The 72,089-nt window shown below is 40.8% G+C and overlaps 2 long non-coding RNA genes across 2 annotated transcripts; one reads left to right on the forward strand and one right to left on the reverse strand.

The window, feature by feature from the left end:
- Positions 1 to 13,353: 13,353 nt before the first annotated feature.
- On the reverse strand, positions 13,354 to 34,697 carry LOC113904080. Its single transcript, XR_003514400.1, has 4 exons — positions 34,010 to 34,697; positions 27,327 to 27,409; positions 14,748 to 14,850; positions 13,354 to 14,031 (listed from the first exon to the last, which is right to left on the reverse strand). It is a non-coding gene; the product is annotated as an uncharacterized LOC113904080 (long non-coding RNA).
- LOC113904081 lies at positions 29,412 to 41,424 on the forward strand. The gene is made up of 2 exons (XR_003514401.1): positions 29,412 to 29,482; positions 41,211 to 41,424. It is a non-coding gene; the product is annotated as an uncharacterized LOC113904081 (long non-coding RNA).
- Positions 41,425 to 72,089: the final 30,665 nt, after the last annotated feature.

Below are 72,089 nucleotides of genomic sequence, written 5' to 3' on the forward strand. Positions count from 1 at the left end.
GGCATCACTGACTCGATGGACCTGAGTCTGAGTGAACTCCGGGAGTTGGTGATGGACAGGGAGGCCTGGCGTGCTGCGATTCATGGGGTTGCAAAGAGTTGGACATGACTGAGCGACTGAACTGATCTGATGCAATATTATTATCTGTTCTAATTTTCATCAGTTGTCCCAATAATTTTTTTTTTCAGCTATGTTTTTGGTCCAGGATTGAATTCAGGACCTCACAATGCATTTAGGTGTCAATTCAACTTAGTTTTCTTTAATCTGAAACTCTTCCTACCCTTTATCTTTCTTTCTTGACCTTGATTTTTTTTGGAGGAGGGGGTCAAAGTACAGGGCAATGATTTTGTAGAATATCCTTCAGTTTTAGTAGGTCTAATGTTTGCTTATGTAGAGTTGGGTTACATGTTTTTAGACAGAATATAATTGACTGGGAGTCAATGCCTCCCCTCCCAGAGCCATATAATATAAGCTTCTTGCAACACTGGTGAAGTAGTCCTGGTCAACTGGTTAAGGTGATATTTCCCAGCTCTGTCCAATGCAAAGACACTGTTTCCCCTTTGATGAATGAGTTACATGAAGAGGTATTTTGAGGTTGTGTAGATGTCTCATTGATTTGTAATCCTCTCTCTTAACTGGGGAGTCCAATTGCAGGATGTGAGACCACAACGATTTTGAAAATTGAGTATCCAATGGTTACAGGAAGAAGAATGGAAAAGAGGGGAAAAGGAAGTTAGCAGGCAAATATCACGGCACCTGGAGACAGTGATGGCCAGATGGAGGCAGGATGCAGACGAATCGGGGAGTATTACATTGTGTTGGAACAGTAGCCAGATATACCGAGTGTAGACATTCAGACCTTCTCTGCCTGTTTGGCTTGTCTGGTTGGTTCACATCTCAAAGGCTGGGAGCCTGTCGCACACATCATTTGTGCTCTGACCAGTTCTAAGGCTGTGGGAGTGACAAAATACTTTCTGCTCTGCTGACAGCTTATGAAATTATGTAAGGAGATTCTTAAAAATATTTATTTCTGAGGCTTGAAAGAAGACTAAAAACCTCAGAGCCAAAAGGTGTAGTCTTTTGGATAGGAACTGAGGCCCTTACAGGGTCTGAGCCAGGCACGTAACCCCTCATCCAGGCTGTTTCTGAAGCCCTAAGGGGCAAAAGCCCTAGTGATTAAGCATATTTATGAATACAGGAGACTATATTCAAAATTATTATTCAAATATTTCAGATAAAAATGACAGAATTTTAACAGTGTTTAAGTGTTAAGCCTATGAGCAAAAGAAGCATTTGCTTTAAATAAAAAATATCCTTCAGTGATGAGAAATACTATGTCAGCATTCTTTTTCTCCATCAATGTACGTGTGACAAATGGTGGTTGAAAAGGGATCCAGTTCACAGGATTATCTTCTGTCCTCCAATCCATCATCTTCACAAACACAACTGTTATTTAGAGAAAGCTTATTACTGGGCATGCACTTTACAGAAAACCCCTGCCTGGAGACCATCGATTTTCATCCTGCAGATGGACTTCCTCCACTGGGGAAAGAGAAGAGAGCTCCAGTCACAAGAGGCGTCCACAGAACAGAGGTTGAGCATCTTTCTGAAACATCGTATAATTGATGGTAAGTGAAAGTATTTTAAAATATTTCAACAAAAAATAAAAATAAAATAAAATATTTCAACAGATGTGTAAATAATTATAATGCAAAATGAAATAAACTTTTAAAATTAACATTATTTCAAAACAGAAGGTCATGCTTGCCATAGGCTGCTTCAGGATACATGAGAATCCCACGGCCTAGAAGCCTGGGTGAATACTCCTTAATTTTCAGAGAGAAATACCAGAAAAGTGCTTCATGGATTATCTTAAACATCCTTAAAATAGATGTTTAATCCTTACCTTCTGATCGTTCTCCAATTTTGTTTCCTCCTTCCTTTCTTGTTATCCTTTCCTTCCTCATTCATTTATTCACTAAATATTTTTTTTGAGCATCTCCTTTGTGTCAGGCACCATACTGAGCTCAATAAATACAGAAGGGAATACAACTCATGGGCTTCCTTTGCTGACAGAGCCTTTGGTCTACTGGGCAGGAAGAGAGTCAGCAAAGAAACAAGCAAAACAGACATATGGACTTAGCATCAAAAGCTATTTTTGAATACGTGCAAAGATTAAAAATTTTAATGAGTCATGAGAGATAGTATTATATATGATGGTTGGGGGTGGTGAGAAGCATCATTACAGAGGGTCTTTGAGGATATAGTAGTTAAGCAAGGCGTTAAAGAAAAGAAGTCCCTGTAGATCTGGAGAAAGACCAATCTCAGCAGAAGCTCTGAAGAATAGCAAGCCAGGTAAGAGGCTAGAATAGCTAAAAAGAGTGAGGCAATGGGAGACGGGTAGAAGACGGGTCAGAGAGATTGTGGGGCTACGTCACAAAATCCCTGGAAGAGACTGTAAATACAAGGACAACACTAGTAAAATAATAATGACAATTAATTTAGCTCACATTTTGTTATAATATAGTATGATATTAAGCCCTGCTCAGAAATTTTAAGTGAATTTATCAAGCACATACTGTAGCTGTGTCCATTGGGCTCCAAATCTGTGCTGTGCCCTTAGAAGGATACTGTCCCTCTGGAGGCTAATAGACTTGCTCTAAGCCACAGAGACGGTGGTGGGAACAGTATTAAGCTTGGGCTTTTTGACGATGAGCCCCTTCTGTAGGCAACTTTACATGACCTTGAAGAAAAAAAGCCATGTATAGTTCCAACTCACCAAATGGAGATTTTTGTTCCTCTTATAAGACTTTGGGAAGATAGTCATAGGCAACTTCAAAAACAAAGGCAGAAAATGAAAGGGTGATCAAATCTACTGATAACAATTCTGCTAGAGAGACTACACTAGCTGCTATGGATTGACAGTTATGAGCCGAAGGGTTCAATTTCAGCGAGAATACTCATATTGCCCCCTGTCGGTGAACTAGAGCAGCTGCAGGGAATGGTCAGGACAGAACACAGAAGTCTGGCAGCCATTTTGCACTTTTAAGCATCAGCAGAGCAATAGCACCCCCACTCCAGTACTCTTGCCTGGAAAATCCATGGATAGAGGAGCCTGGTAGGCTGCAGTCCATGGGGTCGCTAAGAGTCGGGAACGACTGAGCGACTTCACTTTCACTTTTCACTTTTATGCATTGGAGAAGGAAATGGCAACCCACTCCAGTGTTCTTGCCTGGAGAATCCCAGGGACGGGGAAGCGTGGTGGGCTGCCGTCTCTGGGGTCGCACAGAGTCGGACACGACTGAAGCGACTTAGCAGCAGTAGAAGCAGCAGGGTGTGGAGTCCTGCACTTCCCCACAGGTTCCCAGACTCCATTGAGGCACGGATGGTAGGCTTTGCACTGATGGAGGGTTAGAAAATTCTAGAATACTAGCACTTGAATGCCACATCATCCAATTCCAATTTCTTTCTTATACAGAGGGTGAGATCAGTGTCTAAAGAGAAGAAGGGACTGGCCCAGGGCAATACATGTATTGGCAGACTTGAAACGAGAGCATGAGTTTCCAGAACTGCAGACCAGAACCTGATAAAGCCAGCTCACTGAAACAAGGGGAGACTCTTTCAGGTTCCTTCTGAGACAAATCATAGAATAAATAGTCTTTAAACCTCATAGTATTTAATAGGAAAGAGCAGTTTAGAAGTAGTATAGGATATGATGGGGCTTCCCAGATAGTGCTAGTGGTAAAGAACCCACCTGCCAATGCAGAAGACATGAGACAAGGATTCTGTCCCTAGGTCAAGATCTCCTGGAAGAAGAAATGGCAACCCTCTCCAGTATTCTTGCCTGAAGAATCCCATGGACAGAGGAGCCTGGTGGGATGCAGTCCATAGAGTCGCCAAGAGTCAGACATGACTGCAGTGACTTAGCACGCATGCAACCATAGAACATGATACTAACTTTGCAAACATTGTTGTTCAGTCAATCGGTCATCTCCAACTCTTTTGCGACCCCGTATATTGTAGTATGCCAGGCTTCTCTGTCCATCACCAACTCCTGGATCTTGCTCAAACTCATGTCCATCGAGTCAATGATGCCATCCAACAATCTCATCCTCTATCATCCCCTTCTCCTCCTGCCTTCAATCTTTCCCAGCATCAGAGTCTTTTTCAATGAGTCAGCTCCTCGCATCAGGTGGCCAAAGTATTGGAGCCTCACTTAAGCATCAGTCCTTCCAATGAATATTCAGGACTGATTTCCTTTAGGACTGACTGGTTTGATCTTCTTGCAGTCCAAGGGACTCTCAAGAGTCTTCTTCAACACCATGGTTCAAAAGTATTAATTCTTTGGCACTGAGCCTTCTTTATGATCCAACTCTCACATCCATACATGACTACTGGAAAACCCATAGCTTTGACTAGACAGACGTGTGTTGGCAAAGTAATGTCTCTGCTTTTTAATACGCTGTCTGGGTTTGTCAGAGCTTTCCTTCCAAGGAACAAACGTCTTTTAATTTCATGGCTGCAGTCACCATCTGCAGTGATTTTGGAGCCCAAGAAAATAAAGTCTGTCACTGTTTCCATTGTTTCCCCATCTATTTTCCATGGACTTTGCAAAGTATAATAATATAAAGCCACCATATGCATAGATAAATGACTGAAGTATAAAAGATAGGAAATGATCAGTAGTCATTTTTGTTCTTTAAATATAATGGAATTATTTTTTCCTCCTTTGCACTTTTCTGATTTTCCCTAAATTTCTAAAAACTTATGTGTAATATTACTTGTGGGTACAAAAACAAAACCAAATAAAATTAATAATTTTTTGGTTAAAAAAAAAAGCTGAAAAACAGCTAGCAGAGAACTAGTGTTGCCTTTTCATATTTGCCTGCTATTTTTTCTCAAGTAGCAAAGTAAAAACATAAGAACTTTCATATCACTGCTCATTATTTTCAAAATGGAATTCAACACAGTACAAGTTATTTCCCCAGGAGCATCTTCTATCAGGCACTATCATTTTGAATGAAAGCACTTTTTAAATCATTATTTTTTTGCCCCTAGACTACTGCTTTATACTGTCTATTTTTTAATATTCTGGGAGATAAATGGTTTTCTAATTTTTTTTCTGAATTTATATTATTTTTTGTACATATGCAATTGATGGCCAGCAGTATTCCTATTAATTCTCAACAAGCATTTCTTGAGTCATTGAATGATAATGGATATCTAACAGAGGTCTTGAAATAAAGTAGATGCTCAATAAATATTCTTGAAGGAAGGAAGGGAGGGAAGGAGGGAGGGAGGGAGGGAGGCAAGAGGAATGATGAAATAAGTGACCAGATAACATGAAATTTGGAAAGAAATTTTGGAAAGCATCCACAGATAGCATCAAAAATAAACAACAGAGCGGTTCATGAGACTCGAGTTCGAGCCCCAGCTCTGGCATGAAATCAACATAATAATGGGAAAGTCATTTAGTCTTTTGGGTATGTTTGCTCCATGATGAAGTGCAGAAAATAATATTGCTAAATGTATAGATGTGCTATGACATTACATAAGGTAAACCTTGAAAATGCTATCTCCATAAATTATGATATGTTAATATTGTAAAAGTCATGTATCCAAATTCTGATATTGGTATTTTCCCAGCCCAATATCTGGTATATTGTAGATGTATACTCATTAAAGATATACATAATACATGATTGAGGGGGTGAACAAAAACTAGAGAGATAAAATACCTTGCTGAAGTTTTTTAAAACAAAGAATATTGAAGTCCAGATCTCCTGGCACCAGTTTCAATGTTTTCTTCTCTCTGTTTAAAGCCTGTGATCTACGTTTATCTCTGGATGCTTTCCTGATCAAGAATTTCAAGTAAATATTTAGTAAACTCTGAATATCAGATTAAAATATACACTTTGAATATTGTTTATTCAGTATACAATAGTCCTAATTAATTGCCATTCTCATTAATTTCAAGTCAGAAAAGATCAAAAGATGCTGCTCAACTAGGTCTTTTTTCTGTAGATTGTTCGTAGTATAATGCAAACCAGCAATCTTGTATTTTGTTAATGCAGATAGAAACCATTACTAAAATAATGGGTTTCCCTATAACCCATTATTCTTTGACAAAATTTGTTTATTTTAAAATTTTCTGCATGTGTTGATTAGTTTGTATGGAGTAAGATTATGAAAAGTGCTCTCAGAAGAACGTTGATTGAGACTTCCAGGGTCAGTGCTAGGGCTTGGGGAAACAAAAATGAACAGGATGGTATTTAACAGCTTTCAGTCCACTGAGAGAATTGATAAGACCATAACAGGTGTTAAAAAGCATTGCAACTATGGTTACAGAAGTAATTATAGACCAGAAAACAGTGAGACACAGCATTCTCTAGGCACCATGCCAGCAGATATCTAGTGAGGTTTTGCTCATCTTTGAAGGAGACATGGAGAGAGAAAGATTTGGGATGACATAAACATTCTTATGCATTTTGCTCAATGAGTGAATAAAGTCAAAGCTGCCAATTTTGAGGGCAAATGCCAGATGACTTCCATCACTGTTCTAAGGGCATGTATTGTGGTAGTGGTAGTTTAGTGGCTAAGTTGTGTCTGGCTCATTGCAATCCCATGGACTGTAGCCTGTCAAGTTCCTCTGTCCATGGGATTTCCCAGGCATGAACACTCGAGTGGGTTTCCATTTCCTTCTCCAGGGGATCTTCCCAACTTGGGGATTGAACTTAAGTCTCCTGTGTTGCAGGCAGATTCTTTATTGACTAAGCCACCAGGGAAGCCCAAGGGCATCTGTAGAGAATTAACCAAACTACGGCTACTTGGGATGATCTGTAGAGATGGTTCATAGCTGGTAGGTTTTATAGAGATACTCACAGTTTTTTTCCTTTCTTTTCTTTTATACTGGCAAGAGAACCTCATAAATCAATAATGAAAATTCACATTAAATGAACTCCCCAAATTATCTCAATGAAGCGTTCTTGCCTTCAGGCCTAAGTGTGAGAGATTTCTACAAAGACCTGGCTCTGAGGTGATCGTGGGTCATCACTCAATACTGAGTATAAATAAGAAAACCTATTTTAGAATGCATTGCAACAGAGAAAGGAGAAGTCCCATTTACAGGATAAGTTGCTTGAGAATATATTCATATATAACAAAGAAATATTATTTAAAATATGCATTTTCATCCTGGAAAAGAGTGTTGTGGAAAAATGTCTACTTCTTAAAAGATGGCACCCAGCCCTTGGTCAACCAGGTTATATAGCAATGTTCTCTGTAAATGTTTCCTAATTACTTTTCTCCTTCACTTCTGCCTGCAATGCAGGAGACCTGGGTTCAGTCTCTGGGTCAGGAAGATCCACTGGAGAAAGGAATGGCGACCCACTCCAGTATTCTTGCCTGGAGAGAGCAAGGACAGAGAAGCCTGGCAGGCTATGGTCCACAGAGTTGCAAAGAGTTGGACATGACTGAACAACAAACACTTATCACCTCTACTGAATTTTACTCATTGGATTCTTGCTACCCCCATATCTCTCTAGTCATACAGCTAGTGTAATCCTCTCACATTTTTATAATTAGTGACATAATCGTATTTAGGTACCTAGATCTCATAGAATGCTTTCACACATAACAGGGACTCAGAAATGTCTAATGCTATAAGGTTCAACAAAGGTACAACTTAAAAAAATAAATAGAATATCATATTCTTCTCCTCTATTTTTTATTGAAAGAGTCAAGTTAATCAAACTCCAGGTTCATGGCACTGGAGCGGTAGTGCAGATCTCTTTGATGTTGTTCACTCTTTCAAACTTCCTCTGTTTTTAAAATGATGTAACAGTATATTTCTATTTATTGTAAGATTATATGTAATGTATACATATATATGATTTGTATAAATAACAAAATGAACACACCTGTATCTACCATCCAAACCAAGATCTAGAATACATGCAATAATTATCATCTGTCTTTATTCCATCTTTATCTCATGTCTTAGTGTTAGTCACTCAGTCATGTTTGACTCTTTGTGATCCTATGGACAGTAGACCATCAGGTTCCTGTTTCAATGGGATTCTCCAGGCAAGAATACTAGAGCAGGTTGCCATTCCCTTCTTCAGTGGATCTCTCCAACCCAGGGGTTGAACCCAGGTCTCCTATGTAGCAGGCAGGTTCTTTACCATCTGAGCCACCAGGGAAGCTCAATCTCCCTGCTGATTCACTTAAAATTATCAGCTCAGTTTAATTTAATATTCATTTATTTAGCACTTATACTGGGTCATCTCTTCTGTTACTTATTAATTTAACACATTTATAGAACACCTACTATAGGCTGGGAACCAAATGGCATATCAAGCTTGACTGTGACTTTTATTTGACTTAAAGTCTAGTGACAAAAAAAGTCCTTAAATAAATATTAGAGAGAAACCTGTAGTACTTGTCCCAGTGCGGTTTACAGTCCAGTCATTTCAAAATTCTGGTTAGTACCTCACTTATTATGTTAAAATATAGTCCTCTCTTTAAAAAAAAATAAAATAAAATATAGTCCTCTCTTTATCATCACCTATTTTTTTTTTTTTTGATTCAAACCCTGTGTCTTACAGAGGCATGATCGAGTAAGCAGTTATTTGGGATCTGAACATGCTTGATTTCTGAATACTATTGATGTTTTTTGTTGTTGTTTGTGTTTTGTTAACTTGGGCAAGTTAATTCACCTCTCCAAGCTTTGTTTTGGGTTTTTTTTTTTTTTTTTTGAGATAATTCCTAATTTTTTGCCAGTTTTGGAAGAATAAACTGTTCCCTGAGTTATACTTAAATAGCTGTGAATATCCCTTGAGAAATGCGAACAAAGCAAACATGAGTATCATTTAATATTCCATACAGAATGTAATTCTGTATAGAATTTTGTCTTCACTCATCCACTGATCATCTCATGAAACTGTGACCTACATTTCCAACAGGAGTCTCTGTGTCGTTCTACCTTCTGTTCGCTGCTGGAATGTTCTTTCTTTTCTCCTCCCCTAGAAATTGCATTCATCCTGCATACACTGTCTGAGAATCCTTCTCATTCATCTTGTGGCAGGCCACTTCATCCTCCCAGGGTCACTGTGAACTGGGTGTCCTTGCCATTTTCCTGATTTTACAGATGAGAACCCTGAGGCAGAGAGATTAAGAAACTAGTTTAAGATCGTTTGGCTTATACGGAGTCTAAGAACCTGACCTCCAGTCTGTTTCAGGGAAGTGTAGGAATGATGGATAATGGAGCTGGCTAGGACAAAAACCGAAATGACTTCAGAGTGTAGCTGTTAGGAAATTGTGTGGACATCAGGTAAGGGATCAGGTCTCAATCTGGAAACAAATGTGAGAGTCCCAGCTGACATCCAATCCTGTCTGAGTGAGATGAGATGACATGAAGAAGGATATGAGAGAGATACACTGAGTGTTTGCTCTAAACCATGGTTTTATCAGTAGGAGCATAAGTGATTTCATGAATGTCTACCAAAAGACCACAAAATCCTCCTATGCAATGCAAAAAAAAAAAAAATAATCCAAAACTTCACACCTTACCTATGTCTTTTATCAGTCATCGACATATATTTCCAGCAACTAATATTTTAACATGCTTATGGCCAATGTTTAGCAACCTTCCAAAATTAGTTTTAAAGGTGACTGATATTTAATATTTTAAAATGAAAATTACTGCATAGCTAGAATTTCCTGAAGACTCTAATTTAGTATTTGAACAAAAAAATGTGGTTGCCATGCAACGCGTTTGTGTGCAATATTGCAAACTTCCTACTGTGCATACATAATCAGAGATAATTGGGATTCTTATAATTTTGTTCTGAAGTATGTCATCTGTGCTGTCTTGGGCTGGTCGAGAATTTTGATTGCTGCTATTTTGGTAGTCATTAATATATATGGTGGATGACGGTTAGGTTTAATTTTGCTGATCATTTTGTTCTTCTATAATTACTGTGTTTTTAAGGCTCTGAGTCCTATTTGTTATTTTCTACATCTTTATCATCAATGAGTTGCTTCCCTTTTTTCCTCATCAAAATTAGAAGAGTAGAGGAGACCTATTCCTTTGGGCTGATGGGCCTGTTGATTGTTGGTGCCCAGAAAAAGCAGTTTCTCTCTCTCCCTGATTGTAATGGTGTGTGCTCAGCTGTGTCCATCTCTTTATGACCCCATGGACTATAGCCTGTCACACCCTTCTGTCCATGGAATTTTCCAGGCAGAAATACTGAAGTGCGTAGCCATTTCCTCCTCCAGAGGATCTTCCCAACCCAGGGACTGAACCCGCATCTCCTGCATTGGCAGGTGGATTCTTTACCACTGCACCCCCTGGGAAGCCCGTTTGTAATGATGTCTGTATCTTGAGGCTGTTGTGAGTATTAAGCGTTTTGCTAAAATTATGACACCTGGCCCTTGAGATGGCTTCCCTGGTGGCTCAGTGGTAAAGAATCTGCCTGAGGATGTGGGTTTGATCTCTGGGTTGGGAAGATCCCTGGAGAAGGAAATGGCAACCCTCTCCAATATTCTTGCCTGGGAAATACCATGGACAGAGAAGCCTGGTGGGCTACTATCCATGGGGTTGCAAAGAGTGGACAAGTGGACGTGACTTAGCAACTAAACAACATCAAAGACCTATGAGAAGCACTCAGTTAACATATTCTTTTACTCTCTTGCATTGAACTTTTGTTGGGAAAATTACTGTCATTATTTCTACATAGTGTAAATACTTCCAATGACTTCATCCCATTGTTTCTAATGAACCTAAAAGGGACCACATCTAAGAGTTCTCTTCTTTCTTTGGATGTTTATTTACAACTATCAGAGGAAAGAAAACGCCACTCCCCCTTTCCCAAGTCACTGATGTTTTTGTTTCTAAAAGGAAATCCATTTGTGTAAACAATGAAGGTGGAAGCGAATACTTACTGAGCTCCTGGTGTGTGTTAGGCATTGTACTTACAAAAAAAAAAAAAATCTGTGTTAATTTTCTCATTTAGTCCTTAGGACAACCAAATGGAATAACTGTTACAACTCATAAAAATGAGGCAAAGAGAAGTGATTTTTTTCCAGGTTTTTAATTCTGGTCTGTCTGACTCTAGTGCCCACGATCTTTCTTTCCACAGTGACAGGAACCAACAGACCAGGAGCATCACCATCCTCTCTGCTCTGTTCCTCACTGTCGCATGTGTGGGGCACCAGCTTGTGCAAGGCCCATTTAAAAGCTCATTTCAACCAAAGAAGCATGATGGGTACAGAAGAGGTCAATTCAGGCAAACAGATGAGACAAGCATCGCCTGTGATATTTTAAGATGATAATTAATCACCCTTAATATCACAACCATCTAAATACTGCAGGCATTTGCACTCCATCCTTATCTAATTCTGATTACTTCTCATAAAGAAATGTATTTTGACATTGACCATTTCTTTAACATAGTGAAAATACATTTTCGATTTTCTGTCTGCCTCTAACATAACTCCCGTGAGTCTGAGATTTGACTTAGTAAATTACTTAGTGGGGTGGCCAAGATGAATGGATTGGATGGAATGGTTCTCTCACCATCCCTTAACTTTGCCCTGATTATGAGAATTAGGCACAAGGTATCTGTACCTGTAAAAGAGGAAAACGTAGAAACTGGCTCCAGGCCGAAAAGAAATGAAGTAAAGTGTGAAAGGAATTGGTGAGGGGTGGGGAGGGGAGGTGGTAGCTGGAAAGCTCCTACTGGGCTGGTGCACTTCACTGAAGCCCTGAAGGCACCGTTTCAAGGCAGGACGATTTCTTCCGGTTCAGACTGTTCACAAAGCAAGGCTTTTTCCGAAATCTGTGCTTGCTGAAACTCCACCAGTCCTTTTGTCCTCAGTTCAGAAGGCTACCTCCACCAGCAAGCTGGCTCAGATGCTCAGCCTGTCTTTTGAAAACTATACCCATAGAACACATTGCTCTGTGTTACGGATGTCTGTGCAGTGTTCTTTTCTTACTGGGACTATATATCAGCAGCATCATTATCCTTACCGGTACATGGCTATGAGATAAAAACCTAGGGTCATACGGTTTTAGTCTCCTTGTGCTTAGTCGCTCAGTCATGTCCAACTCTTTGTGACCTCATGGACTATAGCCCACCAGGCTCCTCTGTCCATGGCGATTCTCCAGGCAAGAATACTGGAGTAGATTGCCGTGCCCACTTCCAGAGGATCTTCCCAACCCAGGGATCAAATCCAGTCTCCTACATTTCAGATGGATTATTTACCATCTGAATCACTAAGGAAACCCAAGAATACTGGAGTGGGTAGCCTATCCCTTCTCCAGGGGAACTTCCTGACCCAGGAATTGAAGTAGGGCCTCCTGCATTACAGGCAGATTCTTTACTAGCCGAGTTACCCGGGAAGCCCTTGACCTCCTTACTGATTATATATTTTATATTACATAATAGTGTGTATATATTAATTCCAACTCTTAATTTATCCTCACCCCCCAACACACACCTTTCCCCTTCAGTAACCATAAGTTTGTTTTCTAAGTCTGTGAGTCTGTTTTGCAAAGTAAATAAGTATGGTTTTCTCAGATATATGTCCAGGAATGGGATTGCTGGATCATATGGCTGTGTTATATTTTGGTCAAAGAGAGCTGACTGGCATCAAACAGTTAGGGATTAACTCTAGCTACTGGGAGAAGTCTTAGTCAGCTTCCTAGGTGGTTCAGGGGTGAAGGATTTGCCTGACAGTGCAGGAGACACAAAAAATGTGGGTTAGATAATGGTTTGGGAAGATCCCTTGGAGTAGGAAATGGCAGCCCACTCAAATATTCTTGCCTGGAAAATTCCATGCACAGAGGAGACTGGCCGGCTATAGTCCATGGGGTCACAGAGAGTCAGACATGACTGAGCATGCACACACTGAGAAGTCTTTGGAAATTTTTTGAGGTTCTCATTTCTTCATGGTTTACCACTATATAACAAATATGCTCAGTGTAGGAGCACAGGTATCTGGACCTTTTCATACAATGACTTATTTTTATCTCACGTGTAATATCACACTTAGACATTGATGTATGACGAACAGTCTTAGGTTGGTGCGTTTAGGAATATTTTAAGTATTTTTCTGGGTGAGGTCTTGAGTAAGAGAACTTGGACCAGAAAGATTGCTGGGATAAGAATAAGATGAGCCTCAGTGAGGTTAACTGAAGAAAGACATTGATAACACCTGTCCTGGATTTCGGTCAAGATGAACAAAAACAAATTTTGACAAAGGTGAAGCATACTTTAAATCATAAACTCCTCCAAATAGCAGGTTTTCCTTGTGGAAAAAAAAAAGGGCAGAGTCAATCTCTAGAACAAATACTCTTGATTTTTTACTTAGTGTTCTTGACTGTAACACATACGTGGCAGGAAAGGGACAGCAAATGAAGTTGCCCTCAACAGCAAGGGTGTGCCTAGAACTGAGTACTTCCCGAGGGCAGAGGTGGGTATTATTTAACTCTGTCGTCTCAATGCTGGCAGGGTGACTGTCTTTTTTAAATGAATATGAGAAAAAAAAATGAAGAAGATGAATAATTTAATTCCTCTGCACAAAGGAAAAAAATTACAGAAGGAAGGGGAAAAAAATGAATGTAAGACACCACAAAGAAGAGATCACTCTCTCTGACTCGACAGACTCAGATCATCCTTTGCAGTGTTCGTGTGGTCTATGCATTGAAAGTGATTCTGGTCCTCTCAACCTGATTACTGGCTGTCAGCATCCAAACGAGACCTCATTCAGTACACCACATCAGTGGCCCCTTCTCTTTTTCTTCTTCAGGAAATGGCCTGAGCCATGCTCGGGAGTTCAGAGCCCTCCTTGCTGCACAGTCCTCACCTACTCCTTCTCTGGAAATTGGCATTGAGCATCGGCACGTGCAGGTACTAGGAGAAAGCTTGTTAATCCACGTCTCTGCTGAAATGGAACTCATCTAATGCGGCAGACAGGAAAAAAGAAGATAATGTGCAGGTATTGGAATAAAATGCAAGAAGTCAGTTCCTAGAAACAACAAAAAAGAAGAGTAATGTGTATGAACATTTAATAGGTAGGTATATTTCTCTTAGATTCTACCGAGGGCAGCAGATGACCTTGGTAGAGGGAAAAGCTCACTGAAAATTGTCTAGTCCCTGGGGAAAATGGATGCCAGGCTGGAACATGAAATACATAAAAGAGGGTGATCATTCTGATACCTCCTTCTTGAAGCCTTTTTTCCTCCGTTCACTTCCTGCCCCCCCACCCCACCCCACCTTGTTCTTTCCCGCTTGACTCTTGTGTATGTTTCCCTGCTCACTACTTTCACATTGATAACCCATGCCAAGACCCCCCTCTGACAGCCAGCATGGGATTACAGCTGGCTTCTTTGTCTTCTCTTCCCATTTCTCCTCCCCAGACAAGCCCACCACCTGAGATGCCCAAGTCTATCTCTGAAGCCCAAGTCCTTCCTCCAGAGCTCTAGTCATCTCTACAAGAGATGGGCGTGAGGGCAGGGTATCAAAGTGCGGAAACTGGAGACAATGTAACCCAAAGAAGAAGCCAGAGGAGATTTAGCCAAAGAGTGCTAACATGAAACCAGACCAGAAGGATGGAGTAAAAGATGAAATATGGTGCAAGGGAGCAGAGAGAAGTGGTTAGGGATGAAGACACAGGTGTCAAGGGCGGACTGGGTCCTCTTCTTTTCAAAAGTCCCCTTCTCTTTATGGATGTAAATTTTGTACCTGTTAATGCATCTGCAATTGTTTCTTGCTTAGCAGATAACAGGCTTCCTGAAGCTGGGGTGTTATACATTAGTCATTTCTCATCCAAGGGTCCAGTACAGCACTGAATGCATACACAGTTGATACATAAAAGTTTTAAAACAAATATACATTATCAAAACCAAATCATAAAACTTGAAAAATATCCTAACTCTATTTTTTGAGTGTTCCAATGGCACTTCAGGTGTAATATCCTTTGGTCAAAAACACAATAGTAATCTACAGAGTTCAGTTAGCCTTAATTATTGTCAACAAACAGAACTCCCAGAATATCAAGGTACCAAGACCTTTTGATAAGCAATGGCTTGAATGCCAATCTGAAAGGTATTCAGCTGAGAATTTCTAAATCCATATACTAAAGTATTTTAGCTAGTTCATATTTTTTGAACACTATTTATTTCAAGAGCCTATTTCTAGAGTTTTGCATTCTATTTATAAAGTCTGTAATTGCACCATTGACAATTTATTTCTGACTTTCATTAAGCTAATTAGCAAAACATCTGGTGTTGACCAGGGTTAAAGATAACTAAAACCCCTAGCTGCCATCTGTGGAGGGTGCATTTCTGATTAAGACAAGAAGTAACTTCTACAGTTAAACTATTACGTTGAGTTGAGAGTTGAGTGTTAGTCACTCAGCCATGTCCAACCCTTTGTAACTCCAAGGACTGTGGCCCACCATGCTTCTCTGTCCATGGAATTCTCTACATAAGAATATTGGAGTGGATTGCCATTTCCTTCTTCAGAAGACCTTCCCAATCCAGGGACCGAACACAGATCTCCTATATTGCAGGTGGATTCTTTACTGTCTGAGCCTCCAGGGAAGCCCAAACTATCACCATACCTAATATCAAACCGTTCATAATAAATGTTCTAAATATAATCACTGATGACTTAACCCCTCTGGCCACTCAGGGCACCTGGAACTCTCTTTGGGCAGCTTTCTGGATAGTTGGCTAAAGTGATCTCCGCTTGGTGGTCCCAATTTTAATCCTTATAAGTTTTAAAACATGAAGTTCTAGACTTACTTCCTAAGGTGAGAAATAACAACTTAGATCTTCAGAAGTATAATGCTGTATTTTATTTTCTCAGGCAGTGATGAGGTAGATGCGAGATGCTAAAAGCTCTGGACCTAGGTCCAATGCGGCTGGGGGGTTGCAAGACTTCCACAGCACTAAGCAGTTTCCAGGCATCAACTAAAACTCAGCTCAACTCAGTTCTGATCCTGTCTGCCTAGAGAGAGCAGCAGATCCCACAGGTTAAGGGTTCAGTCCTGCAAAACTGTCCCCACCCCGTGCAGACACCAATCACAAGTCCAGGTCATCACCTGTGATTCTGACAGATCTGCTTTAGACCAGAGAAGCACTGCTAAACTCACCTGTTTGCATATTCCAATGCATTATTATGGGAAATGCCAACTTTTAGGAAAATAGATGAGTTTTCCAATGTCAGTGGTTGTCCCAAACTATGTTTGCCCATGACCTCCTTCCAGCTCCTAAGTCCTTATTCCTTCCATGGAGATCATTGAGGAATGCACACAGCATCTTATAGCTCTTGAGAATCCAATGAAACACCTTTACTTTAGAGTAAGTTTTATCAGAAAGATAGCAAAATCAGAGGAAAATAGCAAGATGAACCTATCTCACTGCCCCAAAGTCCTCCCAGCCTAATGACAGCCTTTCTGACAAAGAGAAGAATAACAATGTTGACAATCATGGACTCTGCTAACAATATTTGAGCACTTACGGTATGTTCCCTTCTTACTACAGGCTTATAAGAAAGACTTGGTTAATATTTCCAGCATCAGTTCAGTTCAGTTCAGTTGCTCAGTTGTGTCCGACTCTTTGTGACCCCATGGACTGCAGGACGCCAGGCCTCTCTGTCCATCACCAACTCCTAGAGTTTACCCAAACTCATGTCCATTGAGTCAATGATGCTATCCAACCATCTCATCCTCTGCCATCCCCTTCTCCTCCTGCCCTCAATCTTTCCCAGCATCAGGGTCTTTTCAAATGAGTCAGCTCTTCACATCAGGTGGCCAAAGTATTAGAGCTTCAGCTTCAACATCAGTCTTTCCAATGAACACCCAGGACTGATCTCCTTTAGGATGGACTGGTTGGATCTTCTTGCAGTCCAAGGGACTCTCAAGAGTCTTCTCTAACACCACAGTTCAAAAGCATCAATTCTTTGGTGCTCAGCTTTCTTTACAGCCCAACTGTCACATCCATACATGACAACTGGAAAAACCATAGCCTTGACTAAACGGACCTTTGCTGGCAAAGTAATGTCTCTGCTTTTTAATATGCTATCTAGGTTGGTCATAACTTTCCTTCCAAGGAGTAAGTGTCTTTTAATTTCATGGCTGCAGTCACCATCTGCAGTGATTTTGGAGCCCAGAAAAATAAAGTCAGCCACTGTTTTCACTGTTTCCCCATCTATTTGCCATGAAGTGATGGGACCAGATTTCCAGCACAGAGATGACAAAATAAGCTCAGAAAGGACAAATAACTTACTGGAGCTTCTGCGGCTTGAATGATTAGAGTGAGGGCAGCAGAGACCAGAGCCTGTGACTGTATACACAGTGTGCTGCTGGGGTCAAGTTGATGGTTGGTGTTTCTGCTTCTTAACAAGCTACTGCTTGAGAACAAGACTTCACTTCTCACTCCTCACCATCCCCAAACTCCTCTAGCTCCTGAGGAGTGACCCTAAAGAGGTGGAATGTTCTAGAGACAGCTTGGCTGGGAGTTCATACACAATCTTTGCTGTGTGACCTTAGGGCATGTACACAGGCTCTCTGAATTTCAGTTCTTTGCCTCTTATTCAGGATAGCACTTCCCCTTCCCTGGATGGTTGACTGCACTACTGAGACGGCTTCTTCCAAATGTCCAGCTCGCTATAGCCCATGTTAGCAGCAATAGTTCCTGCCCTCTGCCTCTCAGCCTGGACACTTCTCCCCAGGCTCAACCCGTTAAAATGTGCTCTGAAAGCAGCTCACTTAGAGACTGCCACCTCAAATCAGATAATAAAATCACACAGTACTGTCTCCATTACCACCCCCTGCTATGCAGAAATCACATTCCATTCAATTAAGTTAAGTGGACTCCGAAGGAGTGTCACATGCTCCTGCCATTTGCCTGATTTAGGGGAAAAAAAGGAGGTGGCAAGGGTAAGGGTAGGATGCGCCTTCTGGCCTGCTCCTGTCCTGGTGGGAGGACATAAACAGGATGCTATTTCAGAGAGAAGACACTGGCAGCTCTCCTGCAGTCTTGGTGATTCAGTCCTCTAAGCCCCTTCAAGACGCCAGCCCTGACTATGAACTTTGGGAGAACTGGAATAATGAAAGCTCCCACCTAGGGTGACACTGCGGGGAGCAGGCAGTGGACTGTGCGAAAGATCACTGTGTAAGTTCCCTCCGTCGGCAGCAGACAGGTCGTCCTTCGAAACTCTCCTTCAGCACCCAAGGCAGTCTATGTCACATATCTTGGCCCAGTCTTTTTTTAAAAAATTAATTTTTATTGGAATATGTTTGTGCAAATTCTGGGAGTTAGTGAAGGACAGGGAAGCTTGGCCTGTTGTAGTTCATGTGGTCGCAGAGTCAGATACGACTGAATGACTGAACAACAACAATACCAGTTGCTTTGCAATGTTGTACTAGTTTCTACTGTACAGCAAAGTGAATCAGCTATGTATATACTTATATCCCTTCTTCTTTGGATTTCCTTCCCTTTTAGGCCACCACAGAGCATTGAATAAAGCTCCCTGTCCCATAGAGTAGATGCTTACTAGTTATCTATTCTATGGGTGCATATGTGCCCAGTTGCTTCAGTCATGTCCAACTCTTTGAGACCCTATGGACTGTAGCCTGCCTGCCAGGCTCCTCTGTCCATGGGATTCTCCAGGCAAGAGCACTGGAGTGGGTTGCCACGCCCTCCTCCAGGGACCTTCCCAATCCAGGGATCAAACTCACATCTCTCATGCCTCCTGCATTGGCAGGCAGATTCTCTATTGATAGCACCACCTGGGAAACCCCATCTATTTTATGCATGGCATCATTAGCATATGTATGCCAATCCCAATCTCCCAATTCATCCGACCCCACCCCTTGGTATCCAAATGTTTTTTCTCTACCTTTGTGTCTCTGTTTCTGCTTGTCAAATAAGATCATCTGTACCATTTTCCTAAGATTCCAAATATATACATGGATATAGGACATATGTTTTTCTATTTCTGACTCACTTCTGACTCACTTAGTAAAGAGGGTTTTTAGGTCTATCTGCTGCTGCTGCTGCTAAGTCGCTTCAGTCGTGTCCGACTCTGTGCGACCCCATAGACAGCAGCCCACCAGGCTCCCCCGTCCCTGGGATTCTCCAGGCAAGAACACTGGAGTGGGTTGCCATTTCCTTCTCCAGTGCAGGAAAGTGAAAAGTGAAAGTGAAGTTGCTGAGTCTTGTCCGACTCTTAGCGACCCCATGGACTGCGGCCCACCAGGCTCCTCCGTCCATGGGATTTTCCAGGCAAGAGTGCTGGAGTGGGGTGCCATTGCCTTCTCCTAGGTCTATCTATGTCTGTGCAAATGGAACAGTTTTGCTCCTTTTATGGCCAAGTAATATTCTGTTGTATATACATGTCCCATCTTCTTTATCCATTCCTCTACAGCTAACAAGGATGAGGGCCTTTTGGGCACACAAGGCATGGCCTCCCTGTGGAGGCATGCGCTGCAGTCCAGGGACCATTCCAGCCTTTACTATCGGAAGTTGCCATGATTCTCGGAATGTCAGTGTTCTCTCTTACAAAATGGGGTGAGTTGGAATCCTCACCGAGGAGTACCGTGAAAGTCAAATCAGAGAGTGTGTGAAACTATTTTGCAAATTGGGAGACATAGCACTCTTCTTTCCTTTTAAAATTTTGGGCTCACACTGATTAAGGGAGTATTGGTTTACGGCTGCTGCTGTAAAAGATTGTCACAAATTTAGTGGCTTAAAACAACAAACACTTATCTTTCAGTTCTGGGGGTTGGCATTCTGAAATAGATCTCCACAGGCTACAATGAAGCTGTCTGCAGACACCCCCTGATAATCCCATCTTACAGCAAGCATCATGTGTCCTTGAGTCGGCCAGCCAACCTCTGGAGGCACCTCCTTCTGCTCAGTCCCCGGGTCCAAGTTTTAGGAAACAATGGACCTGACTGTTGAGGGACCTTGTTTGCTCTCACAGGAAATCACATACAAAAGCAAGGGGCTTTTGAATGTGCAGTTACTCTCGAGGTAAACCTGGGAAAGTTCCAAAATCTGGAGAACAAAAATGCCTGTCGACTCATTAAGATTCTGCACCCCCGCACTACAAGGATATTAGTGATCATCACCATCTCCATCTTCACAGTTTCACACACAAGTCATGGGAGCCTGGAGGGCAAGTGACTGGACCAGGTCACTGGGGGCTTTGTAATATGTCAGAGCAGATCCGCTCTCTACATTTTCCAGGCGTGCTCTTTAGGAGTTCAGTTGTAATAAACGATGCCATTTCTCCCACCTGACAAGAATAACAACCTTTTGTGTCAGGACTGTTCCCTTCCTCGAGACTGGAAGTTTTCCAAAAAGGGTGATCAGAAGGCCTTTTTAACAGGAGCGGGACATTCGCAGAAATGCCAAGTGCTGACTTGTCTCCTCTTGCAACCCGAAGCAGCACCTTGCAAATGCCAGTAGCTCAGGGACAGACAGTATCCAATGGTATAAATTCACTACCCACCTCCCTTCATGGGAGTTGTTCAAAAGCATCTCAGTGAAAATGGGAGGTCAAGTATATCTTCTTTATTTTTTCAGCCCCTGTTTGCAGAAGTGGGTGATGAGCAACATGCTGTTATTTGTTTACAGCGACTGAGATCAGATGACAAATCAGATTTCTAATTCAGGTTACTTTGAATCACAAACGTGCATTATACATGCAAAGGCTTATGTCACGGGCTTCGGGTTCTTGGTTAGCTTAAGATTAAACAAACACACTGTGACCGTCTATTAGTATTTTTCTTTCTTCCTTTTCTTTTTCTTCTTTGCATTCTGCTAAGCAGTTTCACAAGAGTAACACAGACCCCAGAGTCCTGCGGGGCACCTTAGGTTGGAACCAAAAACAAGCTGCTAAATCATCCTTAAGAACATATAACCTTGAACATTTGTTGTTGTAAGACAAAATAACAAGGTTAACTTCTCTCTTTTTTTATGTTTTAAAGGAATGATTTTTAAATTTTTTTTTTTTGTAAAGAAAAGTATTATCTGATTTGGGGTCTTTGCTGTAAATCCTGCCCCCAAAGGCTAGGATAAAATATTGAAAATCTTTTCTTTATTGGAAATCAAATAAAATGACTTAAAAAATATGATTAATGGATACTAATTTACTAAGTGCAATACTTAAATCCCCAAGGCGTGTCTTATTCATCAGAACTCAGATAATAATACATGATGCTCCTTAATCAAATGCTGAGTTTCTTTCATTCATTAGCTACATGACTTTGGGAAATTTACTTAAGCTTTCTGAGCCAGTTTTTCTGTCAGGTTAGGGTTGTTAACACCTCACAGGGGACTTTTTGAAAATTAAATAAGACTTCATGTGTAAATAGGCTAGGCTCAGGGCTAAGCCCAGGATGACATCTGCCACAGTCTGATAACCCCTTACACTGGGTCTACCCACCTGATGTGCATCAGTGAGATGCAGCAAAACTCCTTTTTTCTAGATCCTGATGCTTCTTTCACTTCTGAGAGTTAGTGATGCTGGGTTATAGCAAGCCCATAGACAATCTGTGGGTAGGACGGATGCACAATGCAGAGCCAACAAATTAATTCTAAGGGAAATAACAGCAAACCTCAGATGACTTCTAATGGTGCACATATATTTTCTCATGCAATCTTCACACCAGTGCTGAGAAATAACAGATTTGTATTCATATTTTGGGCTTCCCTGGTGGGCTTAGCAGTAAAGAATCTGCCTGCCAATGTAGGAGGCACAGGTTCGATCCCTGAGTTGGGAAGATCCCTTGGAGAAGGAAACGGCACCCCACTCCAGTATTCTTGGCTGGAAAATCCCATGGACAGAGGAGCCTGGCGGGCTGCAGTCCATGGGGTCACAAAAGAGTCAGACAGGACCTAGCAACTAAAGCAACAACAGCAACATCCACCTTTTATCCATGTGAGATGGCCACAGAGAGGTTAGATAGCTGTAGACATGGTAAGACAAGCTATTAAATTTCTTTGTCTGCTGTGTTATCTTAAAAATGTAATAATAATGATAACTCATAGGGAAAGAGCTATTTAGAATTAAATAAGGTGACATGAGTCCAATACTCAGCACCGTGTCTGGCACAGGGTAAACAGGTCACTGAACCCTGACCACTGATTTTCTCTATATTCACAGAGCCGCACACAGAATTCTAAAATGTAGTGGTTATTCATTAAACATTACTCCAAAAGATAAAACAAAGAATAAGTGAGTAGTAATTTCCAGGAGCACAAAGTTTAAACAAAAAGCTGACTCTGCTTTCAGTGTTTCTATGATGAAAGTACGACTCCTATATTTCTGAGTTGTCTGGAGGTGATATAGCAGAGCATAGTCATTTGGTAAATTATTCAGCCTTTGGAAAGAAAAAACTCACTAATGTTTTCTCCCTGTTATGGATCAGATATTTTTTTTTCCCTCTTAAGCACATTTCTATACCAGAAAAGATTCTTGTCCCTCTGCCCAAGAAGGACCATGCCTGTTTGATAGGCTGTTAGCATCTTGACATGTTACACCCCAGAGAAAACATTCATGCTTCCCTGAAGCCTGCCTTGATCCACAGTAGCGAGAAGAGATCTCTCCCACTCTCATTCTTTCCTTCCTTCCTTCATTCACTTACCAAACATTTATTGCAACTCCATGTGCCAGGCACCATGCCACGTATGGAGATAAAATGCCATACCAGACATAATCTTTGCTCTCATGGACTTTTTGGTGTATTTGAAGATTGGGATTTTAATTGAGTAATCTTATAAATACATGTAAACTCCTTCTTGTACAAAGTGACCCCCAAAAAAGATGAAAAGAAGGTATGAATATGGGGACTTTCCCTGTGGTCTAGCGGTTAAGATCCAGTGGGCAATGCAGTGGGTGAGGCTTTCATCCTGGGTCAGTGAACTAGAATCCCACATGCCAAGAGGTAAGGCCAAAAAATAAAAATTTTAAAAAGAAAAAAAATAAAAGAAGGTATGGGTAATGAACAGGGAGAAAAGTCTGGGTCCAGGAGTTTGGGGTACGGGTGGATGGTTGAGCTGAGATTTGAAACAAGAGAGAACAACATACAGACAAAGGTGTGAATATGTGGGTGTGCAGTGAGAGAGAATAGGAATGGTGTATTTTCAGAGCTTTCAGCTGGGGCAAGGGGAGGACAGCCCTGTGACATAAGGAAGCCCGGACTGTTTGAGGCGGTAGTGTGAGGGGAGCGAGGCGGGGCCACACGGAGCACGTGGTCAACTCCTGTCCAGTCTGCCCCTGGGTGTGTGTGCCTGCCCTTGACTTCTAGAGCGACGCTGTCCAATAGCACTTTCTCCAATGATGTAAGCTCTCTCTATCTGTCCTTCAGTGTGCCGGCTATTGACTCCTCTATTAAAGAACTAAAGAACTGTCTGACTAGTCTACTGAAGAACTGTGTTTGTAATTTTATTTACTTCTTTAAATTACTATTACCAGACACTTCTGGCTAATGATTTTTTATCTGATCCCTTAGTTCTAGTCTGTCCCATGGAAGTCTTAGATTGTAAGACTTGTTGCATGATATGCTCCTTTAACGTCCGATAGTAATTTGGCTTATTTAAAGGTGATCTAGTGGTAATTTGATTTGACTGTGATATTCACAAAAAGCAAAAGTGGCATCTTCTTTTCTGTCAAATGGTTATGTTATGCAGGAGGAAGGAGATAATTTATATGAGCTATGTGGTTTGCTAATAAAATATTTTTCAGCAAATAAAGAAAAAAAAAAAAAAAAGACATTGCATGATCACTCCCTGGTCTAACATTTACTATCCAAAGCACCAAAAACTGATTCTCAAATTGACAACAGAATTTATATTTATTAGGAAGAAAAAGACGGGGAATAGGAACAGAAAAGTTAGTCAAAAGAGGAAAATTAATCACTTTAGAGCTTTCTAAAGAACTAATAGTATCAATAATAGTATGCTTATCTTAAAGATGTAGAATTGCAAACACTGATACTTCTGTTACTGTGACTGCTGCTGCTAAGACCCTTCAGTCATGTCCAACTCTGTGCGACCCCATAGATGGCAGCCCACCAGGCTCCCCTGTTCTTGGGATTCTCCAGGCAAGAACACTGGAGTGGGTTGCCATTTCCTTCTCCAATGCATGAAAGTGAAAAGTGAAAGTAAAGTCACTCAGTCGTGTCCGACTCTAGCAACCCCATGGACTGCAGCCCACCAGGCTCCTCCATCCATGGGATTTTCCAGGCAAAAGTACTGGAATGGGGTTATTGTGACTATTATAAGATAAATGTTTATGAAGGGTTTTTTTTCCACCCCAGTCATTGTTCTAAACACTCAACTATGGATTAGTCCATGATATCTTTACAGGGGTGCTATGAGGTAGGCATTAGTTTAATCTTTTTTTTTCCAGAGGAGTAAAAGTGATGCACAAAAGCCTCAGCCTCTCTCCAATGTAGGTGTCCGTGATGTTTCACTGGCATTTGCTAACTCTTCATCAACCAGAACAAGCTTGGGACAAAGGCCATCCGTCCTTCTGGGGTCATGCATTCCATTTTTTTTTAGTGTCAGGGCTCCTGATTGGTGGCAAAATATACCTCCTTCTGATTCCTTTCATTGTCCAGAGTCCCGCCCTTGGAACAAAGCAGGACAAATTTATTTATTAGTTTTTTAAAAATTATAATAGAACTGCTTTACAATATTGTGCTAGTTTCTGCTGTACAACAGTGTGAATCAGCTATTAGTATACACACACCCCCTCCCTCTTGAGGCTCCCTGCCACACCTCCCATCTCACCCCTCTAGGTCATCACAGAGAACCTACCCGAGCTCCCTGTGCTCTACAGCAGCTTGCCGCTGGCTATCTATTTCACACGTGGTAATGTGTATATGTCAACACTATTCGCCCAATTCGTTCCACCCTCTCCTTCCTTCACTGTGTCCACAAGTCCATTTTTTGTGTGTGCTTCTCTATTCTTGCCCTGCAAATAGGGTCATCAGTACTCCAGATGGAAAGCACCCAATAATTTGTACAGATGAGAGAAAAGCCCAGTTTCCATAGTATAGTTGACTCAAACTCCATGGGAAAAGGCAAGGGGACTTTGAAGGTCTCCAGAACGGTCCTCTACCTATAAATCCTACAGTAAACCCTACCCGAGGAAGCCAGCACTGGCTTCAGGCTACAACGAGTGAAGCAAATGCACAGCTGCAGCTAACTTTCTCAGTTCTTTCATTTCCTTAAATGTCACTTTCCCTGAGCTTTTCCTTTTATGGTCTACCTCTGGGCAGAATCCATCACAGCCTTGGCTGTGTTCTCTTAACCATTCATCTGTACCTCTGGGTTTGCACTATGCCTCTAGCACCTAAGATAGTCTGTGTTTCAGGGAAAGTTCTACCTATTTATTGAATAAGTAGGTAAAATGCTTTGGTGCTACTGTGTAAAGACTTGTTTATATGTCAGCCTCTCACCCAAGAGTATGAGCACCTTAATTCAGGACTATGCTGAACGGCTGGCAGGTAATATCTATGGCCATCAACTCAAGAGTTTATCCTGCTTGTCCAACTCAGTCACTGTCTCTTGGTACAGACATGATGGGGACATCTAGCTCTCAAAACAGCTTTGCCTCTGATCTGACTGCATCCTCAAACCCACGAGTGTATTACCTGGCTTTTCTTTCTATTGTAAATTTGTTTCTAGTTACTTTCTGTGTTTTCAGGTTGAGGAAATGTGCTTTTCCTTGTTTCCTTGTTTCCTTGTCCAAATAGTTGGACATTTCCATTTCTTATCTGTTTAATCATTTATACAAAGGAATATGTTTGTTCCCAGATATATTCAAAGCAAGGGTAATGACAACTGGTATGTAGGGTAGATTGAGAACTTAACAAGTCTTGTTATTAACAGAACAGCACCTAGTATACAGAAGGGCTTCCCTGGTGGCTCAGAGGTAAAGGATCTGTCTGCGATGCAGGAGACATGGGTTCAGTCTTTGGGCCAGGATGACCTTCTGGAGATCCTCATTTTCTGGAGAACAGAATGGCAACCCACTCCAGTATTCCTGCCCGGAGAAACCCACGGTCAGAGGAGCCTGGCAAGCTATAGTCCTTGCAGGCGCAAAAAGAGTCAGACACGACTTAGCAAGTAAGCCACAGCCACTACCAGAGCGTACAGAAGGCTCGGAAGGAAGGAAGGAAGGGGCTGGTTGAACCCACACGTGGAGAACCACAGATAGAGAGTGACCGCAGATACTGAGGGCAAACTGAATGTTATACTCGAATTTTCAACTGCGTGGAGGGTTAGTGCCCTCAACTCCCACGCTGTTGAAGGATCAGCTGTATTTATAATTGCCAACTGATGATCACAATAAGTTTAGTTAACATTCATAACCTCACATAATTACAGTTCTGGGGTGGAGGCAAGCTGCTATTAGAAGCTTAATTTCTCCATCTGACATGTCAAAGCTCCATGAGGAAAGAAAGGACATAATTTGAGCTGTACATTCATGTATCACAAGCACACAAAAAAGCCTTGGACATGCAGTCAATACTAACTAAATATTTGTCGAATTAATTGCATTAAGAAATCCTAGGTGCTATGATGTGTCTTATTTATCTTACTGTTAAATTGAGGGTTATATTTCATGGTGGGTGCATTGGTGAGAGTTGTTTAGCACTTTAATCCTTGAGTGATACTGCTCAATAAACAAGGCACCCTGGTAAAAGAAAAATGGCTAAGAATTCCCAACGAAGTCTTCAAGGAGGGTGGGCCTCGAAGCATGGGGGGCGTTTTACTGGATAGCAGAGAGTTTAAAAATGGCTTCATAAATGTGTGGTCAGTTTTTGCACATTCAGCACAAGCCACGCTTACTTCATGTGTTGCCCAGCCAACTAAACAACACAGAGAGGTGCAGCTTTAAATAATAGAGCTAGACATTTGGATTTATGAAGCCAGTGTTGAGTGGAATTGCCCAGAATGCTTAAGCACACCATTTCCCAGATCCACTCTTGCATTTTGAATTTTGCTGTGTTCCTGCTCCTGCTTTGTCAATAAAGTTTCTCAAATGAGTGCACATTTATTTCCCCAGGTTACTACTCTATAATGTTAAATAAAACTTGTGCCAGAACTAATCTTTGCAGAGCTTAATCTCACCTGCCTGTGCTTTTAATTATTCCACTTGCCATTTTATTTTGCAGAGCCTACATGGTGGAAAAAATGGAAAAAAGAATGCTAAACAGCAAAATGAAGCATAAATCCATATATACACATATGTATATTTGGCACAAGCTCACATAAACACGTGCAGGAGACTCACCTTTTAATTAATCCATGTATCCAAATTAATGAAGATCTGATGCTGATCTTAATCCTTCCTGGGTTTAGGAAATTGGTACAAACCTAATTAAGTGTGATTGAGAAAAAAAATCACAATCCTAGGCCTTTTATAGACCTCTTTCTCTCAGCAACTTTATCTGTTTCATATCATTTATATGCCCAAAATATCTCTACTAGAAATACATTTTTCCCCTCCCTGATACTACATCCTCTTTGAGGCATTCTCCTTAGATAACTTGCTCTTCCAAGTCCTAAAATGGGCTGCCAGCATCCTCCCTGGCTTCCCCATTTCATTACATGAATATCAGTGACCTGAAGCAGGGGCATACTATTCATTGAATAGGCTTGCAAATTTTGATTTTTCCTCTCTTAGAGATTATAGGACTAGGATATGGACACAGGTTTAATTAAACATTAGTTCCAGACTAGATGGGCTTGCCTGGTGTCTTACAGTGAAGAATCTGCCTTCCAGTGCAGGAGACCTGGGTTCTATCTGAAGATTCCCCTGGAGAAGGAAATGGTAACCCACTCCAGTATTGTTGCCTGGAGAATCCCAGGGACAGGGGAGCCTGGTGGGCTGCCTTCTATAGGGTCGCACAGAGTCGGACATAACTGAGAGACTTTCACTTTCTTTTTCCATACTAGATGAAAAGACTCACATGATACAGGGCTGTAGACAAAATTGTGGTTGCCAAGATGGAATGCATGTAAAAGAAAAGGAAATCTTTTCTCCCACTATGCAGGGAGAAAATTATATATAGTGCATGCTAGACAAAAGCATATTAATTTTCAATTGTTGCTGTAACAAATTACGACAATTTGGTGACGTTTCCATCGTAAAGACGACGTCAGACCATAAAATTATTGTCTCGCGGTTCTGTTGGTCCGAAGTCTGACCTGAGTCACACTAGGTAAAATGAAGACATTGGCTGGTCTGTATTCCTTTCTGGAGGCTCCGGGGGAAGAACTTATTTCAACTCATTCGGGTGGTTGGCACAGTTGAATTTCTCATAGATGAAGGACTTTCTTTTGTGGCGCATCCACCGAATGGAGAGATCTCTGCTTCTGAATCTTGTGGCTTTTCGTCCTTGGCTTGAAGCCTTCTTCTAGCATCCCCAAGCTGGCAGAGGTAAGTCAAGGCCTTCCCATACCTCAAATCTCACTTCCCCTTCTACCTCCTGCCTATCTGGCTGGAGTTGGAATGAAGTTGAAGGAAACCTGAGGGAAGAGACCACAGGCAGGGGTGGCTTCCTGCTAAGAGGTATTGTTCTAGGCTTTAATCTATTGTTTTGGTGGGAAGAAGGAAGCAGAAGGATATGAGATAATGGTCAGGAAAAGCCTTTGTGATGTCTGAATGGTATGCTTTATGAAGATTTCTGTTTTTCTGGTGTACATGGTCTCCATCTGAAAATGGTTCAGTTTCCTCAATGGAAAAAAATCTATATTCTTTTACACATGGGCTTCTCAATGAGCCTGGTGTCTGGTGGACTGTTGCCCAGAAAACACTTTCTCATCATATGTGGTTTTATACTGCTGCTGCTGCTAAGTCGCTTCAGTCATGTCCGACTCTGTGTGACCCCATAGACTGCAGCCCACCAGGCTCCTCCGTCTCTGGGATTCTCCAGGCAAGAACACTGGAGTGGGTTGCCATTTCCTTCTCCAATGCATGCATGCATGCTAAGTCACTGTAGTCATGTCAACTCTGTGTGACCCTATGGACAGCAGCCTACCAGGCTCCTCTGTCCATGGGATTCTGTAGGCAAGAATACTGGAGTGGGTTGCCATTTTCTTCTCCAATGTGGTTCATAGAGCACATTAAATTAAGACTTCCAAAAGAGAATGAATATCCAGTTTATACCAATATGTAAATTGAGACTGTACTTCTTTTACTTCCTAAAGGAAGACTGGTTCCAAAACTTTTTATATGTGGGTTCTTGTAGCTGGAGGTAATAAAATTGACATAAATCAAGAATAATAGGTGTTTTCTAGTGAGGACTTTCACAAATTCAATGAATGCTCAAGCAGTATTATTAATAGTAGTCATTTACAAAAGGCTTTAAAGATGAAAACCTTTCTAACTTCTCAGTTGCATGGCTACATGAAACAGGAAGACGAGTTTTTTCCAAAGTCTTGAAGGTAAGTTAAAAATGAAGTGGTGGTATAATTATTATTTAGAATTTCTTCAAATGGAAATGGGAGCTTCACTAATAGCTCAGCTGGTAAAGAATCCACCTGCAATGCCGGAGACCTGGTTTCGATCCCTGGGTTGGGAAGATCCCCTGGAGAATGGAAAGGCTACCCACTCCAGTATTCTGGCCTGGAGAATTCCAAGGGGGGGTCACAAAGAGTCAGACATGACTCAGTGACTCTCACTTTCACTTTTCAAATGGGATTAGTAATATGATAGTCTTCATTGTTTTATTCCTAAATTTTGCTTTTTTGATTCCAAGCATTTAAATTTAATGAAATGTGAGTAAAATATCCCTTTGTTATCTCTTCTTCTCTTGTTTACTCTCTATAGATGTCTATGCATGAATATATAGATATAGATCATATAGATAAATCAAGGAACTTTTAGTGACTTTTAAATGTTTTCTTATGTATTTTATTATTGTATATTTTGTACATATTCTACTTTCCATTCTTTCTTTTATGTTTTTAAGAGTTTTAAAAATCTGTTTTACTTATTTGTTTGTTTATTTATTATTGTCTGGGTCTCCCATTGTGGCACTGGGCTTTCTCTAGTTGGGGTGAGCAGGGGCTACTTCATTGCAGTGTACCAGTTTCTCCAGAGCTCTGGCTCAGTAGTTGTGGTGTGTGGGCTTAGTTGCACAATAGCATGTGGGATACTCCCAGACCAGGGATGAAACTCATGTCCCCTGCATTGGCAGGTGGATTCTTAACCACTCGACCACCGGAAAGCCTCCATTCGTTATCCAAATCCCAGTTGACCTTTTGCCTTTGCATCAGGAATCACTTTTCCAACAAGCTTTCTTACTTTCCTGTAGGTTGCTATTTTACCCTAACAGTTACGATGTTTTTATTCAAAATATTTATCTACATGGTAATATCCCCAGCCTGCAACCCCAGCCACAGCCCTCAGCAATGCCTTGCACAGAGCAGATGCAGGATAGTTCTTGTGTTGTTCCTGCCGCCCCGAAATGAACTGCAGTGACCTCGTGGTAAAATAAGTACGTTCACAGATGTCAACACCGTAATTAAAATTCCAGTCTTCTGGCTTTAAATTCTCCACCGTGAAGAAATGTCAAGTGTCCTACTTGGAGTATATTATTAGTTACCTAGCAAATATTTACATAATTATGGGTCTGGTTAATGCTTTTTGTGAGACTAGGAATATTACAAGGTTTACTGTTCTTCATGGAGTTTACATTCCAAATTCAGCCAAGTTCACAATGGTATATTTATTGGACAGGGGAGAATATTATATTTTGAGTATGCTTTTCAAAATCAGATAATTAAAATTAGAGAGGCAACTGCTCAAAACTTACTATGGCTCAGTAAATTTATATTATCAATTTCGAGTAACACCTGTGCTACCCAACTGTCAGAGAATGATAATTTTTATAGTGTAAAGCAGTTTCTCCTTCTAATAATTAGGGACTTGTGTATATTAAATACGGATTTTTAATGTTTTTTAAGGACTCACCTTTATATTTCATTGCAAATGAATTTTTCCCAATAGAATGTTAGTTGATAAATGTCGTTTGGGATTTGATTCTCTAGTTTAATTATTATTCTTCCAAGATCTTGGATCTGCAACTTAATCTCTCTAAGCTATTGGCTTCTATTTTTTTTAATTATAGCATAATACTGCTAAATTCCTTAAACTCCTCCTAATTTTATGAGGATTATCAGAAGATAAATATTAATAACAATACACTGATTTAGCTTTATATTTCACAGGCCAGTTTGCCTTCCTTATCTTGTTTGATGGCAATATTTTTTAACTTTCATTTTTCCTGGATTATAATTTAGATATTTAAGTATAAAATTCTGTAAATAAAATTATAACTACTATAATATTCAAGAGAGGGAAGTACAGTGTTAGTCGAGCAGTCGTGTCCGACTCTTTGCAACCCTATGGACTGTAGCACGCCAGGCTCCTCTGTCCATGGGATTTCCCAGGCAAGAATACTGGAGTGGGTTGTCATTTCCTTCTCCAGGGGATCTTCCCAACCCAAGGACTGAATTCCAGTCTCCTGCATTGCAAGCAGATTCTTACCTCCTGAGCCTCCAGGGAAGCGAGAGGGTACAAAATTACAATACAAATACAAAACATACATCAGTGAAGAAAAGAGATACAAAGTTAACTGTGTCAAATAGATGATTTATCAACTAGACTTTACCCCAGTTAAAATGCTGTATAAGAAGATAGTCAAAACTCACCAAAAATCAAAGACAGTAAAAATTATAGCAATGTAAATTTCGTAACCTATGAGTAGTGTAATTTTAAAACGTGATTGTGCTATTAGTGAGTGTGATGAAACATCACATAAATGTGCTGGATTAATGAAAGAACGAATGACCCCAAAATGTGCTGATAGGGCTCTAATGCCTGATGCAATAAGTTTGGTAAGCAAACCTAAAATATGAAATAAAATATGCATAAAATTGTCAAGGAAATACTCATTTAATCTTTGTTTCTTCTGATTTCGCACAGACACATGGATCAGTGAACGTTCTTAACATTTTGCAGGGGAAAAGTTTTTTACTCTCTTCTCTTAGCATTGACAGATAAACAGGAGAAATCATACCTATTTATATAAGTTGTACATGGTGGCTCAGTGGTAAAGAATCCACCGGCCAATGCAGGAGATGTAACAGACTCGGATTCCATCTGTGGGTCAGGAAGATTCCCTCGAAGAGAGCATAGCAACCTGCTCCATTATTCTTGCCTGGAGAATCCCATGGACAGAGGAGCCTGGGGGATTACAATCCTTGGGATCTCAAAAGAGTTGGACATGACTTCGCGACTAAACAACAGCAATAAACAGCATGAAACAGGAGCACCCATAAAGACGTGGTGAAACCTGCACATTTCTATATCAGGTTGAATAAAGAAAGCTAATTGTGGAAAGGCAACTAAATTCTGTGGGGAGGCAGAAGGAAAATGCAAGTTATGTCCACAAGTCCTGTTGTATGGTATTATCATGGCTTCAGCTTCTCATTCGTCATGATGATGTTACTTTTTTTCCAGTATAGGGAAGGCATCATCTATATGAGTGTTTCCATCTCCTTTTCAAGAAGGAAAGAGATTAGAATGTTCTACTTGCATTTGCTGTTTCTCAAGTGCCTTTAGCTCAAAATAACCCATATATGGAAGTGGCATATTTTGATATGGCATGTTCTGCCAACCTTCAATGCAAAATTATAGTATTATGTGAGTTGTTATGGTACATTATCCTAGTAAAATATTATAAGAAACAAGAAAATGCATCATGGTAGTTACAAATGACATGTAGTATATGCTTATATGCTTTTTGTGAAAAGATGATAAGGAAGTACTATGAACAACTCTATATCCACAAATTGGATAAATTAGATGAAATGGGCTAGTAAGTTGAAAGACAGAAACTACCAAACCTGTACAAAAGAAAAAAAAAACATATCTTAAATGCACTATATCTATTGAATTAAATAAAGAATTTTAAAATTTTTCCAAAAAAGAAAATATCCAGTCCATATGGTTTTGTTGATGAATTCTATCAAACATTTAAGAAGGAAAACTAGCAATTCTCCACAATCTATGTCATAAACTAGAGGCAAGAGGAATACATTCTTAATTAATTTTAAGTGACTATAATTATCTGAATGGGCTTCCCTGGTGGCTCAGCAGTAAAGAGTCCACCTGCCAATGCAGGAGACACATTGATCCCTGGGTCAGGAAGGTTCCCTGGAGAAGGAAACAGAAACCCACTCCAGTATTCTTGCCTGCAAAATTCCAAGGACAGAGAAGCCTGGCTGACTACGTCTGTGGTGTTGCAAAGAGTTGGACATGGCTTAGTGACTAAACAACAGCAACAACAAATTATCTGAACACCAAATACTACAACCAAATGAAGCCATTACAAGGAAAGAAACCTATAGGTTAATATCTCTCATAGATATAAGCAAAAAACAAATCCTCAACAAAATAATAACAATTTTAATGCAGTGTGTCTAACAATAGAAATTTAGGCATCAGGACAAGTAGGGTGCAGTGATATATTCTCCTTTGCTCTAAACAATTGCAATTAGCAAAAGCACTTTTCATGTCTTCAGAGACTTAACATTGTCCAATGTGTACTCAAAATATAGTAAACAAGATACAGCAAATACTCATATTACAGAGAATTTTTTTAAAGAATTCATCACTATGTGTTCTTTACTCATGACATTTCAAGGACTGCGTGAAGCAACAGGTATCAAGAATATCACATAAAATACATGAAATGAATGTCCACTCTGGACTTTCTGCTGTTTCTGGTGACTGGAGTGATCACAGTTTGTTCCAGAAGATATCATTGCTACACACATGAACAAGCGGCTAATCGTCAAAATGCACAGTGGTGTTCATCATGATGTTGCTATTAATTTTCTAGGACTTCCATAGTCAGCTGTCACTAACTGGGTGACTTTAACAACAGAAATGTTATTTTCTACCTGTTTTGGAGGCAGAAAGTCCAGGATCCAGGTGCCGGCTGCTTTGTTCATCCTGAGGCCGTTCTTCTTGGGTTCTGGATAACCACCTTCTTGCCATGTCATCACAGTTTCTCATTCGTGTGCCCACACCTCTGGTGTTCTTTTGTGTCCAAATCTTCCCTTTTATACAGACACTGGTCAAATTGGATTAGGGCTTACCATATTGGCCTCATTTAAACTTAATCACTTTCTAGGAGGACTTGTCTCCAAATATAGTCACATTCTGAGGTTTCTGGGTTAAATCTTCAATATATGAATTTGCAGATTCAATTCAGTCAATAACAATAATTAAAACAATAAAGATGTTCTAAATATATAAGAAGAACAATCAAATCATTATATGATATGCACAAATTGAATATTAACCAGCCATAATATGTATCTATAAAAATAGATTGTTTTAAGGATGACTGTTGCACAGTGGCAACATGATATTATATTCAGTATAGTTACCAGATGGAATTTAAACAAGTTTAATAGCAGAGGAAAGGATTGGACATTTCCATAAGTGAAAATAAAGCAGTGTGCAGACCTGAGTGTAAAAAGGGCCCTGACTCTGTAAACAGAAGGGTAGAAAAAATGGTGCTTAACCACAAGTAATAGTTAATTAATCAGTGTAATTGTTTTTATTTCCTCCCAAATGTGTACATCTTGCAGATTTTCTGTAATGAGTTTGTATTGTTTTTATAATGGGAAAATTATGTTAGTCCTCTAAAACAATATAATAAAATTCATTCATTAAAGCAAGAATGAAAATTGTCGAGACAACCTGATTTCTTACAGAGGTTCTTCAGAGTCAGCTGCATTCTCAGTCCCTCTATTGGCTATGGTCTTGATCACAGTCTCAGCCACGCTGACCTGAGAGAAACTGGAAGATCACTGTGTTTTCAGTCCAAAGCACTGTTATAATTCCCTTTCTTTTACAGCTCTTTTCTTTGTCAAGAAATGAAGGCTGGATATCAGTGAAAATGGTGGTGCTAGGAACTCCACATTCTTAGCTCTCATAAAAACCCTAAAAAAATAGAGGGAAATCCAGAAAAGAAAATCAGCTTTTTTTTGGTATAGTCATCCCTCTTTATCTGAAGGAAATTGGTTCCAAGATCTCCTAAAACTTATGGAACCTCGAGTCCCTTGTATGAACCTCTGTATATCCTTCTATATACTTTATTAATAAATCATTTCTAAGTGAGTGAGTGTTAGTCACTCAGTTGTGTCCGACTCTTTGTGACCACAGATAGTAGCCCACCAGGCTCCTCTGTGCATGGCATTCTCCAGGCAAGAATACTGGAGTGGGTTGCCATGCCCTTCTCCAGAGAATCTTCCCAAGCCAAAGATGGAAACCATGTCTCTTGCATCTCCTGCATTCTCAGGTTAATTCTTTACTGGTGAGCCACTGGGGAAGCCCAACGCTTTCAGTAGCCTGATATACAATGAAGAACAATGAGTAGAACCTAAAAGACCTGTAGGACATCATCAAATACACCAACACACCAACATATACATTCTTATAGTTTCTGGAGGAGAGGAGAGGGAGAAAGAGATAGGAAGAATATTTGAAAAAAAAAAAAACAGTGGTTAAAAATACCCAAAGCAGGTGAAAACATTAGTCTTTATATATAAGAAGCTGAACAAATTCCAAGTAGGATAAACTCAAAGAGACCTACACCAAAGCACAACATAATTAAATTGTCGAATACAAAGACCTTTCAAAGCAACAAGAGAAACATCTCTTAAGGTATAATTCAGTTCAGTTTAGTTTAGTCACTCAATCGTGTCCGACGCTTTGCGACCCCATGAATCGCAGCACGCCAGGCCTCCCTGTCCATCACCGACTCCTGGAGTTCACTCAGACTCACGTCCATCGAGTCAGTGATGCCATCCAGCCATCTCATCCTCTGTCGTCCCCTTCTCCTCCTGCCCCCAATCCTTCCCAACATCAGAGTCTTTTCCAGTGAGTCAACACTTCACATGAGGTGGCCAAAGTACTGGAGTTTCAGATTTAGCATCATTCCTTCCAAAGAAATCCCAGGGCTGATCTCCTTCAGAATGGACTGGCTGGATCTCCTTGCAGTCCAAGGCACTCTCAAGAGTCTTCTCCAACACCACAGTTGAAAAGCATCAATTCTTCAGTGCTCAGCCTTCTTCACAGTCCAACTCTCACATCCATACATGACCACAGGAAAAACCATAGCCTTGACTAGACGGACCTTTGTTAGCAAAGTAATGTCTCTGCTTTTGAATATGCTATCTAGGTTGGTCATAACTTTCCTTTCAAGGAGTAAGCGTCTTTTATTAATTTCATGGCTGTAGTCACCATCTGCAGTGATTTTGGAGCCCCCAAAAATAAAGTCTGACACTGTTTCCACTGTTTCCCCATCTATTTCCCATGAAGTGATGGGACCGGATGCCATGGTCTTCGTTTTATTAATGTGGAGCTTTAAGCCAACTTTTTCACTCTCCACTTTCTCTTTCATCAAGAGGCTTTTGAGTTCCTCTTCACTTTCTGCCATAAAGGTGGTGTCATCTGCATATCTGAGGTTATTGATATCTCTCCCGGCAATCTTGATTCCAGCTTGTGTTTCCTCCAGTCCAGCGTTTCTCATGATGTACTCTGCATAGAAGTTAAATAAGCAGGGTGACAATATACAGCCTTGACATACTCCTTTTCCTATTTGGAACCAGTCTCTTGTTCCATGTCCAGTTCTAACTGTTGCTTCCTGACCTGCATACAGATTTCTCAAGTGGCAGGTCAGGTGATCTGGTATTCCCATCTCTTTCAGAATTTTCCACAGTTTATTGTGATCCACACAGTCAAAGGCTTTGGCATAGTCAACAAAGCAGAAATAGATGTTTTTCTGGAACTCTCTTGCTTTTTCCATGATCCAGCAGATGTTGGCAATTTGATCTCTGGCTCCTCTGCCTTTTCTAAAACCAGCTTGAACATCAGGAAGTTCACGGTTCACATATTGCTGAAGCCTGGCTTGGAGAATTTTGAGCATTACTTTACTAGCATGTGAGATGAGTGCAATTGTGCAGTAGTTTGAGCATTCTTTGGCATTGCCTTTCTTTGAGATTGGAATGAAAACTGACCTTTTCCAGTCCTGTGGCCACTGCTGAGTTTTCCAAATTTGCTGGCATATTGAGTGTAGCACTTTCACAGCATCATTTTTCAGGATTTGAAATAGCTCAACTGGAATTCCATCACCTCCACTAGCTTTGTTCGTAGTGATGCTTTCTAAGGCCCACTTGACTTCACATTCCAGGATGTCTGGCTCTAGGTCAGTGATCACACCATTGTGATTATCTGGGTTGTGAAGCTCTTTTTTGTGCAGTTTTCTGTGTATTCTTGCCACCTCTTTTTAATATCTTCTGCTTCTGTGAGGTCCAAACCTTTTCTGTCCTTTATCGAGCCCATTTTGCATGAAATGTTCCCTTGGTATGTCTAGTTTTCTTGAAGAGATCTCTAGTCTTTCCCATTCTGTTGTTTTCCTCTATTTCTTTGCATTGATATCTGAGGAAGGTATAAGGAACTCTCAAAAAGATCAGTAAAAAATTGCTCATTAGAATCTGTGGAGGCCAGAAGACATTTGGATGATTTATTGAAATTCCTGAAAGAAAAATAGCTGACAACCAAAAAGCTCTGTATCTTCAAAATACAAGGAACAACTAAGATAAAAGGTAAGATTTTTCTTGCTATCAGACCTGCCCTAAAACAAATGCTAATGGGAATTTTGCAGGTTAGGAAGAAAAAACCCTAGGCAGTAACTCAAATCTACATGAAAAACATAAAAACACTGAGAGATATGATTATGTAAACAAATATAAAAAATACATGAATATGTTTTTGTTTGTAATTTTTGTTATTGTTCTTTCTTCTTTCAAAACTCAGGATTATTGATCTTGTTCTCACTTTATTCTAATTCATTACAGGTTCTAAATATTATGAATCTTCTTATAAATCCTAAATAGCCCTTCTGTGCATCCTATGCACCAGGTCAATTTAATGATCCATTTCCTTTATACATTTTTGACAGATTTGTTTCTTATTGTTCATGACTTTGCTCCAATTAGGATGAACCTAATAGACACATTTTGGAAGTATTACTGTATTGCTAGCTCAAGAATAATGCAAAGGGCCTTGTGTAGTTTTCAGTTTTATTAGAATATTTAGGAATGTCTCCAGTGATTTTGTCTGTGGATATGATGCTAAAAGGCAAAAGACAAATATTTTTAGGTGAACTTTCAATCACTGGAAAGTTCTTATCCCTGTTACTCCAATGCACAGACTGTGCAAACTAATACTTGAGAATTTTCCATTTACAGTGGGAATATTGACAGGCTCTATCACAGGCTGAGAAGGTTAATAGAGTGGAGAGGGTTTGGGGAACTATCTCTCATGATGAACAGTTGAAGAGACTGATAACATTAATCCTGGAACAGAAGAGATTAAAATAGTGCTTCTTGAAAGTGCTTTTAAATTACTGAAAGACTTTGATTTAGTGACAATTAAAATCCAAAATCACAAAGCTGATAAGAAGGAGAGCTACTGTGGTTGAAACAAGGTCAGAAACCTTAAGACCAGAAAGCAGTCTCTGCAGCTTAATTCTCAGCTCCTCTGTCTGGGGATCCTTCCTGGGAATACAGAAAAGCACTTTTCTAAGAAGATAGTTTTAGATACTATAAGATATTATAAAATTCCATCACAAGGAATAAAAGAAATTATATTGACCTAAAAGATAGATTCAAGACTATTTTTTAAAGTATCATTAGGTTAAATAAAACACGTAGCATAATGTGTAATAATTACTTGAATAGTAATATTTTCTACCAGTTATTGTAACAGGTTACTATTATGGTTATGAATCAGGACTTAAAAACATGAATCCTAATATTTCCACTTACTCACTGTATGACCTTGGGCAAATACACTATATATGATTGAATTTCTTCATCTATAAAATAGACGTATAATGTACCTTTCTTAAGTTTTCATATCAAATGATTAAAGAATTTTTGTGATACATTATAAGATGTTTGGCACCTAGAGAGTACTACTTATGCATTTGATATATAAATAATCGGGCTTCCCAGGTAGCTTTAGTGCTAAAGAACCTGCCTGCCAATATAGGAGACTTAAGAGATGCAGCGCAGATTTGACCCCCGGGTTGGGAAAATCCCCTGGAGGAGGGCATGGCAACCCATTCCAGTATTCTTGCCTGGAAAATCCCATGGACAGAGAAACCTGGCAGGCTATAGTCCAAAGGGTCACAAAGAGTCAGACAGGACTGAAGCGACTTAGTATATATAAATTACTCAACAATTTAATACACAAACCAATCAATCTATGAGAAAAAAATACAGATGTTGTTGCATGAAAGCTAATTATTTGTAAATTTGAAAAGTTAAAGATTTAGAGACTAAGGACGGTTTGTTCAAAACACCTGTTACAGCTAAAGAAACAAAGTTCAAGATTGTATCTGATAATGAATTCGTTATGTTCTTTATCAATACACTGATATTCATCTCAGTTGATTTCATAAAAAATAGATAAAAATTTTATTTTTCACAATTATTAGGTATAATTTCTTGGGGGTGTTTTGTTCAAATGAACCTCCAGAATTAAAGACCTAAAATATCTGGTTGCTGTTTTTGTTTCCTCACTAAGTTGTGTCTGAATTTTTTGTGACTCCAGAGGCTATAGCTAGCCAGGTTCCTCTGTCCATGAGATTTCCCAGGCAAGAATATTGAAGTGGGTTGCCATCTACTTTTCCAGGGGATCTTCCTGATCCAGGGATTGAACCTGTCTCTCCCTCATTGGCACGCATGTTCTGTACCACTGAGCTATCACGGAAGGCCAAAATATCTGGATTTATTTAAAAAACACAAAATTCAAAGAAGAACTGCTATTGTGGTCAGTTGGGTCTGAGTAGAAGGAATCAAATTTCAAGTAAAATACCAAAATTAGAAGACTGCAAGTACAAACCAGAAGATGTTCCCACGTCTATAAAAGTAGTCAGAGAAATTATGGATTAATAAGTAATAATTTATAATTGATAAATTATGACAAGAGCTTTGTGAGATTAGTAAAACAGGAGCTGAGTTTAGGACTGAGACATCTTGGTGTCTCAGCTTTAGTTACTTTTCTTCTTTTCTCCTCTTCTTCCTGAAGAGAAGCAGTCTGATGTGTGGCTGACAAGGCAACAAGCCAAGGACCGAGACAGGTCTTTTCCTGGTAGCCTCCATGAACTGAATTTCATAGTAACATGACAAGGAGTTTCCAGAGGATTTGGTGTGGTCTGTTGCTGTTCCATGACTTCCCTTCTGACGTCATAACTGGGGACGATAACCTGATTGAGAGATTCTGGTGGGAATGTACACACTGGTGCAGCCACTATGGAGAACAATATGGAGGTTGCTTAAGAAATTAAAAATAGAGCTACAGTATGATCCAGCAGTCCCGCTCTGGGCATATACCTGGAGAAGAACATGGTTTGAAAGGATCCGTGCCCCCAGTTTTCATTGCAGCCCAGTTTATGATAGCCAAGACATGGAAGCAACCTAAATGTCCATCGTCAGAGGAAAAGATAAACAATATATGGTGCATATATACAGTGGAATATGGCGCGTGTGCTCGTTGGCTCAGTTGTGTCCGACTCTTTGCAATCACGTGGACAGTAACCTCCAGGCTCCTCTGTCCATGGAATTCTCCAGGCAAGAATACTGGAGTGGGTTGCCATTTCCGACTCCACAACAGAGTATTATTCAACTATTAAACAGGATGAAATATGCATTTGCAGCAACGTGGCTGGACCTGGAGATTAGCGAACGAAGTGAAGTAAGTCAGACAAAGACAAATGTTATATGATATCACTTACATGCAGACTCTAAAAAATGATGCAAATGAACATGCTTACAGAGCAAAATAGTAAGGAAAATAGTCTAGAGTAAAAAAGAAGGATTCCAGTATCTCCAGATGTGCCCTTTCTATGTTAGGGGTCATATTGAAAAGTTTATTTAATTAAAATTCCCTATCATAGGACTTTGTTTACATCTTCCTCCCACTATAAAATATTGATATAAAAGAGAGCAAAAATTGCTAGGCATTTTATTTTCTTAGTAATATATTATATATATATATATTTTTTTTTCTTTTTTTTGCTAGGTGGCTTCAAGTTAGGAACCTCAGGTCCCAGATTGGAAATGCCACTTACCTTCATCTGTAGGTGAAAAGCAGAAAGTCCCTCTGCTCGGCTTCTAAGATGCTGCTGCCTTTGAGTGCAAGGACAACCTCTCCATCTTACTTTACCAGCAGTGCTTTTAGGGTCTCAATCCAAAGAGATGGGTGATTGGATTAATAAATTGAAAGGACTGGCTGATGTGTTGGCTCAGGGTATTTTTATAAAATATTAGGTATAAACAGTTGGAAATAAATGTGGCAATATTTCTGACCTAATTATTACCACCTGAGAAGACATCAAGACGGAGATGGTTTAAAAGAATAGAAACTTTGATTCTTTATTAAAGATCAGCAAACTTTGATGGAGTAAGACAATCATTCTGACTTCATTTTAAGAGTCTATGGTAGGAATAAAAATATTCAAGATATTAAATAGTGAAAAACAAACAAAAATCACTGTGTTTCTGAAGAAGATTATAACCGTGAAAACCAAAGAAGAGAAACAGTTTATTCATTGATTTGTTTGGTTGAATGATTAACTCGTATATTCATCCACTCAGCAAATGGTTATCAAATATTTAAGCCTGCAAGTTTTCCTCAATCTCTTTTTCCACTCTCACCTCTTATTGTTATTTGTATGTCTGTGCTCTAACTACATTGTAACTATATCACAATTTCTAGAAATCACTATACCTTTTCATGTTTCTAAACAATTAAGTATGTATTAGTTTGGAATACTCATTTTTCAACCAGGTTTTTTGAATCATTTTTTAAGACTTTGTCAAATTTTACATTCATAACATCACATAAGACCGCATCGGGTAGTCAGGGTACCTTCTGCAATGTTCCTGAAGCCTGTAACCTTGCAAATGCAGCTATGCTAGAGAACTTCAGAGGAAAGTCATGAAAGTCACCTCTATGCCAAATACATTCTTATACAGACGTTTGAAGGAAAGAGGAATCTATTGTGGAAAAACTAATTCTGGAGGGAAAAAATAGGAAATAGGAAACATTTGCAAAATTCAAATTAGAAGCCTCTGTATTTTCAGGAAAATACCACAGCCAGAATCAGAGAACTAGACTGCTCAACAGAACAGAAGACAAACATTTTGAGAAAGGGAGGCTGAGTGATGATGAATGGGCTGGACACAGGGGGTGAGAGGGTGGAAGAAAGGGGCAGAAGGCAGAGCTCAGTGTGAAGCATTTGAGCTAATAAAGTCTGTAACTACCTATATCACAGGTAGGTGATTCATGAGCCCTCCACCTTTCCAGCCCATTAATGCCCCATTTAGAATATCCAGGAGATGGATTACTGCACTAACTACCTTGCACACTGGATTTACAGGGACGATTTACTGGAATATTTCCCCCTCCAATAAATCACAGTATGAATATTGATTGTGGTGCCCTGTACTTATCTAAACGCTTTATGTGGATTATAAAAGAAAAGCAATGGCTGTTTCCGTGGAAAGGTTTGAAGAGGAAGGATCTTGTCGAGAAAACGAGTCTACAGAGGTGTTCTAAAATATGCAAGGCCAGTATTACATAGTGAGGAATGAGTGTGTAACACAGCATTGCCGATCGGGACCAATTTATTAGATGCTATACAAGTGCTAAACCGCCTTAAATCAATAGTTTGCAAGACAGCAGAAGGTTGGGTGTGATAAGTCATCATCCTGATGAAATATAGATTATTCCAAAACTATTAAACAAGCGGTAGGTGTCAGGAAAGTTGTTCACTTTTAAGAGCTAAGCAAAACCATCTATTTCAGAGGAGTGGAATCAATAGACATTGGTGGCCTGCCTTGTAGCCTGAATATATACATAAACGGATAGCTAAAATTACTCATTGACACTTGGTGGGGTTATACTGCCTTCACTGTTGTTCAATTTTTGAAAAATAATTCTCTAAGGAATGTGCTGAAGTGAGAAATAGAAGGAGCTGCACCTTATACCTCTTCCCCTCAACTTCTCCCCCTTAGATGTCTCTCCTTTTCTTTCTCTTCTTCCTCTTTGCTGCCATTCGAGGAACATCTATTGTGTGATAATAGATAATCAATACTGCCTTGAGAGATTCGTGTGGGTTAATCTAGGTAATATGTAAATCAACATTGAGGGACTTCCCGGCAGTACAGTGGTTAAGAATCCACCTTCCAGTGCAGGGGACACGGGTTTGATCCCTGGTCAGAGAACTGGAACCCCGCATGCCACAGGGCACCTAAACCTGTCTTGCAAACTGCAGAACCCACGTGCTCCTGAGCCCTCCCACCACAATAAAGATCTCACACAGCCAAATAAATGAATGCATGAATAAAAGAGACAATTTTCATCCTTAAAAATAAAATAAAACAATACTGAGAAGCAGCTGTTATTTCCTTGAGCTAGGTAATAGGTGTTCAGAATAACTATGTCCTCTGCCTAATGCCAAACATTTAGGGAGTGGCATATTGGGCATGGGATGGAGACGTTTGAATGGTCTCTGCTTTCCATTGGGAGATCTCATGAGCATTGCATCAGTCTCCCCATGTGGACATCAATTAGTTTCATGTCATCAAAGACACTGCTTGCAAAGCCCTCTTCGTCTGAGTGGCTACAGAGATAAGTCTGGTCCGGAGGAATCACGGGCATTTCCAAACGTGGTTTGTCATAAAAATAACCAAGGGTAACATAGATTTCTCAGACCATGCTAGAATTATGCAGGAGATTTTTAAAAGAGAAAGTCTGAAGACTTTTATTTTTCTTCCCATGGGTATTTCAAGGTTGAGAAACATTCAAGTAACACATATCTTTTTTTTTAAATTTTATTTTATTTTTAAACTTTACAATATTGTATTAGTTTTGCCAAACATCGAAATGAATCCACCACAGGTATACCTGCGCTCCCCATCCTGAACCTCCCTCCCTCCTCCCTCCCCTACCCTCCCTCTGGGTCGTCCCAGTGCACCAGCCCCAAGCATCCAGTACCGTGCACCGAACCTGGACTGGTGACTCGCCTCATACATGACACTATACATGTTTCAATGCCATTCTCCCAAATCTCCCCACCCTCTCCCTCTCCCACAGAGTCCACAAGACTGATCCACACATCGGTGTCTCCCTTGCAGTCTCGTACACAGGGCTATCGTTACCATCTTTCTAAATTCCATATATATGCGTTAGTATACTGTATTGGTGTTTTTCTTTCTGGCTTACTTCACTCTGTATAATAGGTTCCAGTTTCATCCATCTCATTAGAACTGATTCAAATGTATTCTTTTTAATGGCTGAGTAATACTCCATTGTATATATGTACCACTGCTTTCTTATCCATTCATCTGCTGATGGACATCTAGGTTGCTTCCATGTCCTGGCTATTATAAACAGTGCTGCGATGAACATTGGGGTACACGTGTGTCTTTCCCTTCTGGTTTCCTCAGTGTGTATGCCCAGCAGTGGGATTGCTGGATCATAAGGCAGTTCTATTTCCAGTTTTTAAAGGAATCTCCACACTGTTCTCCAGAGTGGCTGTACTAGTTTGCATTCCCACCAACAGTGTAAGAGAGTTCCCTTTTCTCCACACCCTCTCCAGCATTTATTGCTTGTAGACTTTTGGATCGCAGCCATTCTGACTGGTGTGAAATGGTACCTCATAGTGGTTTTGATTTGCATTTCTCTGATAATGAGTGATGTTGAGCATCTTTTCATGTGTTTGTTAGCCATCTGTATGTCTTCTTTGGAGAAATGTCTATTTAGTTCTTTGGCCCATTTTTTGATTGGGTCATTTATTTTTCTGGAGTTGAGCTGTAGGAGTTGCTTGTATATTTTTGAGATTAGTTGTTTGTCCATTGCTTCATTTGCTATTATTTTCTCCCATTCTGAAGGCTGCCTTTTCACCTTGCTAATAGTTTCCTTTGTTGTGCAGAAGCTTTTAATTTTAATTAGGTCCCATTTGTTTATTTTTGCTTTTATTTCCAATATTCTGGGAGGTGGGTCATAGAGGATCCTGCTGTGATGTATGTCGGAGAGTGTTTTGCGTATGTTCTCCTCTAGGAGTTTTATAGTTTCTGGTCTTACGTTTAGATCTTTAATCCATTTTGAGTTTATTTTTGTGTAAGGTGTTAGAAAGTGTTCTAGTTTCATTCTTTTACAAGTGGTTGACCAGTTTTCCCAGCACCACTTGTTAAAGAGATTGTCTTTAATCCATTGTATATTTTTGCCACTTTCCAAAACTGGACCAGGAAGAAATAGAAAATCTTAACAGACCCATCACAAGCACGGAAATTGAAACTGTAATCAAAAATCTTCCAGCAAACAAAAGCCCAGGTCCAGACGGCTTCACAGCTGAATTCTACCAAAAATTTAGAGAAGAGCTAACACCTATCCTGCTCAAACTCTTCCAGAAAATTGCAGAGGAAGGTAAACTTCCAAACTCATTCTATGAGGCCACCATCACCCTAATACCAAAACCTGAAAAAGATGCCACAAAAAAAGAAACTACAGGCCAATATCACTGATGAACATAGATGCAAAAATCCTTAACAAAATTCTAGCAATCAGAATCCAACAACACATTAAAAAGATCATACACCATGACCAAGTGGGCTTTATCCCAGGGATGCAAGGATTCTTCAATATCCGCAAATCAATCAATGTAATACACCACATTAACAAATTGAAAAACAAAAACCATATGATTATCTCAATAGATGCAGAGAAAGCCTTTGACAAAATTCAACATCCATTTATGATAAGAACTCTCCAGAAAGCAGGAATAGAAGGAACATACCTCAACACAATAAAAGCTATATATGACAAACCCACAGCAAACATTATCCTCAATGGTGAAAAATTGAAAGCATTTCCTCTAAAGTCAGGAACAAGACAAGGGTGCCCACTTTCACCATTACTATTCAACAAGTAACACATATCTTAAGCTCCTTGCTGAGATCCTTGTATTTTGAAATGTGCCATTACATTCTCAGGTCCTCTAACACAGAAATAAGGGACAAATTTCAGTTTTTATTCTCTGTCAGTGTAATCTTTCTTTCCTCTCCATTTCGTTGTCTTACTCTCTCTAAGATTTTTCACTGATTCTATCAGTGTATCTCCAACCCTCATCTTTTTGTCATATTGATATTTTATCTCATTTATTATTTTAATGAAGTATAGTTGATTTACAATATTTCAGGCATACAGCAAAGAGATTCAGTTATACATGCATATATTCCTTTTTCAGATTCTGTTCCATTATAGGAAAATATACTGAATAGAGTTCCATGTACTACACAGTAGGTTCTTATTGTTTATTTTGTATATGGTATGTATACCTGTTAGTCCCAAATTCCAAATATGTCCCTCCCCGCTTTCTCCTTTGGTAACCATAAGTTTGTTTCCTATGTCTGTGAGTCCATTCCTGTATGTAATAAGTTCATGTTCACCTGCCCCTGCCCCCCTGTGGCACCCCTGGTAAAAGCTCAAAGAAAACCCAAGCCTCCTGCTCTGTCGTGTAAACTGTACACAGTCCACAGGTACATGAGCAGGTGATGATGGTCCAACACGATTATTGGGAGCTTTGACTTTTGAAGGAGAGAGATTCATTTCTTTTGGTCCCCAAATAAATTAACCAAACAAGGTGGATAGGAAGAGATCCAGGGTTCATAGGAGAAAAGGTGGGAGACAAACTGGAAATGTAGGTGAAGAGGTGAATCTAAGCAGAGGTACATTAAGACATGCATCACAGCAGACGGCAAAGGACCTAGAGGTGTGACGTGAAGCTGTATTTGGTTACATCTGACCTCTCTTCACACATTAAAACCCATTTCAAAAACATGTCACCATTCATTGATACAGGCCCTTTATGTCTAACACATCCTATGCAACATATACATGGAAAATACATTGATAAATGATACAGAATTTCAAGCTCACTCATCAACAAGCGAGATGGTTACAAATGTTGTGTAGTGGCTAAGTCGTGTCTGACTCTTTGTGACCCGCTGGACTGCAGCCCCCAGGCTCCTCTGTCCATGGGATTCTCCAGGCAAGAATACTGGAGTGGGTTGCCATTGCCTTCTCCAAGGGATCTTCCCAACTCGGGATCAAGCCTGTGTCTTCTGCACTGGCCTGCAGGTTCTTTACCGCTGAGCCACCAGGGAAGTCCCAGTTACAAATGACCATAGAATAAATTGGAATGATAAAAACAAGGTAGAGAGATAACATTTGTCTTCAAACAAAGCTTTAGGAAACTAGAGCTTTCTTCCAATCAGATGGCCCGATAATAATGAAATTTGAGGTAATGCATGAGATTCATAAATATTTAGAATCACTGCTCCTCCCAACAGCCCATGATGATAATAATTTTGTACAAATCTATGCCAAATATTATAAACTCAAAACACATGTATCTTTCCTAGCAAACTGATACTCAATTTTTTATTAAGTAACTTGCTTCTGTCTTTTTTAAATATCAGAATACTCCAAAATATAGTTAATGTTTTTCAGTTGCTTTCAATATCCCAGAATTTTTGAATAATTCACTTCTTTGTTTCTTACACTATCACTTAAACAGTAGATTTTAGCCTTTGTAGTCTTTTTCTTTTAATTCAAAAATTCACATGATGTTTAATGCATGTTGCTGCAGATCCTGCTATGCATGGTGATGCACCACATACCAAAGGAAAGGTGATGAATGAGCTTGAAATTGTGTATTATTTATCAGTGCATTTTCCATGTATATGTTGCGTAGGGTTTGTTAGAAATAAAGCCTCAGCCAGTGAATGGCGACATGATTTTGAAATGGGTTTTAATATGTGAGGAGAGGCCATATTCTGGCAAGGTACTCTTTTAACTGTGTGACCTCGGGCAAGCTGCTTCACCTTTTTGTGCATCCATGGGGCCAGCAGTAACTATTCATGAATTGGGAGGATTGAACCATGTGATGACACCCAATAAACTGTCAGCATGAAATTCTCTCTTTCCTCCTTAATAATTCCACTCAAGCTAAAGTATTTAATGGTTCTAACCAAGATAATAGCAGGAAGGATTGAAATTTTATTTCTACCACATGGTATGGGTGAACATAGGGGAATAAAATGCTAATGAAAATCTCCTCTTCTTTCTCAAAGCTGCTAAATTGAGCTGGAAATAGCAAAGCAGAAATATTCTTCACAGCCGTCTTCCAAAACTTCAACTAGCTCTGCTTTCCTGAAATACCTCCCATCCCAGCTTCTGCACTTGAGCTTCACACTTAAGAGTTTCTGGGCCCAGCTGGCACTCCAAGGACTTAGGAAAGAAAGACTGTAATAGTTAGCATTTAGTATACAGTGAATATCTCAATTCTGAAAGTTCCTTGCCTTGGAGAACTTATACTCTGGACAATAAATGTAAGAGATACTTGGCACTTGGAAAAAAAAAAAAACTCCTTCCAGACCCAGCTGGTTGAGAAAATAAAATTAATAAATATTCAAGGAGGACCCTTTTCCTTCTTTTCTGGATGAGTTTTGATTAGAATCCTTACCAGTATGAATGCTATTTTAAGCACCTTGTTCCAGGGCCCCATGTCATTATAAGGAAATGTTAAAAAACAGATTGTCGATGTGTGGTTTCCAGGTAATGAGTTGTCTCCTGTCTTTTTGCACAGAATTCATTAGCTCCAGAATATTTTTTTCCTCCAGATTACCTTGTGAATTCCATTTGTCCTTCAAATCCCGGCTTATCTGTTACCTCTTTCTAAGCCACCCAGACCCTTTTCTGCACGTACAAGCCAGCTGTTCCACGTTCAGCGTCATCTTTGTGTTGTTGTTGTTAAGTTGTCCAGTCGAGTCTGACTCTTTGTGACTCCATGAACGCCAGTCTTTATACCTACATTGGAAATCACCTTCTGCCAAACAAGGTGCTAGCGTTTTATTTATATTGTATCATTGAATCTTGGTAAGAATGAATGTGCTATTATCTCTTTGGTGCAGGTATTGAAACTCACATGACTTGGCTTGAGTTGTTTGCCTAAGGTTATTCACCCAGCCGATGTCTAGATCTGAATTTGAATCCAGATAAACCTGGCCTCAGTCGTGGGCTGTAACCTACCCTACCTCACTACCTTTTCTCAGAATTCCTTTCCCAGTCTTGACGGAGGTGGGTAGATGACTTGAACCTGTTACATTCCATGGGATTTCGACTGAAGCGAGTCCTTGATCACATCAGATCACATATGAACATTCTAGATGTAGATCATTGGATTTGCAGAAAGAGAGACCTGCATTTGGTTTCAAACTCTGTTCCATAGCTCACTGGGTGTCCTTAGCTCATTCAGTTAAACTTTGAGCTGCCATTTTCTGATGTGAAAAATAAGAAAAAAAAAATGAAACACCCTGCACACACAAATCTTTATCTTGTGATTTTGTGAGGGTTAATTGAGATAACAATACAAAGCAATCCATAAAGTGTCTCTTTTATGGTGGCAATACATGATAGCTATAAATATAATAGTAGTTATTATGAGTGTCATCATGGTTATAAGAGATGTCAAAACTAGAGAGGAGAATGAATAGGATATCTGAGTCCAGGAAAATGTTTGAGCACTGCTAAGTCCTCCCCTTAAATGTTCTTCTCCCTAATATTCATGTTAATGTACTCTGAAAATATTCAGAAAATATTTATTAAACACCTAGCACATGCCATGCACTATTCTGGTGCTGGTTTTGTCAACCTTTAGATTTGAGATTAACTATCTTTTTTTTTAATTTAGAGGAGCATTTCTTCCCCACCCTCTGTAAAAGAGGATGCTACTCAATTTCCATGTTTGTCTGCATCAAGTATATTTGTAGTTATATTTTTGCTTTGCCCTCTCCTCTATGTCCATCTCCCCCATGGACAATAGGAACCGGGACTTAGCACAGCACTCAGCCTATTAGAGTTGTCCAGTCAGTACTAAAGAGTGATTGACATGAACTGAAGAAAGACTCTAAGAGGTGGCAAGTGGAAGGAGCCAGAATAATTAAACCCAACTAGAGAGGCATATCTATAAAAAGATAAATATTACATAGACAAAAGCAAGAAAAACCAGTTTAAGAGCAAATGAGATAGAAAGCTGAAACTATATCACAAAATGCCCCTTACAGCTGATGCCTAAGGAAATAAGCAAGTGAAAGTGAAGTGAAAGTCACACAGTGTGTCTGACTCATTGAGACCCCAAGGACTATATAGTCCATGGAATTCTCCTGGCCAGAAAACTGGAGTGGGTAGCTTTTCCCTTCTCCAGCAGATCTTCCTGACCCAGGAATCTAACCAGGGTCTCCTGTATTGCAGGCGGATTCTTTATCAACTGAGCTATGAGGTAAACAAGCAAAAGAGAGTCAAAAACAATGAGATCATTATGAAACAAGAATTTGACAAAGAAAAGGGCATGGATTGATGGATGGCTAAGGGGTGGGAAAAGTAGCATGGACACAATTATCTCCTTTTAATAAAGACCCTACTCCTTCAGCATGTGATCTCCCCTACGTGCCTATTTACATGCGTTGAAAGCTGCCCCACACGATGGCATCTGATGTTACTGATGGTTACTTTTTTTAAAAGATTTTTTTGATGTGGACCATTTTTAAAGTCTTTATGGAATCCATCACAATATTGCTGCTGTTCTTTGGTTTTTGGTCTTTCAGCACAAGGCGTGTGAGATCCCAACACCCCCTGCCCCGACCAGGGATTGAATCTGTACCCCCTGCACTGGAAGGCCAAGTCCCAACCACTGACTGCCAGGGGAGTCCCTTGAAGGTTACATTTTATGCAGGGAGGTTTGCAGTGATTTATTTTTCATTTTCATCTCTTTTATGGATTTAAACTTTTTAATAGCCATGTTGATGAAATTGAAAGAGGAGAGTGAAAAAATTGGCTTAAACTTCAACATTCAGAAAACTAAGATCATGGCATCTGGTCCCATCACTTTGTGGTGAATAGATGGGGAAACAGTGTCAGACTTTATTTTTCTGGGCTCCAAAATCACTACAGATGGTGATTGCAGCCATGAAATTAAAAGACGCTTACTCCTTGGAAGGAAAGTTATGACCAACCTAAACAGCATATTAAAAAGCAGAGACATTGCTTTGCCAACAAAGGTCTGTCTAGTCAAGGCTATGGTTTTTCTAGTGGTCACATATGGACGTGAGAGTTGGACTATAAAGAAAACTGAGCACTGACGAATTGATGCTTTTGAACTGTGGTGTTGGAGAAGACTCTTGAGAGTCCCTTGGACTGCAAGGAGATCCAACCAGTCCATCCTAAAGATCAGTCCTGGGTGTTCATTGGAAGGACTGATGTTGAAACTGAAACTCCAATACTTTGGCCACCTGATGCGAAGAGCTGACTCATTTGAAAAGACCCTGATGCTGGGAAAGATTGAAGGCAGGAGGAGAAGGGGATGACAGAGGATGAGATGGTTGGATGGCATCACTGACTTAATGGACATGGGTTTGGGTGGACTCCGGGAGTTGGTGATGAACAGGGAGGCTTGGCCTGCTGCGGTTCACGGGGTCACAAAGAGTTGGACAAAACTGAGCGACTGAACTGAACTGAATAGCCATGTGTCAATTTTATGAAAGGATAAACTTATTTTTCTTTGAAGTGAAAACAGACAACAAGATTCCGATTGCAATTCATTCTGCAATGTGTGGATGAGGGTTATTGTTACATTCCTTTGCAATTTTACATATAGTTTTCAACTGAAACTGAATTTTTTTAAATCAAAAAATATACAGCACATGCTGAATTATCTGAGCCATCTTACAGAATTGTTCCTGTGTCCTCGGTTGGCATTTATAGGCCAGCACAGAGGGACAGGATAGGGAGATGTGTAGATGGAGTTTGAAGAATGGCGCTAAGCTATAAACCTTGTTTACTGATTTGCTCATGAATTTCCGACATGGCATTATGAATGTATTTGTTTATATGTCTGCTCCACTGGCACATGAGACCCTAAGGACAGGAAACGTGTCTTATTTCTTTACTTTGTATAGAGCCTGACACATAATAAATGCTTCATATGTTTCTTGAAAGACAATGAATTCCCTTAGCTCCAACCAGCTCTGAAGGCTCAGTCAGGCCAAGTGACTTCGCTGTATTCCTCTTGATAAGAACAGCCTCTATTATTTTCCTCATCAGCTGCAGGATGTGGTCTGTGCTGCTCTAAGAATCATGTTTTCAGATGACAGAAATCCTTAGACACCTCAACTCAGATGAGTCGCTTGGGTTTCCTCCAAGTAGACAAGAGGCTTCGGAATCTCATCACATGCTCCATTTAATTACTTGCCAATTCACGGCCTTGAGTTCTTCATGATGCTAATGGAGCCCCCGAGAAAGCAGAGAGAATGGTCTGAAAAGTCCTGGTATTTTAATGGGGATGGGGGTGGTGAGTGTTAGATATAATTTAATCTATGGGAACTAATAGCTTTTGATATAATGATGCCTCTTGACTATCAACTTGAAAGCTACCGCGAGTAATTGAACACATTTTGACTCAGAGAAGGGTGGCTTATTTCTGTGCTCTTGACTTAAAGGCTGGAGCAATTGTTTTACACTTTAAGAACACCAGTGGGCAGCATACAATTATGCCTTAATTTAGTGATCACTTAAAAAAAAAAGTTCCGTGCGTTAAAGCATAAAATGAAAATGCACCCTGCTTTAAGTAATGCGTTTACGTTAAAATTATATATGTCTTAATGTATTACCATATATACTCATATATAAATATAACCATATCAAATACTTCAGTTTTAAAAAATGAGGAAAGTATGAATGAAAATTATGAATATTAACAGGCCAATTTGGGGGTGCATAGAAAAGAGAACTCTACCTTGGGGACCACTCACTAATAAATGGCTTGAACCAGAATGTCTGGGGTAAATCCTAGTGTCCCGATAAGTGAGTTGCCAAACACAGAGAAAATTTGATCCTCCCTATGCTTATTTTCCCAATGTAAAATAGTCTTCTTGAGAAACAATGCAGCGTCCTCGTTGTCACTCTGTGCGGTATGGAACTCTGCACGTGGTTCTCTTTAACCCCTCTGTACCTCCCCGTGGTAGCTTGTTATGTTTTATCTCCCATGAGGAATTGTTTCTGTGGCTCAGTACTGTGCTTTCAACCCTGTCCGATGGACACCAGGAAGTTCCAAGAGGACGGTAATGTTTGTTTGCTTTGCCTGTGGTTCTTTTCATTCTTGAGTTCTTCCTGTACATCCATGGCAGGCTTATAAGAAGCATTCAATAAATATTAGCTGTTACATTATTTATAATGGTACTTTGAAAGGAGTGTAACTTCCCACTAAGAACAGCCCTTAGAGTGTTCTATGTGTATCCCATTGTACTTGGCATTCTATCATCATCTAAGGATTATTTCTTGCAACTGTTCAAAAATAGAGAGCATTCTGCTCAATAAAATACACATGGTAAGGAGATTTATATATATACTGCTGCTGCTGCTGCTGCTAAGTTGCTTCAGTTGTGTCCAACTCTGCCTAACCCCATAGAGGGCAGCCTGCCAGGCTCCGCCATCTCTGAGATTCTCCAGGCAAGAACACTGGAGTGGGTTGCCATTTCCTTCTCCAATGCATGAAAGTGAAAAGTGAAAGTGAAGTTGCTCAGTCATGTCCGACTTAGCAACCCCATTGACTGCAGCCCACCAGACCCTCCATCCATGGGATTTTTATTTTTCAGTGCATTGTCCTACTTTCATAAGTTTTTGATAAACAAGTATGCTAAATTTTGGCCTATATATTCTTCTGGTATTTTTTTTTTCTCTGTAATGTGACTTCCTGATTATCCTAGTAGAGGGATTTCTGCATGCAACTGCTATAGGAATGCAAAATTTTGATGCAGCAAAACCCAGGTTGGCAGAAGGATCACCCGTCCCTAGGTGTGATCTGACAGGCTCCCTGGGATCTTGGCTTCCTCAGGCAATAATTAGGACAAAAGAGAGTACTGCTTATATGAGAATTTAGGAAGAGGAATATTAACTCTAGTTTGGGCCAATGCTATTTTTTGTTGCCCAGCATCTGTTTACCTGCTCTCTGATAACCTTAACTCAATTTCCTTTACGATTTTGTGACTTGAAACTGAAGTCATTAAATGTGGGCTTCCTCTCATCTATTAGTGTTGGATGTGAAGGAAAACACAAGAGATGTCCTGGACTTCCCTGATAGCTCAGTTGGTAAAGAATCCGCCTGCAATGCAGGAGACCCCAGTTTGATTCCTGGGTCAGGAAGATCCCCTGGAGAAGGGATAGGCTACCCACTCCAGTATTCTTGGGTTTCCCCTGTGGCTCAGATGGTAAAGAATATGCCTGCAGTATGGGAGACATGGGTTCGATTCCTGGGTTGGGAAAATACCTGGAGAAGGGAAAGGCTCCCCACTCCAGTATTCTGGCCTGGAGAATTCCATGGACTGTAGACTCCAAGGGGTTGCAAAGAGTTGGACTTGACTGAGAAACTTTCACTTTCACTTTCCTCTGATCTATGAGTGTTGGATGTGAGGGAAAACACAAGAGACGTTCTTGTGACAAGGGACACAATAACCTAAAGCCTAGATCCACCAAACCTCTTTCTAAGGCTTGTGGGTAAATATTTTTGTTAGGATATCTCAGAAGCCTCAAAAATAATCTAAGTAACAGCATACACAGTTTTTTCCTGACATGTCCCTAGTAATTCATCACATGGCATTGGGTCATGATGGGGGTGCACTGGGGAACGGCTGACCTGGCAATTTATGTCACATGTTTGCATTGGAAGAAAGTAGTAATTTTATATTTTTATACTCCTTTATCAAAATATTCCCTTCGTAACTGAGTTTGTTCTACTGAGGCAAACGTGTGAGTGCATGGGTGCTCAGTCGCTCAAACATATCCAGTTCTTTGCAGCTCCATGGACTGTAGCCCACCAGGCTCCTCTGTCCATGGAATTCTCCAGGCAAGAATACTGGAGTGGGTTGCCCTTTCCAACTCCAGGAGATCTTCCCAACCCAGTGATCAAACCTGTGTCTCCTGCATTGACAGATGGATTCTTTACCACTGCGCCACCTGGGAAGCCCACAGAGGAAATCAAAGGGATTGAAACATTTACATGTCTATTGTCCAGTTGATCTAATTACTTTTTACATTACCTATTAAGTTTTGTTTTTAAAATATTTCAAATGCCATTTAAGGTTTGTGGATCAACTGCCGTGTGGTTTCATTCTGGAAATTCTTCAGCTATCCTCCAATAGCTTGAAACTGAAGTCATTAAATGTGGGCTTAGCAGCCCAATAGCAGCCACAAGACTCACCTCCTCCAGGCAGCTTACCAGAATCCCAGAAGAAGCAGCCTTGACCATGAATTAAATGTGTCTTTCTCAGTGGCAACACTGACCCATTACCTTTTCTAACTGGAGGATAATTGCTTTATAAAGCTGTGTTAGTCCCTGCTGTACATGAATCGGAGAAGGCAATGGCAACCCACTTCAGTCCTCTTGCCTGGAAAATCCCATGGGTGGAGGAGCCTGGTAGGCTGCAGTCCATGGGGTCGGGAAGAGTCGAACACAACTGAGCGACTTCCCTTTCCCTTTTCACTTTCATGCATTGGAGAAGGTCTTGGCAACCCACTCTAGTGTTCTTGCTTGGAGAATCCCAGGGATGGGGGAGCCTGGTGGGCTGCCGTCTATGGGGTCACACAGAGTTGGACACGACTGAAGTGACTTAGCAGTAGCAGCAGTACATGAATCAGCCTTATGTATACATGCATCCTTTTCCTCTTGAGCCTCCTTCCCACCTCCTCCCACACCAGCCTTTTAGGTCATCACAGAGCACTGACCTATAAAGTTTCAGAAAGTCGTAGCAGAGGGTTTCCCCAGTGGCTCAGTGGTAAAGAATCCACCTACCAATGCAGGAGACACAGGTTCGATCCCTCATCCAGGAAGATCCCACATGTTGTGGAGCCACTAAGCCCGTGTGCCACATCTACTGAGGCTGTGCTCTCGATCTCAGGAGCCCACATGCCACAGGTCCTGAAGCCTGTGCACCCTAGAGCCCATGGTCCCCGGTGAGGGAAGCCACAGCAATGAGAAGCCTGCATGCTGCAACGAAGATCCAGCACAACCAAATAAATAAGTGATTTTTTTAAAAGTTGTTACTCTCTGTTACAGAGAGAGAGAGGGAGAAAAGGAGGAAGGGAGAGAGAGAAATTGAAGTGGAGAGACAGAAAAGGTTTTCAGGATCTCTCATGCTGTTGAATAGCAGTGTGGCAAAGCTGCTCAAGTAGCTTTGGATAAATCCATGAAGACAAAGATGTTTTTAAAATAATCAAGTGTGTGGCTTTTGATAATGGACTAAGTGGACTCAGTCATAGAAGATCCATAAGATAAACATGAGAAGTGTATTTCAGGTACAGCTATGACAGTTTATTCTAGTGTGGATTAGGGTTTGTAGGGTGAAATTCCTACCTGAAAATGAGTTATTATCTGGGTTTTGACTTGCAGGTGTCCCACTGTGTTTAGCTCACCTGAAGAGCTTATGTAGCGATCCTTGGGGCTTCAGCTACGACATTGTAAGAAGCACTGCCCCATCACAGTGGCAGGCCACCATTGAGGAGAGGCCATGTAAGCCCTCTCGTCACATGGGTGTCACTATGCATAAACCTGCAAAAGCTGCTCCTGCCAGCCAACGGTGGAAGTACAGGAGGAAGAGAATCAGAAGTCACTCAATGGACGCTCTTACTTTTCTTCAAACTCCAAACACAAAGTTGTACCCAATACTTGTCAGCAAATGAGCAGCAAACAACCAACAAACAGAAGGCATGGTGGTACTGAATATTTGATACCTGGGTCTGGAAGATCCCCTGGGGAATGATATGGCAACCCACTCCAGTATTCTTGCCTGGGAAATCCCATGGATAAGAGGACGCTGGTGGCTTGCAGCCCATGGGGTTGCAAAGAGTCAGACATGACTGATCGTGTAAGCAACAACAACCAAGTCTTCTGATGACCACTCCCCTGACCCAACCCCGACCCCCATGGAGACCAGAGCCTCAATGTCCTGTGTGGCCTCTTGACCTAGTGGCAGTGAGGGATGTGGTAAAGTGTTCAGGAAACAGTGAAACCAAACAGACGGCTGAGCGGTTTGATGGCAGCTAAGGGGCAGTATTCTTTATGTAATAATATTCTGGTCTGTTAAATTTCATAAATCTCTTCCTGATTTAGTGCCAGGCAGTTGCAGTCATGGGAGAGTCAATTCTCATAGCTTCAAAGGGGAGGGCTGATCTTTGAAGAAGTCTCTCAAGTGGCTCTGAACACCAACCTCATGATTCCCCTAAAGAGCTGATCACATGTTTGCACCCCTTCGGCCCGTTTTCTCTTCCTCTCTGAAGCATTCAAATCCTCTTCCTTCTAACTGTCACCCAAGGGTGCTGCGTTTTGGAAAGCAATGTGTGTGTTCCTGCACCCGAAGACATCAGATATTTCTGTTTATTCATAATAGATTATTGGCACATCTATCATTTGCCATGTACTCTCCACAGAGATTTAATATTTTAAGAAGAGGGAGAAGATTCTGTTCCCAAGGAATGCATAGTCAAAAAGACAGTTCATTAAACTGGGGCGGGGGGGGGGAAGAATGGGATGATCTATTATCAAATTATGCATTACAACTGTTGTGTATCAAATAGCTTAAGATGCTTTAACTTTTTGAAGTTAACAGCTCTCAGTTTATTTCAGCACCCCTTCCATGGCAGCTTTATCTCAGTGTCTTGTTTTGAGATACGTTCTGTTTATCAATCTATATCTATTCGTAAAAGAAAAAAGAGCATTTGTATGTGCCAAGCAGCACAAAAGGTGTTGGTGACAGAGACAAAACACTGATTCCTGTTTTCAAGAAGTCAGGAGCTATGATGGATACAGGAATGGCTCCTGTAACCAGAGCGTGCAGTGCACATTAAGGGAGGGCTTCCTGGAGAAGGAGGAAGGTAACCTGGGGCCAGTGCCCAAACGTGTTCACAACAGCTGTCGGAGGTGAGGAAAGTATGTGAGGTGGAAGCAGTGTTTGTCAGGACTTCCCTGGTGGTCCAGTGGCTAAGACATCACACTCACAAGGCAGGGGGCCCGGGTTTGATTCCTGGTCAGGGAACTAGATCCCACACGCCACAACTGTGTATGTCACCACTAAGACACAGCTAAATAAATAAAATAGTTTTTTCTTTTTTTAAAGAAGCAGTGCCTGTAATAGTGACTGCTTTGCATGCATGCTAAGTCACTTCAGTCCTATCGACTCTTTATGACCCCATGAACTATAGCCCGCCAGGTTCCTCTGTCCGTGGGATTCTCCAGGCAAGAATACTGGAGTGGGTTGCCATGCCCTCCTGCAGGGGGTCTTCCCGACTCAGGGATTGAACCCGCATCTCTCTCTTACATCTACTGCATTGGCAAGAGGGTTCTTTACCACTAGTGCTACCTGGGGAAGCCCAGTGACTGCTTTACATGTACTGAGCTGCAGAGATCATGCTAGTAACTAAAAACATTTAAATTCAACTTAAACGAAAATACTGCAGGTCAGATTGAGTCCATAAGCCACCAATTTATGACTTGATTTAGAGTTTGTCAGATGGAGAAGGAGGCAGGAAGGTGTGTGGCAGAAAGAATCAGAGCCACACAAGTTCCTCGAGGGCTTCACTCTATTTTTGCCAACTTTGTATTTTCTAAATGACTGCTCAATGCTTTGGTAATAGCAGAGGATCAATAAATATGTACTGGATTGGAAAAAAGAAGTATCAGAATCAGACCTGAGGGCTGAGAGGGAGCTCGGTGGGGCTTAGAACAGCTAAGTCTGGTAGAAAGTGATGTGTTCATCTCTAAGGCTTTGTTGGTTCTTTAGCTTAAAGTCTGGCCAAGTAGCTTCTTTGGTTTCCTTCCTATCAGTCCCGATAGAGACTTAATTTTTTGCTGGGTTTAAAGGGAGCAGAGAAGACAGCTTATTGAGATTCGGTTTATTCAACCCACTCTTCCCTCCCTGCTGGCTCTCTAGAACCCTCCATATGTGCTGTTACAGTGAGCAAGGACACATCTGACGTCAGCTGCCTGTATCTGGAGATAAGACAGAGGCTCCTCAGGCCTGAGTCACAAGGAAACATGCTGCTGTTGAGCACAAATTTTGGGGGCATCTTCAGCATCTGCCTCCATGCCAAGCCTTCTTTCTAACCAACTGCCAACTGAGTTCTTCAAGACTTGGCTAAGCTCTGCTATTGTTAAAGTGTCATAAAACCTACATTCTGCCACTCTCTCATCAGTAGCCTGGGTGTCAGGAGTCATAAGCTGGTCCCTCAGCACCAACTGAAAGAAAAGAAGGCTAGCACTCTCCTAGAGCCATCAATGCCATGCTGCACGTCAGGACAGTACTTGTCTGTTTCTGGAAGTGACCCATTCTCCTCCACCAAGCCCCAATCTTTCTTTCTAAGCTCTGCTAGTTCTCATCTACTTCCAACTAAGTAGTTTGTCTACAAAACAACCCCACAAATACTTGGCCATTTGCCTTTTCTTAGTGATTCCCTTTTATGATCTCATCTTTTCCTTAATGCATGTCTCTGCCTGCTCCTGGGTGTGTCTCTACTTGAAAGAGTGGAGACAATGGGCAGGCGTGACCCCAGACTCCTTAACCAGTTTGGAGCTGTCGTTACGTGTTCCAGTTGTGTGTGCAAAGAACACATTCAGAGGAAATGAGTATTTTTCTTTTCTTTTTTTCCTTCCTGATTTAAGCGTTCGACACCCAAATCTCTCAGGAGACTATACTCTGATGAGTTAGGTGGACCACCGATGAACTTCCAGGATTCATCTTGTTCACTGATTAAAAACCTAGAAAAAGACTTCCCAACTGATTTCACTGTATTTCACAGCTGATGAAATGATGAGATTATGCTCTCAGTTGACAGCCAGTAGTTTATAAAGCATGTGGCAGAGTAGACGGATTGGACATGCTTTTTAGCATGCTGTTTGCGGTGGTTGCGGAAAATCTCTGGCCTGATGGAAGAGCAGGATTCCTAGTTTGCTTCATCTGGGCTCATAGACTGATGCTGAATGAAGAGGCTTTGCTATTTGGCAGTGAAATGAGCCACGGGAAACTGAACAAAAGAAAGAACAAGACTATTAGTCTTTTTGAAAGAATCTGTTCCATGGAGGTAAAATGAAGGTAAAATGAGTAGGAGTGATCACTTTTTGTGTGCGCGAACTGCCTCTCCAGATCAGAGATTAATAATGGCAAGCTGTGTTGGGCATGGATCAGAAAAAGAAGTGGAAAGGGTAGAGATGAGACTGACATGGAGAACATCCCATGTTTGTCGAGAAAATTAGTCTGGACGTAATTTTTAAGACAACAGAGCCAAGGAAGCACATTGTCTAAGAAGGAGGTATACTTGAAGGCACTCCCTTGTTTTTCTTGCTTGTTGCTTTATTTTTTGGGAGGAGGTGCATGCCACATGGCCTGTGGGGTCTTAGTTCCCCGTGGAGGGACTGAGCCCATGCCCTCAGCAGTGAAAGCATGGAGTCCTGATCACTGGGCCACCAGGGACGTCCCAGCCCTATTTCTCTATATATATTACAAAAGACTTAACACAGTAGAGACATGGCCTGAGAGCTGAGGAATAAATCAGGTTAAATATATCCCTTGTCCTGGATACTAACTCCAGAATACATTTGTCGTTGATATAATCGCATCTGAAATTAAGAAGGGACCGTGTGTTCCTGCCCTTAGGCTTAGGAATTTCTGGTCCCCTACCTCCCCTCTTGGAGCTGCCTCAGGTTACATGGGTTACCTGGGGGCACATTTACAGCAAGGTGACATGTATGCCTCTGGCAGGAACTGGCTCAGAATATTCTCAGGCTTATTCCTATTAGGATTTAGAGACATTTTAGCTAGTATCCAGTGGGGAAACAGAACACGAGTCTTCCTAGCTATCAGGAAGATTAAGGCCAGTTACACAAAACTTCCTACACTTAGAATTCTTTAACCTTTTCTAATCTGCCATGAGAATATCACTTTTGTGGTGGGCTCCTTTGCAATTTGTTTCATACCTAGAGAAGGGCCGGGAGGTACTTTCTTCCACCTGGGCTGTCCTTCCATGCCTTCTCTCCCTCCTGATAATAATAGCTGTTGTTTACAGGGTAATGCATTGCATGTAGAATTCCTATAATTCTCAGAAAATCTTGCAAAGTATCACTCTCATAGAAATGAGGAGACTTGCAATCTAAATCCAATAATACACACACAAATGGGTACAATGGCCATCAATTATCAAATCTATACCATTAAAAGTACACTGGGCTAGGAACTTTACATGTGTTCTTTATTTCTTCTTCATTTGTTGTGGTTATTCAGTCTCTAAGTTGTGTCTGACTCTGTTACCCCATGGACTGCAGCACACCAGGCTTCCCTGTGTCGCTATCTCCCAGAATTTGCTCAAACTCATGTCCATTGACTCAGTGATGCCATCCAACCATCTCATCCTCTGTCATCCCCTTCTCCTCCTGCCTTCAGTCTTTCCCAGCATCAGGGTCTTTTCCAATGAGTCGGTTCTTGGCATCAGATGGCCAAAGTATTGGAGCTTCAGCTTCAACATCAGTCATCAGTTGTTTTAATGAATGTTCAGGGTTGAATTCCTTTAGGATTGATTGGTTTGATCTCCTTGAAGTCCCAAGTGATTCTTGAGACTTCTCCAGCATCACATCTATACTCAGCCTTCTTTATGGTCCAACTCTCCCATCTGTACTACTGGAAAAACCATAGCTTTGATTATTCTCCCTGGTAGCTCAGATGGTAAAGAATCTGCCTGCAATGCAGAGACCTAGGTTCGATCCCTGGGTTGAGAAGATCCTCTGGAGAAGGGAAAGGTTACCCACTCCAAAGTTCTGGCCTGGAGAATTCCATGGACTGTGTAGTCCATGGGGTCGCAGAGTCGGACATGACTGAGTGACTTTCACTCACTCACTCACTCACTTGACTTTGACTAAACTTCTTCATAGTTAGCCTACAATGTAAATTTAATTATTCCGTTTTTACAAGTGTCAAACTGAAATCCATAAAGATGAAGTAACTAAAGTTTTATACCAAATTAAGAGCAGGACACAAACACAAGTTCATAGGTTGCAAAGTTCCTTTTCTTTGTTTTTTCTTTTTTTCAAAGTCCATTTTCTGATCACTGCAACATTTTAAATAATTCCTATAAGTGCTGAATAAATCTGATACTTCAGATTCCCAATACGTGAGTCCCCATTAATACTGTTAATACTCTAGAGAAAAAGAGTATATTTGATAAAATTCAAAATAATATGCAAACTAGCATCCCTAATATTACTGGTAAAGTACTTTAGTTGTAACAAAATGAAACTGGTCTGACTTCCCTGGTGTCCAGTGGTTAACAACCCACCTGCCAATGCAGAGGACAGAAGTTCAATTCCTGGTCCCAGAAGATCCCACTTGCTTTGGAGCCACAAAGCCCGTGGTCCACAACTTAAGCCTTTGCTATAGAGCTTTTCGTCTGCAACAAGAGAAGCTACCACGATGAGAAGCTTGCACAGTGCAATGAAGAATAGACCCTACTTGCCACAACTAGAGACGGCCTGCTTGTGTGCAAAAACAAAGAAAAACAAATATTTTTTTAAATGAGCTTAGCCCATAATACTTCTGTAGGTAAGTTTGTTCTTGTTTTAATATATTTTAATATTTAATTAATGATGATCTCTGACTGTATATGCTTTCTGGATCATCCAGAGTCAGCGATCAAACCCAGGCCCCCTGCAATGCAGGCATATCCTTTATTGTCTGAGTCACCGGGGAAGTCCATTTAGTTTTAACTGGAGGACAGTTGCTCTGTGATGTTCTGTTGGTTTCTGCCGTAGGTCAACATGAATCCGCCGTAGGTATGCACGTGTTCCCTGCTTCTTGAGCCTCCCTCCCACCACCCCAGCCTTCTATGTTGTTACAGAACACTGAGTTGAGCTCCTTGTGTCATACAGCCAATAGTTTGCTTTGAACACATATGTTTGTATTATTTGAGGTCCCTGGGTCAGGAAGATCCCCTGGAGAAAGCAATGGCAATGACTCCAGCATTCTTGTCCATGGGAATCCCATGGACAGAGGAGCCTGGCAGGCTATCGTCCATGAGGTCATAGAGAATTGGACATGCCTGAGTGACTAAACTATAACAATAGCAGGACAAACGGAAAAGTGCGACTCAAAGAGTGATTGATGGAAGGATGTTTACACAAGTGTGAACATGTGGGTGAGGTTAAGGGAGACTTAAGGGGGGATGATGACACATTCCTGGGCTAAGCCAGATGAGCTGTACTATTATCTCTGGGCTTGCAGGTTCAAAGCGAGTAAATTGTCACTAAAACCTAGGGGGAACAGGAACTATAAAGAGAAGTGCTCTGGCAGGAGCTGGGACTTTTCATCAGGGGACTGTGGCTGCTCAGAACATTGGGCTGGCAGGAAAGAACCAGCAACATAAACTTGGGGGCTTCTATCTCCTGCACACTCAGCTCTCCTGTGGGCTTCCCATGGTTCTTACCCACCCAGAGATTATATGGCAAAACAAGCCAGAGGGTGCCCCTGGGGGCACAGACAGGTCTGGAGAAGGGTAGAAACTGACTCTGGAGAGACCAACAAATGATGGAACTGTAAAGGTGAGATATTCTCCTTATTGGGCAACTCTAGAATCAGAATATATCTGCCTCACTCAGGTTCACTGGTTGTAAAGGACAGAAACTGACTTCAGCTGTTTTAGAAGTGAAAAGTGAAAGTGTTAGTCGATAGCCATGTCCAACTCTTTGCAACCCGATGCACTGTAGCTCACCAGGCTCCTCTGTCCATGTAATTCTCCAGGCAAAAATACTGGAGTGGGTTGCCATGCACTTTTCCAGGGGATCTTCCCAACCCAGGGATCGAACCCAGGTCTCCTGCATTGCAGGCGGATTCTTTACCATCTGAGGCACCAGGGAAGCCTATCTGTTTTAGAGGAGATTTCTCCAAAAGCAGACCCTCTATAAAGAATATGAACACAGATCGTTTTCTAAGGGAGGATTTCCAGGTAGAGTTGCCAGATAAGATATAGGATATCTGGTTAAGTGTGAATCTGCAATAAGTAACAAATACCTTTTGGGGATAACTGTGTTTCAAATATCACTTCAGGGCAACATCTTCCTGCTCTTTACATAAGTATCTTCTCGCCCCTACCTGCCTTGCAAAAATGTAAACTCTTCTGTCTTCATAAGAGGCAGTAGCCCTCAGAACTGGAAGTGGTTTTTTTTTTTTTTCTTGAACATTTCCCTTACCTTGATTGACAGGCTGGAGGAGACTCTTGCGAGTCCCTTGGACAGCAAGGAGATCAAACCAGTCAATCCTAAGGGAAATCAATCCTGAATATTCACTGGAAGGCTTGATGCTGAAGCTGAAGCTCCAATACTTTGGCCACCTGATGCAAATAGCTGATTCATTGGAAAAGATCCTGAGGCTGGGAAAGATTGAAGGCAGGAGGAGAAGGGGATGACAGAGGATAAGATGGTTAAATAATATCACCAACTCAATGAACATGAATTTGAGCAAACTGGGGGATAGTGGAAGACAGGGAAGCCTGGCATGCTGCAGTCCATGGGGTTGCAAAGTGTTAGACACGACTGAGTGACTGAACAACAACTTGGACAAAACCCATATTATTATGATTAGTGTTCATATCCTCTGCAACTGTCTTCTCCAGGTTTCTGAGGGTCATATAATCCAGCTATGTCCTCTGCCACCCACCTCTGTGTTAATGTGGCTGGATCATTGAAGTCTCTAATTGTGGTCAAAATCTTTCTCTCCTATAACTCCTAACTTTATTCAATCAGTAACACATTCTTCCTTCAGTAACACGGTGTCAGCAGCTTCTCCAACTTAGGAAGCCATGGAGTGATGATGCTTTAATAGAGCAAAGACTACAAAACATAATTAAGGAAAGTACAGATACCACATCTGTTTTACCAAGTAGCCTGGGCTTTGTATGTGCAACCCTGACTACCAATAAGATGTACTTTGATCCATATAATATTAGTATCCAAGAGCAGAAATCTGAAAATTATGGGGCAGGTAAAAACATTACACACTTTTAAAGCATTATTATAATTCCTAGAACATTAAATGTACTATGAAAACCATAGTCCATGGTATTGGGATAAATAACAAAGGAAGAACTTGAATGTTTATTGTATGCACTGAAGTATGATTCTCTAAATTTTTTTCTGTGAATTTCAATGGCTGACAGACTTTAACAAAAATCCATTAAGAATTGGGTTATGGGTCATTTCCCATTCCTCCTCCTCTCAACGCCTCATTTGATGTCCTGAGCTCTGTCACAGTGTAGCAAATGCCCAGATGTTCTGAAAATCTCTCTGGAATATTTGCAGTTGCTTCTGACTGTTGTTGTCTGGGCCTGTGCTACCCAGGTCTCCAGGAAGTGGCAGAAAACTGAGGCCATGCTGTCCCATACCTCTTCCTTTCTGCTTCTGGAACCTCCCTGCTCTGAAGCCTCTGTATCACAGTAACATGAATTTCCCTGCACAGGATGGAAGGTGGGTGCTGATTTAACCGTGCATGTGTGTTGGGTGTGGTGGCGAGGGCTACAGCAGAGAGGAAGCAGCCAGCAAGCATCTGTTGCCACCTGAGCCTCCTCTGACATCACCGTATGGCATGCCACCTTTGCCAGTAAAGCTGAGAAAAATCTATAAAAGGCATGTGTATGTGCTCAGTCACTAAATCATGTCTGACTCTTTGCAACCCCAAGGACTGCAGCATGCCAGGCTCCTCTGTCTGTGGGATTTTCCAGGCAAAAATACTGGAGTGGGCTGCCATTTCTTTCTCCAGGAGATCTTCCTGACCCAGGGATGGAACCTGCGTCTCCTGCTCAGCAGGCGGATTCTTTCACACTGCACCACCTGGGCGGTTCCTCCATAAAATGCATACACGTATACACACTTGTACATGGACACGCATGCAGACATAAAGCTTATGGCTTGCTCTCTCTCCAGACATCTGGACATATAAAAAAGAATGATGAGAAAGAAAAGTAACACAAAAAACAATGAGCGTAATCATGGTTTTAATGTCAAATCAGAGCAGCTGTGACAAACACAATATGAACGTGGCTTTGTGTCCAAGACAGGAGTGCTGTCCTCTTTCTCATTCCTCTCCTCTGGATATTATCCAGCTTCAAAACCCCCAAACTGCAGGCACAATTGACTGCAGTTTTAGTTTTCAAAGAAAAGCCTTCTGAACAAAAATTTTTCATTATTTTTAGCCAGAGAGAAACAGGTGATAACCTTTTAAAATAACTAAATGGAACTGCTAGAAAAAAAAAAAAAAAAAGAAGCACAGGGGAAATGAATTAGCTGTTTCCCTTTTTTACCATGTCTCAGAAAGTTTAACATTTTTCTGTGATTTTTTTTTTTTGTCTTGTTAGACATTATGAAAGGACATTTGCTCACCATAAACGCAGGAAGGGAACAGACTCTCTCGTTAAACTTGGGCACCTGAGATAAACTCTCTCAGGGGTGCTCAGGAGACAAAAGAGCTGTCTGCCTGAAACACACTGTAAAAGACTAATAGTTTGAACCACAGTTCAAAATATACTGTAGTGGAGACGTTTTAATTAAATTCCTTAATATAACATTTTTGAGAGCCTCTTAAAAATTCAGACATGTCAGTAGGAATCTTTTTTTGTGGTCCAGGAAAGTGGTAGGATGGAATGGGCCTAATGGTGGTCGGGCATCTCATTGTACGAGGATATTGACAAAAATTATTTTACTTAATGCCCTCAACAGCTCTATGATGTTGATGTTTGTGTCCCTGCTTTGCAGCTGGGGACACCAGTGTTCAGCTGTGTGAGGGAGTCAGATCTAAACCATACAGCTTCTTGATAGTAACACTTAAATTCATAGAGCCATAATAAGATGTAAATACGGGTGTTGTCTTTCTGAGGAAGGACAGATAATATTTTCCTTTCGTAGGGGTGGCCCTTTCGTAGGGGTGGCAGGATCCAAAACAGCTTCACAAAAAGATGGTTGTTTAGACAGAACTCAAATAATATAAAGAGGTTTGAAGAGAAAACGAGAAGGGGTTTTCGAGTGAAGAAAATCATGAGAAAAACAGTGATGAAGTGAACACGATGCCTGGAGAAGGAATGACAAGAACCAGAGATGAGTGTTAATAGAGTGTAAGATCCGCGAAAGGAAACCAGAGTGAAACAGAAGAACAGAGTGGTTGGTGAGGTAAGATCACAGAGGGCAAAGCCTAGAGTCTGAAAATGTTACAGTCCATCTTGGAAATAACTAGCCACAGGATGAGTGAGCTAATCGGTGTTGTGACCAGTATTTGCTTGGAATGTCAGTCTGTCATCAACACATAAGGAATCCTCAAGCAGGAATTCCCCTAAAGAGCTCCTTGGGAAATGAGACGGAACATTCAAACATGCTGGAAACAGAAAGCTCAGGTTGCTTTCTATCTCCAGGAACAGATAACGGGTGTTGGGTCTGAATCGCATGCCATTTCATTCCATTCTTTTTTAATCTTTCCAAATCCTCCACAATCCTATGAGAATGTAAGAAGTCTGGGAAATGCCTCCCTCCTGTGTGTTGAGGACAGAAATAAAATGATGTGCTTGGACACACACATTGGCTCTACCAAAACAGGGGTCAGAGGTGACGTAGAAGTTTAGAATTGGAGCGTTTGGGGGTGGCTGAGACTGGCATTTAGCAATATCTGTGCTTTCCCTTCCTTCCTGAGCACGTGGATAGCCAGCCCCTCAGTGCAATACAGGACATTACCTTGAAACGGGGTAAAATATTCAGTAAAACATGTCAGCCGAGGTCACTGGAGAGTCACCCCAAATAACCATTGAGTTCATAGCTGTAGAGGAAAGTGCCACTGGCCTCCAACAGGAATTTCAAAACAAGCCTTGTATTAAAACACTGAGACTTGAAATACACTGGTGAATACTTATATTACAGGAATCAGGGTGACCCTACTGAAAATGGAGAACTTCTGTGCATGAGGTAATGTTGCTCCTGGTTAGAAGCCTGGATTCTGGCATCAATTCTTTTCCTCCCAGCCCTATGTTTGAGGAATTGACAATGATTAAGCCAATGTTTAGATGATTTATAGGGCTTCCCTGATAGATCAGTTGGTAAAGAATCTACCTGCAATGCAGGAGATCCTGGTTCAATTCCTGGGTTAGGAAGCTTCTCTAGAGAAGGGATAGGCTACCCACTCCAGTATTCTTGGGCTTCCTTGGGGGCTCAGCTGGTAAAGAATATGCCCACAATGTGGGAGACCTGGGTTCGATGCCTGGGTTGGGAAGATCCCTTGAGAAGGGAAAGGTGACCCACTCCAGTATTCTGGCCTGGAGAATTCCATGGACTGTATAGTCTATGGGGTCACAAAGAGTTGGCTATTTTCACTCACTTAGGTGCTTTAAATAGTTCGGGTACTTTAAATGCAAAAATTTAGACACTAGGTTTAAAAAATACTACATATATTTGTTTAAATGAGGCAAAGGGTTAAATAACTTTCATAAGGAAAATAAGAAAGGATGGAGACAAGGTTCACCCTCCAATCACCAGGCTTTGTGAATATTCTGGTTTTGGCATCTCCATGTGAACTATTAAGGTAATTATTGAAGTTTAAATCTAATTTCAAAAGAAGGGAATAACACATTTTTTAAAAGAAAGGACATAATTACCTTGTATAACTATTGCCAAAGGCTAAAATAATAAACCTAGAAAATGCTCTGAAGATTAAAAAGCAAAACAAAATCCTCTGATTCTTTTTACTAACTTAACCTATTTCCAGATTACTTTCCCATTCAGATATTTCCTATGTAAATCATATTCTCAATAAATACTGTCATGATCCTTTACTCCCCTGTAGCGTAGAAGAATTATGCATCCACACCTTGCCAGGCCCTGGTGGTGAGTAAAAATATTTTCCTTACCCCTTGATTTAAGACTTGGCCATTGTTCACTTGGCCAATGGCTATTGCAGACATAAGTAAGTCAAGCTGAGGCTTAAAGTGTGTTTGTGTAGTGACACCGACCCTTTTGTCCCTTTATCCTTTCTGTAAAACAAGCTTTCAGCATTTCACCTTTTGTCCCAGAAGAAGACTAATAAGTCACTGCTATTGCTAAGTCACTTCAGTCGTGTCCGACTCTGTGCGACCCCATAGACCAACCAACTGGACCCAATTCACAGCCTGGAGCCACATTCAACTAACGGCAGCTTCAGTGAAAAGTGAAAATCAATGCTTTCATTAGCGGTGGTCAGTACTTAGCGTGACTGTGGCGCTGTGACCCAGACCACTAACCTGCACTGCCCTGTGGTCTCTTCACTGCAGAGATGTTATCTGAGTCTGTGTGTTAGTTACTTAGTCATGGCCAACTCTTTGTGACCCCATCCACTGTAGCCCGCCAGGCTCCTCTGTCCATGGGATTCTCCAGGCAAGAATACTGAAGTGGGTGGCCATTCCCTTCCCCAGGGGATCTTCCTGATCCCAGGAATCTTCCTGACCCAGGCATCAAACCCAGGTCTCCTGCACTGCAGGTAGATTCTTTACCATCTGAGCCATCAGGGAAGCCCCATTATCTGTCTACTTCTTCTAAACCCCCAAATAGCTGCTACTTAACATAAGACCTTTGGTGCCTTCCTATATATACTCTTAAAAAAAAAAAAAAAAACTAGTATTTATCCAGGGCCTAAAAGGTGTCACTGATTGTACCAGGTGCAGGGGACACAGGGTTGAATGAAGAGTCTGTTTCCCTAGTATCTCATAACTGGAAATTTTACATCAGCAAATGTGTACCAAGCAAGGTTTCCCTTCTCTCTGCTTTCAGGACCAGCTCCATTCACCGTGCAGGGCCAGCTTCGGTATTTTAGCACTTAGCCTTGAGGAGAGCGCTTATCACACCTGAGCCCCCGAACCACCTTCATTGTACCTTAAGCGAGGTTGAAGGCACAGCTCCTGGTGAAGCATCTGGGACCCACTCCAGAGCAACAACGAATCCTGCCGACAGAGAAGTGCTAATACCTGGTAAATGAGAATACAGGGCTCAAGCGCGGCTCAGCTCCGATTGTGAATGAGCGTGATTGCGATTCAGTGGTGCGTGAATGCATAGATTGGAATGTGGATGAATTGAAAAATTGGGTTGTTGCTTACATCTTCACTTACTGCTACGTCAAATTGGAGAAACACCAAAGGGTTTAATCGGCATCATTGTGCTCCAGCCCTGAGCTAACGTTTGAGATGCTACCCGGTTCTTTCTACCCACTCCGCCCTCCCCTAGCAGGGGGAACTTACCCTCCATGCTTCACTTCCTGCTCGCAAAGAACCACCAAGAGGTGATGCATCTCTAATAAGACATTCATCTTATTGTGTCTTATTTCAACTATTTTAAACATCCATCTCTCTCTCTATATATTTATATGCAATGATGCCCTCCCAATTAGCATTGTGCCTGCCATTTTAAAGCTTGAAATAGTTGATTTTTAGATGAAGGAAATGGCAACCCACTCCAGTATTCATGTCTGGAAAATCCCATGGACCGAGGAGCCTGGTAGGCTACAGTCCATGGGGTCGCAAAGAGTCAGACATGACTGAGCAACTTCACTTTCACTTTCATGACTGACAAAATGTTCAGTAAAAGGGGTCTTCCCTGGCTGTCCAGTGGCAAAGACTCTGCCTTTCTACTATAGGGGACATGGGTTCAGTCTTTAGTTGGGGAATGCCATGTGGTGTGGCCAAATTTTTTTTTAATTAAAATTTTAAAAAAAGGAATCTATGAATCAGTGCATTCCTTATCTCATCACTGATTTGTTTTTTAAAAATGTCCAATAAAGAATCTTGAAAGATGGATAAAATTTGTGGGGAAACACATTCACTTCCAAAAAAAAAAAAAAGAAAGTTTTCATTTTAACTTCTACTGAAGTTGGTTTTCTTTACAAAGCATTTTATGAGGAATAAAACTAATAGGAAATGAGTAAGTAAGAAAGTAAGTGAATAAATACATGTTTTCAAACACAATTACAAAGTAAGTCATTAATACCAAAATAAACTGAAACTAATGCAAGCGATGTTTCTTCTCTTTTCCATTTTGCCCTCAAACCACAAACTAAATTACACTGTACTCTTTAATCTCCGGCATTGTCCAAATTGAGAGAAGTAATTTGGAGCGGCTCATACATAATTTATTAAAAGTTCCCTATGTAGTGTACTTGCCCTAATTCAATAACATCACACTCTTCTAATTTGACTTTTAATATATTATGGTTATTTATTAAAATTTTAATTAGTCTCAAAATTGCTTTCGGCAGACTCTAAAATCCATTTTAATAACAGAACTGGACAAAATGAACTGTTTTAAGTCTCTCATCTTAGCACCAGTTTTTAGAAGCTGCACTGAAGTACACACATATGGGTGTGCACATTCCCAAAGATGTTCATGGCCAAGGATGGGATGGAGCCTAGTGTCCGAGGAGATGCAAGCTGCCGTAAATTAGTGGAGAGCGCTCAGGTTAAAATTCTGCTCCAGGACTAATTGTATGCATCGTATGAAATATTCACAGACCTTCTTTGAACACATGGATATTCTTGGGGAAATATATATTTTTTTTTCTCCACAAGTAGGTTGGAATTTCACAGCAGGAAATGAGATTAAGCCAGAGCTTTGTTTTCAGAAACATGTAATATCAACAAACAGTATCATTCAAAAGCATATCATTATAATGCACAGTAGAAGCCCTGCTCTATGAATTCGACATTTTCCTTGACTGCTTTGCACTTTAAGGGTGCCAGTGTACCAACCACCATGTGCTT

The sequence above is a fragment of the Bos indicus x Bos taurus genome, chromosome 14 (assembly GCF_003369695.1).
Source record: "Bos indicus x Bos taurus breed Angus x Brahman F1 hybrid chromosome 14, Bos_hybrid_MaternalHap_v2.0, whole genome shotgun sequence".
Lineage (NCBI taxonomy): Eukaryota > Metazoa > Chordata > Mammalia > Artiodactyla > Bovidae > Bos > Bos indicus x Bos taurus.